This window comes from Telmatherina bonti (assembly GCF_933228915.1).
Source record: "Telmatherina bonti genome assembly, chromosome: 8".
Lineage (NCBI taxonomy): Eukaryota > Metazoa > Chordata > Actinopteri > Atheriniformes > Telmatherinidae > Telmatherina > Telmatherina bonti.
In genome coordinates this window covers 7849417-7906742 of record NC_136626.1, presented here as the reverse complement: position 1 = coordinate 7906742, position 57326 = coordinate 7849417, and the positions used below count along the sequence as shown (strand labels likewise).

Here is a 57326-nt window from a genome sequence, read left to right as displayed (position 1 = left end):
CTGTTAGTAAAATCTTTGTTTTCCCTTAGAAATAATAATTTTTTCACATCTACCATGTGTTAGCATGACTGAGAGTCCCCCTTTAAGCCTTACTCCTGCTCAGATTGATCAACATGCTGATACTATAACAGCTTCAATGCGTACAACCTTGGATAATGTTGCTCCCCTAAAGAAGAAGAAATTAGGTAAGATTATGAAGGCTCCCTGGTTTAATTCCCAGCTTCGAGCTCTAAAACAGGCATCAAGGCGTTTGGAAAACAGATGGCGTTCATCAGGACTAGAGGAGTCTCGCTTAACCTGGAAAGAAAGTTTAATTGTATACAAAAAAGCCTTACGTACGGCAAGAACAGCTTATTATTCATCATTGATAGAGGAAAACAAAAACAACCCTCGGTTTCTTTTCAGCACTGTAGCTAGGCTTACTAGGAGCCGGAGCGCTGAGGAGCCATGTATTCCTTTCTCACTTAGCTGTGATGATTTCATGTATTTTTTCAGGAATAAAATTTACACTATTAGAGATCAAATTGACAATACTCTTCCTTCTACCTATAATGTTGAGCCTGTTGTGGTCTCCGAAGCATCCTTAGAACCAGGATCTGACTTGTGTCTAAATAGTTTCTGTCCTGTCCAACCCTCTGAATTAACTAAAATAATAGCTTCATCTAAACCATCCACCTGTATCTTAGACCCTCTCCCAACGAGCCTCTTTAAGGACATTTTCCCTTTAATTAATACATCACTATCAAACCTTAGTGACAGGATATGTACCACAATCATTGTCTTGAGATGGCATTGCCGTGATTTGACGCTATATAAATAAAGTTGAATTGAAAGTTGAATTGAATTATGCAAATGACAATTCTGTGGAACAGGAGAATTACAATAATTCACTGTAAAATGATGCATCTGCATTTTCATCAAGCAGCTGGTCGAGTTGGATCCTGCAGCCATTTGTTCTTCACTCATCATAGCTGACTGCATGTTCAAAAAGTCCAAAATAAATAACATAAACTGTGTGTGTCCATTCAGCTGCATCTAAATAAATGCATCTCCTGATTTCCCACCAGACATCTCCCTTCCCGCCTGCACTCCAGGTGTGTGAAGGGACTGAATCAGTAAAGATGGAGACGCTCTGCAGGCAGGAGGAGGCAGAAAAGCCTCCCACGTCACATTAATTGACACCTAAAGCCTTAATGCGGCCCGAGGCTCCGTGGGGTAGAAAACTGGGTTTCACTATGAATAACTGCCAACAGCAGTCTCAGATGATGCAATCCCACAAAGCAGTTGCACGTCGAGGACGACACCACGCGGCCCGTTGCGTCATGGAGATGGACATTAAAGAGATAATTAAATGAAATGTGACAACAGAACTGGGGGGGGGGGGCACAATGCAGGGAGATTAGAGAGGTGGCTTTAAAGGTTTTGCAAATAATGAGGGAACATTGTTACATTCAGGGCAGTGGTGTCAGGATACACAATGTCGTCCAGCAAACCGTGAAAACGTGCGTGTTGTCCAACATGGGACCTTCAACACCCCCCCCCCCCCCCCCCCCCCCCCCCCCCCCCCCCAATGCAAGGGACGTGTCTGTGGTCATGTCAGGCTGTGTTGAGCTTCAGACTATTAATATCCCAGGAAAGGAGTAATTAGGGGACATCTCCTGGAAGGAGCCCAGTTCACGCGCATTCCGCACACTCCCTGGTGTATTCTGCGACCCTCATTCTCGCAGCTATTTCTGAAACTTTGCTTTATTGTCCTTCTTAGTGCCTGGATGCTTTCTCATGTCAAGCCATCAGCGCGCCCACGCTCTCTGCGCGCGGCGTGGGCGCGCGTAATTTGCGCTCATTATTAGTTCCCCCCCCCCCTCCCCAAAGTTGTGTAAGAAGTCTTTTTTTAGGGGGACAATTAATTTCATGAATAGACAGCTTTGTTGTTAATAGAGGCTCATTTGTGTCAGGGCTGAAAAGAAGGAACAGTTTCACCTCTAAAATCTTTCCAACCGGCTCACGCGCGACATCCACGCAACTTCTTCTCATTTCAGGATTTCTAAATGAACCAGAGGAATTTAACGTAATCCCTGCGCGTGTTTGTGTTTTTCTTTTCTGAAATGTGGCAGTTTGGGGGTAAAGAAGTTTGAGTTTAGCACCCGCGTGAGAACTTGGGGGGGGGGGGGGGGGGGGGGGGGGGGGGGGAGTCCTTGATTGCAACATCAAACACTGGTGTCGTCACTCGTCCGCGGTACGTGCCAAGCACCGCCTGCTCCAAAATAAATATTGACGCGATTGTTGTATTCAAATGAGCAGCATGACCGGACATGCACGGGCCAATCAGAGCTCCTGGTATCATTACACCTTCTTTTCACAAATCATTCATAACGCCGATGCGTCAAACACTCACAGAGCAGCCGGCTATAAATACGGCTGCGCGCAGCGCGCAGTTAGACATCTTCCCAAAATCACACGAAAGGCACAGCAGAGCAAGAAATCGTGGGAATCCGGCGTTTTCATCTGACAATTCTCTCTGCCTTGCTCTGCATCTCATATCTCATATTTAGTATCCAGATCATGTTGGCCATGGGTGGATTATATCTGAAGCACGTCGTGGTGGCAGCGGTGTGCTCCGTGCTCGTCCCAGTGGCGCTGGGGTCCCCGGTGGTGGGGCCAGAGCCGATCCGATGCGCCCCGTGTCCTCCGGAGAGGCTGAGCCAGTGTCCAGCGGTGGCGCCCGGATGCGCTGAGGTGCTGCGCGAGCCCGGCTGTGGATGCTGCCTCGCCTGCGCCCTGAAGTCTGGGGATCTGTGCGGGATCTACACGGCGCCGTGCGGTTCCGGACTGAGGTGCACGCCGAAACCCAACGACCCCCGGCCGCTGCACGCCCTCACCCGCGGACAGGCCGTGTGCACGGAGTCCGGGCCAGAGAACACCCCCGAGCCCGAGACACAAGGTAGGCCTGTCCCCTCCACGTTCCACATCTGTGCTTCCAGTAAATCCTCTCCACTGACATCAGCAGAGCTCCCGGCTTCGTGTTAACTCGTTTCCCTCCTGCAGATCAGGAAGAGCCAGATGCGGAGATGGAGAACGCAGCCATCATCTCGGACCCCGGCTCCAGCCACTACCTCCCCGGTCTCAGCAAGCCCTACGACCCTGCCCTGGTTGCTGCCGACACTCAGGAGAGCATGAAAGCCAAAATCATCGCCATCCGCAAGAAACTGGTCGACCATCAGGTAGGACGCGCACACCCCTACGCACGGGGTTTGGGGGGTTTTGTGAGACCCTCAGCAGCTTGTGTTGCTAAAAGTTTTGGTGAGGTTTGAGATGGGACTGGTGGGCCACAAGGGGGAGCTCGTGCGCTGTTTGAAAAGATGAGGCAGGGAGAATGGAGATGCTTGTTACTACTACTAAGTTTTATGCAGCTGGTTTTTGGCCCACGTGCTTGCTGATGATTAAACAGTGAAGATTGTCACTTGCCAGCTTGGTTCACCTTTTTTATTCTCCTGTTTCCTCAGCAGGCTCCTTGTCACTTTGAACTCCAGACAGCTTTGGACAAGATTGCCAAATCCCAACAAAAATTAGGAGACAAGTTGACCAGATTCTACCTCCCCAACTGTGACAAGCACGGATACTACAAACCCAAGCAGGTTGGTGTCTTTTGTAAAACCGGCTCCGAGTGTGAGTTGGATGGGTTCATTATTCTTCTCAGCATGAAAGAATCTCAGCAAGTCGTCCAAGATTATGTCAAGCAAAGCTCTGCAGTGATTGTGTGTTGCAGGCAGGGATTAGCTTCACACTAAGTTTTGTTTGAGAGTGATGTCACCCAGTTTTTAGTGCTGCAGGACCGTACATGTGTGCCTCACAAATGCCAGGATGAAAGCAGTCAAATAAAGACTTTCTGTTTCTGTCTTTCTGCAGTGTGAGTCCTCTCTGGATGGACAGGGGGGTCGATGCTGGTGTGTGAACTCATGGAACGGAAAGATTTCAGATCCCACCGACCTGCCTGCAGATGCTGAGTGCCCTTAAAGAGATGGACCGCTGGACCAGATCTCACGAAAACAGAAGAAAAAAGAAAGAAAAAAAAGAAAAGAAGAAGAAGCAAGCCACTGATTATTCCTTTTGATTGCTGTTTATTTATTGATCTTGTCCATGGAGGTGTTGAATTCAGGTACACTGTCATTGCAGGGGGTGGGACCCAACCACCCGGGACCCCCCCCCCCCCCCCCCCCACCCCCCCCCACCCCCTTCAAACACCCGTCCCAAAGAGAAAAAAAAATCTATTTTTGTTTTCTGAAAAGGAGATTTTAATATTGATGCATTTACTTCTACTCTTCAGCCTTATTTATTTCAAATGTATTGCTTTTTATTTGTTATTTGTAATTGTTCATGAGTATTTATATCTTTTTTTGCCTTATTTTTATTATATTATTATTTTTATGTGTGTATAAAGTGTATATATGTACGCTGGCCCTGAGTAACTCCACTGCTGAGTTGAGCTCGCTCTGCCCTTAAGGAGTTGTCTGGTTTGGTTTGTGGCAAACCAAACAAGAACAAAAGCACTGAGTGACCAAATGTCATTTAGAAGTATTTCTAAATGAGCTTATGAATCATTTTCACGTTGTTGCCATCGTTTTTTTGTCTTTTTTTTTTTCCATTGTTGTTTGACTTTCTGTTGTGATACATCAGCTCTTGTCAGTGAATGCAAAGCTCTCAGTGGAGATTCCTCTACACTCTCAGAAAACATCTCCCATGATCCCATGGGCTGGCAGATAGTATGACAGGCAGCGACGACTCGGCGCCGCCTCTCAGACGGGTATTGCTACATTAACCTACCTCCAATATTTACATGTCAGCTCTCAGTTGTGTTGATGTATCTGTCAAAAAAAAAGAAAAGAAAGAAAAAAAAGATAAAATGCTACTTTATACGTCGCTGTTCTCTTTTACCAAGCACACATGACCACAAAGAGCGCGTCCCGCAGTGGACTGCGGCGGCTCTGTCTACATGCTGCTGTTGGAGAGAGAACTACTGTTTATGTGAGTCAATTCCAAAGTGACTAACTGCTCACTTGTGTGTATGTACACTTTTGTAACTGAGATCTAATGTAAGAAAAAAGGTGATATATAACCTCAGCTATGTGCTTCTGGTGCTTCCTTCACCTCAGCCTGGTTCATTTTGTGCATCTTTAGGCGGCAAAACAAGCCCATCACAACATCTGCATCAGGATTGTGAAAGCATGTGTGCAGACACATTCCTGAACCACATTTTCTATATGGAGAGTGTTTGTAAGTTTTGTTATCACACTTATCTAAGGTGGAGGTCCATTTCTAACTTTAGCCAATTCACCAGCAACATGCAGCTCAGCACTGCCTTTTGACCCGCTTTCTGTTTGCCTTGGTCGGGCACAGGAATTTGCCTCAACCTCTCGTGCCCACTGCCAGCCTGCCTGGCACCACCAGATTTATTTTTGTTCTTTACAAATTGAACCCTTGCTTTATCCTTATTGACACATTCCAAGACTGGGGGGAGCCTGATTGCTTTTGAGGACTTCAACAGGAGCTAATTTGTGCTCCAGTTGCCTGCAGAAATTAAAGGGAGACGATCAACTTATCTGTGGGAGGATGTAAAAACTGTGATAAACTGTGAAAATGCTGGGAAAGGTTTTTTATTTTTAAATAACAGTCTTTTTAACCCTAACCCTTTAAAAAAAAAACCAAAAAAAAAAAAAAACCAACATGTAAATGCAAACAGCGTATGATATTGTTATCATACCTGAACTTCACTGCAAAAGAGCAAAACTTGCTTAAAACTTGTATATCTGGTAACTTCATGACATTTACATCCTCTTTTTAAAAACATAAAAAAATTGGATCAATATCATCCGTGTTGATCAGTTGTCGTCAGCTCCGGTTCTGCAGACATCAGATGTTTCCCTGCTGCAACACACCTGATTCAAATTAATGGCTCAATCGCAGACGTCTTGTCAGAGATTTCCATTTAATTAGTATCAGGTGAGTTGGAGCAGGGAAACAGCTATTCCTACAGGATAGAGGGCCTTGAGGACCAATGTATAAATGTATTATGATAAAACAACACACTAATGTCTTCTTGGGTATCTTGAGTTTACCCAGGTAAAGTTTGCGTATTATCGGAGTGGCACCTTCCTCGGGGGGGGGGGGGGGGGGGGGGGGGGGGGGGGGGGGGGCGATGATGCTATTCATGGCAGGAACCAAAAGAAACTTCAGAGACAGTTTCTGTGAAATGTGTTCAGTTTTTATTTTAAAAAAGACATTAAATACAAATTATATGATTGAAAATGGTTCCTTTCTTGAAGGAAATAATATCTGTTTGATTTGTAGTTTGTCCCATAAAAAGCTTGAATCAAAAACTTGATAAACTTGAAATGAATAAAACAAAAGAAACCTTTTTTTTTTTTTTTTACCCGTGAACAAAGAGAGAGCTTCAACTTGACCAGTCAGAAAAAATAAGAAGTAAAAGTTAACGTTACAGAAGTGTGACCATGCATCTGCGCTAACAGACTGAGCCCGGATGGCTGGGAGTGCACGGAGAGAAGTGACATACCGAGAGGCGAGAGATTCACCGGCCTGAAGCGGCAGTGAACTGGGATGACCTGAGTCCCAGTCTGACACAGATTTGCCTGGAGCTGAAATCTGCCTGCTGGGCACGGAGGCTACCAATGAATCCGCTGAGCAATGGAAAGAAATGCTTCTTTAAATATAAAACATTCATTAGTGATTATATTCCCCAAAACACACTGAATCTTTAAAGACTTTACTGTGCAATCGGTGAGTCACTGAATTGTTCATAAGAAAACCTAGTTTGGATCAGCTTATAATTCTTTAATAGATAAATAATTTTCATTTTTAAGTACTGTACATGATGTCTAGTCAGACACATAGCTGGCCAGGAAATTCTACTATTACTAATAAAAATAATTAATCATAATAATTATGTATAAAAAGACACACATACAAATATTAGGGAGGGAATAGCTTAAACATTTTTATGTATGTTCCTCCCCCTTACATCAAGTCTTTGAACAGATGGGATATAGCACCAACAGGCTGGGTGTAAGTTGCTGCTGTTTGTTAGAGGAAGCGTACAGCCGATTCCGTGCTACCAAGCTACTGGGCAGGCATTCTCCTGTCGGCACTCTCTCCATGTTTCAAGTCTTTACACAGGATGTGGGAGAGCATCGGGCAGGAAGTTCCACGGGGAGGACCACGCCTCCTCCCTAAGACCCCCTACCACTTGTGTGAATGCATATATGGTGCTGTGTCCACCTTGTGGAGATTTGTTGGCAAATGATCATAGAAGCAATCCTTTTTTTTCAAAGAAACAAAAACATCAACAATCACAACAAAAGAAAAAATAGTTACTTTGAGTGAAAAATTTCTGAAGGGGGGGGTGTTTGCTAAGCTTGGTGTCAGAAGTCCTGCTGTAGTTTCTCTTTCTTTTGTTTCCTCTCTGGGTTAGTTTTGTTTTTCTTACAATATCACACTGTTTCATCCGGCACTACCTCCGAAGAAAGGTATGCAGATGCAGATAGGTCCAATTATCTTTAACTGCATGCATTGACGGGTAGCAGCGCAGCTAAAGTGCTTTAAGTGCTTGTGCTTGGAGCATAGGGGCAGCTGGCACCTGCGGCAGGCTGAGACGGTCACATCGGGCCCTTGTCCCGTTCAAACAAGCCTACACCTACACAGGATTAGGCACAGACGTAAGGACGCGACGAGTTGTGAACATGGGGGGGAAATTGTCAGGGAGGACCTGCATGACAGCATGAAGACAAGGAGGAAGGCAAATGATGACAAGTCAGAAAAAAGAGGAAAAGAAAAAGCGGAGAGGTGGAAAAGAGACAGAGAATGGACAAATCCAACCAGGAAGCATGGGAACACTTAAGAGGACAGCTCAGCACAAAATGTCTCTCTGGTATCAGAAGTACTGTCCCTTAAACTAACACGCTTGTATCTTGCACCAGACCTGAATCTGACAAAGTCTCCGAACATCTGTGGAAACTGCTGCTGCAGCACAACCCACCTGCCAACTGTCCTTTTGTAACATTCAAACAGCTGCAAAACTACTGCTCTGCTGCGTGTTGCACACACATCTCATCAGCCGAGCATCTGACTTTCCGCTCGGGATGTGCGAGCGGGAAAACGTTTGGATGGTTGCTGTGGCGACAGTCTCCTTCGCTGTTCATGATGAGCTCGGGTGTCTTTGCAACTAACCTGCAGAACAAATCCGCACATTTCTGGAGCAATGTTTCGATGCAGCTCCGAGTTGGTTTCCAGGTTCAAGTGAGATTTTTATGTTGTTTTTGCCTTTACAAACCAATCAAAGTCACATCAATCGAAGCTACGAAGCAATGCTTCAAAAGTCGCCTATCTGCCTGGGAGTGTTTACAGTTTGCATGTAATAAAAGAAAGGAGACAGCTATGTTTGTTGCATAGCTGAGTTTCATAAATCTTCACTGCCGTTTCAGCTGTTCTGCAGCATCAAATCTCCAACAATCTCATGTATTAAAGCTCCGAGTCAACAGGAAAAGGTGCAGGAAACAAACTTATCAAGTCTGATACGAGAAAGGTGAATTTTCTGCAAAGCGCTTCATGAATTGAAGAGTGAAGAAGCAGAAGGGGGGAGGCATCAAAAGGCTGGTTGTTAAGGCACTGTAACTGCACCGTTTGCCTTCATCCCATCTGCCCAGCGGAGCAGCGACGAGGAACGAGAGGCAGCGGGGAAGGCTGATGGTGCCATCGCGCTTAACGACAAGCGGCACCATCCCATAGTCTTTTATTTTAAAATGGACCCTGAGCCAGAGTGTGTTTTCTGTCTCTGCATTGTTTAGTGGACTGGTGATGGGCAGTCTGACATCTCTAAACTGAGCTTAGTGACATGTAACATTAACACAAAATGTGTTGAGAGAGCACACACACCCACACACCATCTTGCACAAACAGGCAGCTGTGAAAACGTAAGTTATGCAGGCGTTCATGGATTAGAAGACACACAGATTTGCGGTTACACACACACTCACAGACACACATAATAGAAACTATGTTGGTGCTTTTTTTTTTTTAGTTTAGTTTTGTTTTTAGTGGGTGGGGGGTTGCTGGGGGTGGAGCGAGGTCACAATCAGGAAAAAGTCCTCTTTAAAGTGAGTGGAAAAGTCCCTCCTTCCTCTCCCTCTATTAGAATAGTGCAGATGATAGGTCTCTCTTTCCTCCCACGCTGTCTCGGCTTTCAGCTTAATCTTTTTGTTTTATAAAAAAGGATAGAGGGTCCCTTAGCATGGGACAGATAGCTGTGATGGGCAGGAGGCTGTGCTCTGCCGCTTTCCCCCCCTTCCCTCCCCCTATTCTCCCCCAACCCCTCTGACAGAAACAGGACCTGAAATCAAAGGCCCAGAGGTCCTTCAAATGTTTACATAAAACTACATGCAAGAGCAAAGTGGGCTCTCTTTCTTTTTTTTTCTTCCTTTCTTATTCTCTGTCTTCCTCCCTTCTCCTCCCGAAGCTGTTTTCCTCTCTCCGGCCACACGTCGTCTGTCCGTACTCTCATTTGTTCTCCAGGTTGTAGCACTGCGTCTCGCCCCGCTCTCTGCCATCGTAGCCGGGCAGAGCTTGCCCGTATTTGTCCACGCACCAGCAGTAGCCCCGTCTCCTGCCTTTGGATGGACGGCACTGCAGAAAAGATAAGAGACAAGCAAATGAAATGCTTTTACAAAATGCTGTATGTTCAGATATAAGCTCATCTCACGAACATTTTTAGCCAGTGGTGACTTTTTACTTCTGTCCACCAGAGTTCTGTTTGGTAACTCAACAAGTTTCATTAAAATGGGACCTTGACACATAACTTGTTGCTTTTTTTTCATTGCCCGTTATTCTCATTGTTATAAATGTTAAATTATTACTGTTCTTAATGGTTTTATTTCAGTTATAGCTATCACTTGTGGTTTTTTTCCCCCCGTAAAGCACTTCGGGTTCCTCCGCATTTGATAAAAGCTCCACAGGTGACTTTATTGTAACTGTTACAATCACAGCTTTATGTTATATTTGGATCATGTATGCTACGTTATGTTGTCATGTTAATTAGCTCTTAGCTAACTCTGCTGCTGTCATGTGATGACACACTGTCCCTGACAAATAAAGAATTAATTCAAGTTGAATGTTGTTGCTTTTTTTAAAAATTAATGTTGGCTAACTGTAACATGTGTTACAGATGTCTTCAGTCCAGCCATCAGTATGTATGTTGCACACAAAACGTTAGCGATATTCAACATGGAATCAGGTGGAATTAAAGGAAAAAAATAAAAAAGTTTATATTTAAACTTATTTTAAATCTTAATGTTGGACACGTAAGTAGAACTAAGTGGTGGTAATTCCTTCATCTCAAACAATTTATGGAAACAGAAGCTAGCACCAGTGATGGACATACCACTACGTAAGATGTCAGCATCTCAGTAACTTGCTGTTACTGTGTTAGGTGTCAAATGTGAGGAGTATCATGAAGATATCTGTTTAGATACACTTCAACTAAAAGCTGCGTGTGAATTCAGACGTTTAGATAAAGTCTAATTAAGCTAAGCTGTTAACTTGTGTATTTAGGTTCATTCTGACATCATAGAAAAAGCAGAGTACGTCTTGCTTTTTGTGAACTAATAACCAGTGTGTGAAATACAGGATTCATACACCGTTTAATATTCTTTAAAATATGTAAACAAAGTATTGTTTTTGACATTAGAAATGTTGTGTTTTCAGAGACCCAAAGCTAACAGCTATCATGCTATATATCTACTGACAGTCAACTGGTGACTTATTATTATGGTTATTTATTGTTATTATTTCCTGGATATGCTCAGAGGCGCAGGTTGAAGACTGGACTCCTCACTCTCAGAAATGTGCTTTTAGATTTTGGATGCTTATCAGCCATGCCTTCAATAAGACAAACATGTAATTGATGGTGGAGAGGAATGCCCTACTGCCTGGCACTGTCTCTTACAGTTTATGTGCAGAAATGATCAGATATAAACAAGACAGGCCAAGCAGCTGTTAGCTTGGTAAGAGACTGGATTTAATATGTCAAGATCGGAGCTTTGTGTGTGTTTTTGTCCGATTTAGTCAGAGTGGAAGTGTGTACTTGGCTGCTGGGGCTAAACGTTGAAGAAGCAGATTATTTCTGATAGGGATGGCCACGGAATGAGAAACACTCTGATTGACTGAGAATTGAGGAGTGTGAAGGTAAACATGGAGTTGCTAAAATATTTGCCAAGGCCAGTTGGAGGGCTGCAGGGAAACCAGTGCTGCTATTCTGGGAAGCTGGCAGACACTCAAAATCATCTGGAGCTGATTATGGCCTCCGCGTGCAAAATGTGCCTGTAAACACACATTAACAAACATGTAGGCGCACACAAACCAGAGTTGTATGTACAGTATGTGTACATACCTCCCACCTGCTTATATACATGTATGCACTAATATCAGATGTCCCAACGGGGGTCAGGCTTTGTAGAGTGGTAACTTTATGAGCTCCATTTGGGGTGCACATGAAATGACCCAATCAGTCAAGTGATGCCCAGAATAATCCTCTTACCATCTGTAACGGTGGGAGGGGTGACAGAGGTGAGGCCAGCCAGGACTGAGACATGCCTGTCTGTCTCACTGGCAGTTTAGTCAGTTAGTAGCAATAGCATGTACACAATCAGCAAATATACAGGAGAAAAGTCTGAACACACAGGGTGAATAGGTGTGTCCAAACTTCTGGTTGTATATACAGTTAAGTCAAAACCATTTTAGAAAAACAGAATTAAACAACCATTTGCAGTAAGTATGTTTGGTTGAATGGTTTGGATCTGGGACCTCCAACAGTAAAAGCCTTGTTTCCACCAATAGGTTCAAGTAGGGCTGGGAGATATGACCAGAATCTCATATCCCAATATCACTCATTTTATATCCCCATAACGATATACATAATGAAATAAAAAAAAATTGTGTAATGTGTCAGTCATCAGTTATGTGTCAGATGTTCTTGGCAACAGCAGCAGTGATCTCCTTCCATCTGGGGGAACTATGGCCGTATGACGTTCCACAGGTAAATACCTGTTGCAGCGTTTGGTCTGGAGTTTATTATGCGCTTTCGCCTCCACTTGATGCTGCTTTTACTCGTTGACTCTATTCTTTATTCTGTATTCTTTATCCTGATTCCTGCGCAGGTGATAAAATGAGTTAGTTGTGTCGGAGTCCGTTGTTGGGACTGTGAGCTAGTCTGTTGTCGGTTCCACGTTGGTCTTTTATATCCAAACTGCATCCAAGCAACAGAAGTTTTCCCTCTTTTATTAACAAGCTCATCGGTTTGGGTTTGCTGGTCATCTTTTAGTGAATTACCTGCTCTGAAACACGTCTGCTGCCGTTTCCTCCATGTTTGTTTATATATTGCAGTGTGCCGTAAAGCACATCTTGATGTAAAATACTGCCATGAAGCTCCTTATTGTGGCGTAAACAATAGAGCCTCATATGAAACAATAGACATTTTCTATCGTCCAAACAATATATACCGTCATATCGCCCAGCCCTAGGTTCAAGTCAGCATGGGTTGACATGGGTCAACAGGTTGGTACGTATTTCTTTTGCATTTTCAGAGGCAGGAATTAGGATGGTTTGCCAAAATATCCAATATCACCTGACCTACTTGTTTGGGACCCTTCTGTTGGGATCCCAATCTTACCAATCTTACCAAAAGAAAGAAGGACTTTGACATTTCAGTTTGCCGCTAGGTCAAAAGAAAGAAAATTCACTTCCTGTGTGGGTTGGCCCAAAGAACAGCAGCATATTTAAATAAATGTGGATTTTTTTGGTTTGTTTTTAGAGCCACATGCCTAAGATGAAAGAACATGACCTGTTGGATGTCGACGATCCTCCATAAGGAGCTGAGTATGTCACAGTTAGCACATTAAGAGTTTGTAAAGCACTTTACTTCAGTTTGTTAGGCTCCTTCCTTGTTAGCTTCTGCTATTTGGGGCTAAATTTAAAGCTGATGGTAATATTAAAGCCGTAGATGTAATCACAGTCCTGTTCAGGATTCCCAAAGACGACATTTTAGCTAAACCAACACCCATTGGTTTAGCTAACTTTAATGTGAGCTAATGTTTAATTAATTATTTCAATGAAGACAACATAGACCGGACTAAAATTTAAGCCATGAAAGATCACATTGGCACAGTGTCAAAACTTATATGTGTACTTCAGGAGCAGAAACAATGCAAGATAATGCATTACAATACAATGCAGTACTTTTAGATTGGCTAAATCTGAGCAATCTAAATGACTCCTGGAACAATGTCCGATGCACAGACCAGACTGTAGTGAAGATGTTTGGTCAGAGTGCACTGCAGCACATTTGGAGAAAACCGCATACCAGCAGAAACACAGCTCATATCAACAGACATGCACGGTGGTGGAAGGCTGGTGATCTGGCCTTGTTCTGCTGCTACATGGCTTTGCAAACCTTGCAGTCATAGAGTGGACTGTAAACTCATCTGGACACCAAAGTCTTCAAGAGTCAAAGCCTGGCTGAAACTGTCTCATGCAACAGGACAAACACAGCAGAAGGTCTACATCAGGATGACAGCAGAAGAAAAGAATCAAGGTCCAGTCCAAGTCCAGATTAAGTCCAACTTAAGACACTTTATTTAATTAGCAACATAAAGTCAAAATGATGTAAGTCGAGAACTGTGTAAGCCGAGGACAGCCTGTAATATCAGTGAAATCATGTTTACTTTTGGGAAAGCTTGAGTTTTACTACATCATTTTCAACTTAACAAAAATCGTAAAACAGGAAGCCTTGAAAAAGGATGAAATTTTCTGCAGCAGATGAATAAAGTATTTTAAGCCACTCTGTCATATGATGAAAACTAAAAAGCAGATGTAGGAACAAATCTGAAGCAGCAGTTTTTTCTGCTACTGCGTTAACAGTGAAAGATGTTTAATTGGGAGCTTTTTACCTCCAGGAGACTGCAGTAGGCTGATAATTGTGCGTTTGTCAGACTTGCATGTAAATAGACTAAAATTAAGCCTGAAAATCGGTCCTTTAATTGAAGTCAATAAAGTTCCAGCACCCAGGAGCGCCGAGCCGAAACAAAGTCTCCAAATACTTCGAGGCAGGCCGACAGACAGGCATTAGAGTGTGACCAGGTGTCTGTTTCCGGTGTAGTCGACGTTCGCGTGCAGCCTGAGTGCACGATCAAAGGCAGCTTTATGGAGACACAGGCCTATTAAAATACCTCACCAACAAGCGCTGCAGCAGTCTGGTGGCAAGTACGCAGCGCCGTTCTCACACACTAGCATCCTCAACAGATTCTTCGCAGTGCAGTAAGTTTTCCTCCTCATCTGTCTCACTCTTGTTTTCTGTCTCTCTCTCTCTCTCCACTCCTCCCTCCTCCCCCTCTTCCTCCCCTCCTCACTGTGCCGTTGTCTGACTGTGTGGACAGCTTCTATTTTAGCCCTGACCCAGCGGACGAGACTGCGGGGACGAGCTTAACATTGTGTTCCTCTGCTCTGGTTAATGATGATAGAGTCCCCCATGCGCCTGGTGCGTGCATGTGTGCGCGTGCATGTGTGTGTGTGTGTATGCGTATTGGAGGACTGAAGAGCCAAAGGAAAGGCGGAAGGGAGAGGAAGAGCATGTGCATGTGTGCATTCCCCTGTTGCTTGGCTACCTCTGAATTTCCGCTCAGTCTCTCTTTCATCTGTGAACTATTAGCAGTCATCTCGAGCAATCCTTCCTTTACTGCTTCAACATGCAAATTAACTTTGACATTACACGCAACTATCACTTTTATCAGCTTGATTCTGCACCTTTTATTGCAGGTCAAATGTGTTTTTTTCCATACACATTTTAAACAATTACACACCCTTTCTCTTAAAAGGTATAATCAAGTCTATTCCATCAGTTTTAATCCCAACGCTGAGAAGCGGATTCAGGAACTCAGACTTTGAAAACACATGCTAATCCTTCTATCTCAAAGAAAAACTGTCTAAAGAGTGTGTTTGAAGTAGCAAAGCTTCATTCGCTGTAAACCTGAGAGGTAGCTTGGGTTTAACAATGGCCTGTTTCAGCGTAAGAAAGCAGTCGCATACCATGCTGTGTTTACACTGAAGGTGGCTGTTTCCTCTCTGCACGTCTGTTAACATCACAAAATTAGGAGACAAAATCCGCACTTCAAGAATTCAAATGGAGAGCTAAGTACTGCTGAGAGTCTGACACTATAAAGGCTGCAATTATGGTTTTAAGATTCCTTTTTAAGGAAGAGGCGTTTTCAGAGGAATTTGAAAAAAAAAATACAAATTTCTTAATCGAAACGGTTTATTCCATTTTCCCATTTGTGGATTCACAGTGTAATTTTGGTCATGTAGACCGACACGTTTAAACAAATATAGCTGCAACAGCCAAAGATTTAAACTTACATGGCAGCAATCATGATGCTTACAACCACGGGCTCATCGATACTGCATTTCTGAGGCAAAGTTTTCGACTAGCCATCGACCCAACTGGATATGTTCGTCAGCTTCTCTGAGGCTGGTCCGCCGTGGTTGAGTTGGCCATTCCAGGCATCCTCCTCTACGGATGCTTTCCAACTCCTTCTAGGACACCATGAGAGAAAATATCAAGTCTACCCAGAAAATTCTGGGCCTCCACTGGGGCCTTCTTCACAAAAAGATGCTCAGATGCTCAAAACCACCTAATATGACTTGTTTTGACACAAAGAAGCATCAGCTGTTCTCATGCTCCCCGGATGTCAAAGCTCCTTACACCAAGAGAGAGGACTCATTTTAGCTGAATGGATCTAAAACCTTGTTATTTTAGGGACATTAAAAGAAGCTTTCACCTCAGTAAAAATTCAGCTCTTGTCCTCCTCTCCTCATAAGAAATGAGATGTTTGGAGTTGCAGTACTGCTGTTATTCTTATTATTCCCATTCTCCCTCCATTATTAATGCGTAAATAAAGGAGCTTGTTGGTCCAGATGGTGTAACAGCACTCTAAAAATCTCCAATGATGTTCAAACTGGACCAGATGAGCGAATAGAAGCAGGAAGAACTTTACACACTGACTGATTAAATGAATAAGAACATGTTTGTGATTCCAGTCAGGGTGACTTTGTTTCTGCAGAGTAGCTCCTTCTCTGTCTTTCAGGCCTTCCTGGTTTACATGCTATGATTATGGGGTCCGGCAGGTCCTCTTGTGGTCGGTCATGGTATTAACCTGTTTCTGTTTTCTCTACTGCGGATTCGTCAGTGTGACGAGGAGCACCTGTAGCCCCAGGTGTGTTCATACGGTTCAGTCTGCTGCCTCTCTGCTCTGCTCACAGGTACAAACCTTTTCTTTCTTTCAACTTTTATCTGTTCTGTTCAACATTTATATTCTTTCCTCATGATTACATAAAAACACTGACTTTGCATGTTTAAATTCATGTGTTGATGAGAGTCAATATGCCCAGCAGAGCAGCGAATTGTTTGGTTTTCTAGCAAATGCTAAGTTGCTTCACATGCAATAGTTTTTTTTTCCCCTTTATGTTCTTATTTAAAACAAAAACTAATGTATAGGTTTGTATTGCAATGTTTTTAAAGATTAGATAAGCAGCATCAACTGTTCTTGTTTTGCTTTACAGCCTCATAATTCTCAGCCCCGTAGTAGGCAACAAACTGCTGATCTGAATAACAGCTAATCAACTTCTTAATACTTTGACCAATAACTCAGTCGCGGATATCAACTTTTTTCAAAACATTAGTGACAGTCAAGTAAAGCGTCATGAAGCGTTGAAGCTTGCTAGCAAATTGGTTCAGAAAATGCTTCATGTCTCAATGCTTTATGAAGACAAAGCGACGTGCTGGCTAATGTGCACAACACAGGTGGCTTCACCATGTAATCTGTGATAAGATGTGTTTTTATCTTTTTATCTGACAAAAATATTGTTCCCAAAGATTTTGCCTTTCTTGAAACAGTGACTAAACCTGTGACTTCATCCTGATTAGCACCATATCCTGAAATACTGATCTATACAAAATATACATGTATACGTGTGTGTGTGTGTGTGTGTGTGTGTGTGTGTTTTTATGGATTAATTCTATGTGCACATTCTGATAATTTTTCCAAAATTGCATTGTGTGTGGAGTCAAACATAATTAATGGCAAAAGTAGTAGGCTAATGTTCATGATATGTATCGCTGGACCTATCAGCACATTAGGCAATGGGGAGGGGGGACTATGTGAAGACATTACTCTTAAGTTTTTTGCCACAAGGATTATATCTAAAAATACATTTTGTTTTAGAGAGGAAATAAAACATTTATATGTAAAAAAAAAAAAAAAAAAAAAAAAAAAAACCAAGACAGGATAACTTCATTCCTTACAAACTGTCCTTCTGTGCTGGACCGATCATCCTTTCAGCAACTATCTGAGCCTTGTTAAGCAGCAACTTTAACACAAGCTTTTCTCTGTGGTTAATGATGCAATCAGAAGTGAACTTAAACTAAAAGCTTAGTCTATCAGTCTGCATGATTCATTAAAAAATAGGGTGGGAATGAGGGAAGCTTCTATGAATGAGCGACGGAGCGAAAAGCAAAGGTCACTGCGTCCACACCTCTCTGGTGCTAAATTAGCACTGCACCTGGAGAGCAAATACCAACTGAAACACACTGCGTGACCACAGAGCAGCAGTAAATCTGGGCCTATTACAGCTCATTTTATATTATATTTCATGTGACCTGAAACTGTAATTTAGAACATGAAGGATCAATCATGAGCCTTTGTGTTCAAACTGTGAACAAGCCAAGTCATGGTGACACTGTTTCTCACTAAGGTAAATGTTTCCACCGTTTCCTTATTTATCAGGTGGGATCTGCTTGCATCTCACCAGTGTTTGGTCCTGGATGTCTGCAAGCAACTTACAAACTTCCTTAAGGTAAGTGACAGATCCTCAAAAGACACATTTCTGAAATAAAAGCCCTTAAATGAGCTCTCTGATCTCAGCACGCTGGACCAGAGTCTAAACTGTGAACCTGCCCAGATGTCTTGGCCTATACTCTGCACCTCACAGCCCTGGCGCTGGCACTGACTGGTCCGGATGGCCTTCACCAGAGAAAAAGCACATCTCATACATGCTGCACGTTCATAATACTGCCTTTATGAGGCATGTTTTGCATATGAATGCATGCTCTTGTGATGCCAGTCTTTATAGCTAATAGCAGCGCCGCTGGGCTTCACGGACATTAAAAAGAGCCTGGTCCAGACCACAGGATAAACACAGGCTCATAAAATGCAACATGTGTGTGTAAGGGCACATTTAGGTAAAGGTGCTTGCATGTGTGTGTGTTTGCAGTTTCACCAGCAGTATCGGCAAGACGCGGTTTTCTTCTGAAATACTTCTTTAAAAGGGTGAATTTTAAAAGAATGGATCAAAACTTTAATATAAGAGCTTAAATATCTCTATTATAAAATTTTCAAACTTCAAAGCTGCTAAAATAAGTCCGATGCTTATTGAAACTGGACACGGTAAAAACAATCTGGAGACTTTATGGCATGACATGGAAGGGAGAAGACTATTCCAAAATGGGACTTGGTGCAATATTTCAGATACTTATTGGTGAGTCAGTAAGCAGGATTCCCAGAGGGTGCTGCACCGGTCAGCCAGTAAGCCAGAGTAACGGCATGACTTTAACCATGATTGTTGATGTTTGGTCAGGTTTTTGCATCAACGTGAAGCAAAAGCTACCTGAAGTTAAAAAGCCCAAAGTCTGATAGAAGACAAACTCGGATCTTCTGCTCTGATATTTGTCCATATCGCCGCCATGAAACCCTTCGCCTGAAGAACTTTGAGACTCTGAAGCAGCAAAACTCATGAATGGACCCTTTTCAAGTCCACAGTGTTGTTTTTGCATGTTGTGACTCAGATGGAGGCTCTGCACCGAGAGAAATAACCTGACGTGATTTATCTTCTCAGACTGCCTGCAATTATCTTATTTATCAAAATCCATCCAAGTTGTGTAAAACGGATATTCTCAAAGTTCATCACAAAGTTTTAAATATTTTCTGCTTGTTTAAAAGTAAAATCTGGAGCTGAAATATGTACATTAAAATCAGCGTTTATGTGCCTGATTCAGTGTTTTAAAAAAAATTTACAGTGAATCTGATTATTTACAACCTTGTCACAAGAAAAACATCCCATAATTTATGTTGAAGCAGATAATTGTGTTTTAATTAATTAAGAATAAAAGTTTAAGATTTAATAGTTTACAAATTTTACACAGTTTTTACTTCATCCTGCTCTTTTGTTGGACTTTTTACTATTCTATTGATTAATTTGTGTTGTTTTGTTCCAAACAAATAAAGACATGAATAACAAAAGATGGAGAAATAGTGTTTAAAGTTTAGGTTTGCCATAAAATCCACAGATTTCATAGAGACCTTATGGTCACATCGTCCAGTATTCTTACATGTTTACACATATGGTGGCTTGCTAAAATATTCACCCCTCCATGCAGATAACAGTCTAGACATTGACTGCACACAGTGGGACCTTTATTTAATCAATGTGTTGCACCAGGATTTATTTAGGAGGAAAATGCACATTATTGCACCATTTTTTCTTTTTTTTTTTTTAATTTTTAGAATTAGCTTAAATAAGGTTATTTTGAGTTTTTATTTCTATCAAGCAAGGAGCAGCTCAAACAAAAACGGTAGAATGAAGCGCTCCAACACAAACCATGTCTTTGGTTCTTTTTTCTTAATCACAATTTGAACAAAGTTTTTGTAGATTTTATGACCTGAATACATGTCAGGACACGTGAATCCTTTTGCAAGCTGTGTGTAGATGGACTAATATTAACCTAAAACTATCACTCTCCATACTTTGCTTTTCACAGCCAGCACATCCAGAATAAATTTAACCTTGCAAATGATCAAGATCAAATTTACTTTATGAGCTATTAACATTTCAGGGAGGTTCTGAAATATAATCTGGACTCTGCATAATTAAATGTGAAACCACTTGCATGTGCACCATTTTTTTTCCACATTCTCTAACAACCTGTGGCTTCAGAGTAAGTTGTGTGTCTCATTTGTAAGCTGTAACAATTTCAGCTCTTTTGCATAAGATTTTGTGATTAATCTTGTATGTATTTTGAAGCAGATCAAAACTTGGCAGATTTTCCCACTTTTCCCACTTTAAAGGCTGAATCAGAACAACCAGTGTGTTGATATCCAGTTGCTGGTGAGATGCAGCGCCGTAAAACAAAGCAAAACGCAGAAGTTGGAGCAAATGATGTTATCATTGTTATGATGTGCATTACTTTGTTTAGCTTAAGGATGCTTCAGAGTTACGTCTGCAGGAAAGGACATAACGGATGTCAGTGTGCCATCAAAACAAGTCCAAAGCATGGAGTTTTAAGGTGTGAAATATGTGTTCTGTTGCTTTTAAACATCTTACAGAGGCTTAGAGAGCATGTTGCAGGCTAGAACCCACCTAAAATCAATATGTAGAAAAATATTGTTTGAACCAATGTTGAATATTAACACGCTTATAAATACATTAATTTGGGCTTTTGAAGTAGTTTCTGTAAAACTGCAAGACAGGAAGGGACGTCGGAAAAGAAGAGCACCCAATCGCAAGAAGCGCGGTAACATCATCTCGCCTGTAGATGGCGTGTATTTATTCTTTTTAAGGGTAATGATGAATACACGCCATCTACAGGCGAGGTGATGTTACTGCATTTCTCACAATTGGGCGCTCGTCACAGCGGGGGTGCTTGTTCTGACCACACCACCGTCTACCTTTCCCAGTTTTAGATGCAGTAGAATTCTTACAGAAACTACTCCAAAAGCCCAAAATAGTGTATTTATAACTGTGTTTATATTCAACATTGGTTCCTACATATTGATTTTATGGGGGTTCTAGCCTGCAACATGCTTTTAAGTGTTTCTGAGGAATTTCAGACAACTTAACAGGTATGTTGAGTGTTGCTGTGTTGAGGTGACTATTGAATTTCAGTCCTTTTAGGAATGATGTGATTAAAAAGAAATTGGTACTTTTGGCACTGACATCTATGGAGACATTAAAAAAAGCACAAATATACTCTGCTCTTATTATTACATAAGTCAATGTAATTAAGCCCAAAGTGAGGAAAAAGGAACATTGGAGCAGAAATGCAGGGAGGGAAAAGGAGCAGGCAAAGAGACAGAGTGAAAATAGCTGTCTGGGTCCCCGAAGGTCGGTCAGTTATTATAAAGCCATTGTGGTTGGTGTGTACGTTTCCACAGAACCTTCTGAGTCATGCTCAATAAGTCAACCCTTATGGGCCTGGCACTGCCAGCACCCAGCGAGGGAGGAGGCAGGAGGGTACGCAGGCACCTGGCTCACATCCTTAACCAACGGCCTCCTCCTACTCTTCTTCCTCTCAACACTCACGCACACACTAAACTCTGAAAGAGTACACACAGAGACGCAGACACTGTCGTCCCATTCACAACCCTCTGTGGGGTGATTCCTGGCCAAACAAGGAAGGAGAAGCCAGGTGGGCGGAAGGGCAGGATGAACAGAATGATGGAGCGGGCAGGCAGAACAAAAGACGGGTGCATGACTGTAGGCAGGGCACAATGGGGGTAATGATGGGTGGACGAAATGATGAATAAGAGAGAGAGAGAGAGAGTGAGACTTAGAGGGGTGTAATGAGTGGGTCAGTGTAGGGAATGCATGGCCTGAACTGGGATACTGAGCCAGTTCATATAACTGCTGCTAAAAATAGGTTTCTCTGTACTGTAGCTGAGGTAGGGCTGCACCGCTCGACTTGTCTTACAGGCTGCTCGGATTACTAGCATGCAGACAAACACATGCTTGCAGCTTTGCCTTGATGTTTTCATTTTTTACTCTAATCTTCATCAACTTGTGTGGCTTGTATTAAGAAAAAATTCTGTGGCTCATGCTTCTACATTGTGTAACTTTGAATGTCTCCGCTATTGTCCACTTTTATTCATACAAACATTAAGAATGTATTTGTGTTTACTGAAAGGTTATTCTATCGTTGATTTCTATCGTTACTTACTACACATTGGTGCTGCTTTAAAAGGCTTAAACCTTTTCTCCTTCAGCACAAATCACACAGTACGTGTTGAATCGCTCCCTCCCAGTCCAGCTCACCAGTTCTGCTAACATAGTTCCCACTGAAAGCATCTCAACTATCATTTTCAACAGAGTCTCAAAATTCTTCTTTAGTAGTTAAAAGGGAAATATGAAAAAATGATGTTCTGAGCCTGACGGCACATTTTTTGGGTGTCAGAAGTAACTGAAAAACATAATTGAAAAGAAAAAAAGTTTTTTTATCTGAACATGTGACGCTCAGATTTGCAGTAAAGCCGTGACACTTCAGCTTTCCAGCATCCTGCCTCAGTATTTCCACCTGACTTTAACTTCAGATGGCGCTGAATTCACTGGTGAATTAAAACTGCTTTTTATTTCAGATGTCGTCGTTTGTGATACAGAATAACTCGTTCAGCTCCAGATATGATTCTCTGCCAGGACTTTTTGCTGGTTTACATTCTAACAAAGTCTGACAGAGTTGGCATTCTTTAATTTATTACTCACTGAATGTGATCAAATTCAGGTTTCCCTTTTGTCACGGAATGCACCACAAGAGCAGCTGTAGACAAACAAACTTCAGTAAATTATCAGCCATGCAAGTTGTGGATTACACAGATGTTACTGTGCCATAAAGCTGGTAAAGAATGGAGTTTCAAGTCAAAGATCCTTTAAATCTTTTTACTTTGATGAGATTCACCTCTAAAACTCAGGTAACAACCATTTCCACATGACTGTATGTCTTCTGTCAGTTTAAAATGTTATGTAGCTGATCAGGAACAATCAAACTCCAGCTAATATCCATGAGAGGGAGGGTAATGTTTGACTCAAGCTGGAAAAGAAACAAGTTGCTACTTGTACTAGATTTTTATGGTGCTATGAACTCATCTTTCCAACTTGGTTACAAGACTTTCTTTTGATGAGTCGAAGAGCTGTGAAGGAGTGCAGCTTTAGTAAACTTGCAGAGAACAGCTAAATTTATGTTTGAAATAAAGTTCATCTTTATCCGCCATCAGTGGCTCCGTTTCCATCAAGTGTCGAGCGAATCTGAAGTGAACTTTTGACACGTGGGAGGAAAGAAAACAGGCTGCACAGTGCGGTCAGGAAGTGGCGGTATAGGCTACATTTCCCCAGGCTGTAATTGACAAAATAGTGGTTGCAATAAAACCAGTCACCTAGGCTGCATACAAGGGAAGAATGAAGATGGGTTTTCTGATTTGTACCTTTTTTGTTCAGGATGAACAGGACTTTGTTTGTGTTGGCATCAAATATTCCATTTTTTTTAACCTCATTAGGACCAGTTGCTGATACCAGTAAAAGGTCCGACCTAAAACTCTACAGTTTACTGAAAGTGATGTCGCTTACTAAAAGTAAGCTTTGTCTCTAGTTTGTGACATTTTTCTCTCCGTTCTGATTCGTCAAAACGTGCAAAACATCTTTTTTTGGTTCCTTCCATCTGATTTTCTCACCCAAAACTTCAACATAAATGTAGGATACTTATGTCATCTCATCTAGAAAACCGTTTTAAACCTGAGCAAGGATGTCGTGAGCAGATTGTGCCAGCTGGCCCAAGCGGCCGATTTGGAGATCTCACCACAACCTCTCATTTAGTTCGGCTTCACTTGATTGGAATAGTCTCCTTGTAGAGACAATCTCCATATCTTGTATTAGGATTTCATGGGTTGCAGCTACAGCTGCATAAATCCAAAAGCAGATCCATATTGACACTGAAATTGTCATATTTGTCTTGTGTCCCACCATCTTTTATTCTTAACCGGTAACATATCGGTTTATATACATACTGATATTTACACATTTGAACAAATCTTCCTTTACTATAACTCCCAAAGTATTCTGATAGACCTTGTTGATGCAGATCAATCTTTTCATAAAGCGTACAATGTTTAAAAACTTGGCACAGAGGTTAAAGTTTTGCTTCATTTTTCTACTTCTTTATGTCTTTTGTTTGAAAACTCCATGCAATCCCCTAATCAGGCGGAAGACTGCAGGTACTCAGTGGCAAGCCAAAGGATTTCAGGTTAATTCTCATAGTTCCTGGTATTCAATCATTCAAGGAAAAGCCGTTATTTCCTCGTTCCTTTCCTGCCACAGTCTGAAAGATGACACCAGTTTCTTTTCAGCAGTTTGCTACAAACTGGATTTTAAAAAGGTTTAAAGATGCAAAAACAGATAATATATCATGTTTACAGTTGTCCTTCTTTGTCTTCAGCTGCCTCCCCTCCCCTCAGCCATCCCTCCCCAGCTGCCCCGCTCCCTTCTTTTCACAGCATTGTCACTCTAGACGGTTCACACGCTCTCCTCTGCGCCGCGTTTCCAGTCATAAATCTCTGCAACACACCGTGAAGGCACATCCCCTCAGATGGATTTAACACACGGCCCCGTGCCCCACCGGGCCTCGGAGAGAAGGCGACAAACCCTGGCACGCTGCTGCATCCACACTCAGATAAAAACTGAAATCCAGGAACGGAACGAGGAACCGTTGGTCATGAATAAAGAACAATGACGCCACATTTTAGGGAGTGTTAGGGGGAGAAAGGGAGATGAGTATCGAGAGGATGCTTTTGTATTGTGCGTGTGGATGTCTGTGTTAGGGCTTGAGTTGACTAGCAGTGCTTGTGGGGGTTTTTGGTGACTCACATTTCTCAGAATGGACTCTAGTTCCATGAAATCCCTCCAAGACTCTCAGTCTACTTTAAAAAAGGACGGTGATATTTACTTGACATGGTTTGTGCCTCAGCATTGCCCCATCCGTCTGCCACCTTGCTCTGTCTAGCCCCTCCCTTCCTCCAGGTTGGTGTGTGTCACCCACCGCGCTACTCCAACCGATTCGAGCTTCCTTGCTCTTTTCTTTCTTTCAAATGAGCAGGCAATGGGTGGCCCTGGTCCGCTGCACCGCGGACAAGAAAACCTAAACCAGTGACGGCCTGTTTGTTTTTTTTCTTGTTTTTTTACCTCACCGACAGCACCCCACACCTACTCACCCCCATCAAAACTACCGCCATCAAACAAGCGGCATACATACTCTCCCCTGCTGCCAAATATACCCTGCCACACACACACCCAGACCACATTCTTACATCCCTACCCCCCACACTCTCCCACACCACACACCCACAAACACACCTGACCGACCTCATTTCCTTTGAGGCATGAGTCAGACGGCTGCAGAGCGTTTACCAGAGTAATACATGGTTATTAGCCATTCTGATAATATAGTGTTGATGTGGCTGTCAAGGCAACCTGAGCTGCAAAAAAAGGGGGATTGTACATCTGTGGGTGGTTGGGACGAGTCTTTGAGGATTCTTTGGAAGTGTTCAGACATGCGGTGGGTCTATCTGCGTGTCTGCAGGTGTGTGTGGCGCTGTGCGTGTGTGTGTTAGGAAAGAGATGAAACAGCAGGGAGAGCCATTCACCTGTTTTCTCTTGTAGAAACCTTTTCTGTCACAGTTGGGTATGCGGAAGCCTCTCGGGTTGAGCACGTTGCTGATTTTAAGACTGTTCAGGATGCTCTCCATCTCGCGCCGACACGGCCCCTAGCAACACGACAAAATACACACTTAGTAAGAAAAATAGTAAGCTTTAATCTATACACTATCACAAACATGAAGAACATAGGCAGAGTTTACACAACTTCCTTTCACAGTTAACCCTCTTAAACCCTGAAATGACTCAATCAGCTCATGAAATGTTTCTAATCTTATCTGTTAAGTTTCAGATGAAGCGCTTTCTTTTTTGTCTGCATCAGTAAGTCTCAAACACTCTCAGGGAATCTGAGCAGTGATTGTCTGAGCACTGAGCTGGAGAAACAAACCCGCCGGTAGGTCCAGGTTGAAGAGGTTAGGTTGCCAAAATGAGATATCAGCTTTGGAAAAAAGTGATACTCTGTCACAAAATATTTGTAATCAAGACTGATTCTTTCTAAACGGAGGTAAAGAACATAAAGCTATGCTGTGGGGTTCTCCACCACAAATTGCAGAGTACAGCAATGTTTTGTTCTGTTTGTACCTTGTGTTTTTGCTGCACATGCATGAAGCTCTGCATGCATACCACCTACCCACCAACTGACAATGATACACATTTTTTGCCAGCTGCATATGGCCGAGTTGGAATGGACAGCCGCTGCAGCTTTAGTCAGGCATCAAAACTTTAGAAAAATGCATTTGCAAATTATTCTGTTGGATTTATGTGCCCATCCTTATCATGGACCTTTCTGCTTGGGTTACCTTGGCAACATCAAACACAGAAGTAAATACATGGCTATGCTGGTCATGGGGGTTTGCAACACAAAAGTTTTGCTGAGACATAATCTTCCCCCCACGGTTTCTTGGAGACAAGTCATTTCTGTTGATCTCCAGCAGGAAGTTTTATGTCTTTGTGGCATGGTTAGTGATGCAAAAGTCAAATAGCATATAAAAATCCAAACACTGCATTAGACCAGAAAGACTTGACAAACCCTCCTCCGAATGATGTGGTTTGGATCCGATTAGCAAAAAGTCTCATTCACATTGTTTTTTTTGTTCCAGACTTTGTGTCTGGAAGAGAATAGAAGCTAAAAACTGACTGGGGTAGGTAGTCAACAAGACTAGCTGTTCAATGTACAGTTCATTTATACAATAAGTCTTATCTTTGGTCTGACTGATACAGAAATAAATGATAACTTTGGTAGCAAAGTGAATGAAGATGAAAGCGTTGGTGGTAGAAGATGTTCATATCCTTCATCATGGTGAGTTTCTTCTCTTAGCTGCCTGTACAACTCATTTGAAAGGGAATTTGTTCAGGATAATCTCTGCACAATATGCATGTAAACTTTTTAGCCTCATTCATTTTCAGCTTTTTCACTTTTTTCTGTTTTCAGATGAATAACGTTCTTTTAAAGATGCCAAAAATATTTAGTAAAAAAAAACAAAAAAAAAAAAAACTGCATGTTTTTAAAAAGAGCTGTCCAATTACGCTTTGTCTATTAAAGCACAAAATAGCAAAACAACTTGGTGTTCTTTCCATCCTTTTAATGGACATATGATGTCTGAGGATGAAGAGGTTTTTAAAAACCTGCAAGCAGGAATTTCGTTTATTTATAGGCTTAGTACAGCTATCCACCTGAACTCTGTTTGCCAGGTAGGCTTAAATTCGCAGTGCATACTTGGCTATTTACCACATTTCATTTCCTGTTAAGTCGTTTGCATGTCCTATAAAGAAATCATTAAGCTAGTTCTTTCTTTGCACAGAACACATTTCTTAAACTAATATATTTTTTGAAGATATCTGAACATGTTCAAAAGTAGTTGCTAACTTGCTAAGTGTGAATGTATGTACACGTTGCATAGAGTTAATGGTAACTAGTTAGCAAAAAAAAAACAGCCAACATCTCTGAGACAGATTCTCTGATATTATTGCATTGAAAGACTGAGTTCAATTTGAATAATAAATAAACGTGCACAAAATACACAGTAGCTGAGTCTACTAATTAGTTGCATAGCTAGCTGGCAATAAGACAGCCAACTATTTCAGCCTCTTCATGAGAAATCTGCTTTGCATGGCTGCTGAAGTAACACATAACTTTTATTTTATTGACCATTTGCTGTTCTGTGATGCTACTATTTCAGTTCAAGCTGAATAATTTCCACCTCTTGTTGAAGACTAAGTCATCTGCTGGTTAATGATGGGACATAAAAGAATGTATGTAGTAAATATCATCTATAATCTACATCAATATATGATCTGGATGAGATAGAGGCAGAGTATATAGAGTAGAATAGTAAAACCATCTGAATCAAATCCAAGGTGTTTTGCAGCTGTTTACCAGCATGGACTTGCAGCTGCAAACTGAGTTTTCAAAGTTAATGTACTCTCCATTTTTATTTGGACTTATTTGCTCACAAAGTTGCTTTAGGAGGTGATATATGAAGTTAATGTGAACAGATGCTGATCAACATACATACACACACACACACACACACACACACACACATATATATAAATATGAAAATAAACAAAGTGAAGTGAGATGAGATAAATGGATGTTGATTCATGATAAAAAATGATGACAATGTCAACTCTACGATGGAAGATGCCATGGAGGTATGAATGCATAAAAAATTGGCATCTTAAGTAATCACAGCTGTACAGTCATGCTATAGTTGTAGCAAACCTAAACTATACCACACAAATGACAAAGCCCATTTCACTCCTGGGTGACTTTGCATCCAGGTACTGATCCTGCCATAACTCAGTCTGGAACTGTTCCAGCAACCTCTACAAAGACTTGAATGGCATGATTAAATGATCTGGAAACGGGTTTCCATCCAAGTTGGCACGTTTTATGTTTTTAAATGGCTTGCGACTTGTTGCAGGTGTGCAATATATCCCTTGTTACTCCACCAGAGCCATCTGAAAGCACAGATGAAATCTGTGTTTCTGCCATTAAATAGGTTGTTACTGAACAACAAAAGCATCTTTTGTTCTAGGTGTGACTTACATACTCAGTCTCCCTCTTGTTCTCCAGGGAGAAGTTGTGCATGTCCATATTGGCTCCTCCTGACACTGATTCCACCTTGTAGCTCTGCGTCTTCTTGTTCTGAGCCTTCTGGATCAGTTTGTTGTGCAGCGGAGGTCTGGAGTCCATTGGAGGCTGACCGTGCCCACCCTTCACAGTCGCCACGCTTGGTGTCGCAGTCATCGTTTGGGTCGAGTTGGTGCAGTCTTCGACTTGATTTCTAGCATTTTCTGTGTGGACAAAGGTAAGTCATCAATCTAAAAATGTTTTAATGTGTGCCGAGTGACTGGTTAGAGAACTCTAAGCTAGATATTTTGTCGTATCTCAGCATCCACTTCTCCCAAACTTTGCTCCTTTTGGGAATCCAACACCATCTCCAGCTCTGTTCCAGTTTGTAGAGATTACCGAAGCACAAAACCATGAACGCCTGCTGACGATCTTTCATTAAATCATGCAGCTAATTCTTGGCTGTAAGAGAGGCTTGTTTAAAACAGAGTAAATGAAATTAAGTCATTGCCTCGAGGACTTTTTTGGAGACAGAACTGAAGCCAAGCAATAAACAGAAACATGACGATTACATATCCACAAATTCCCACAGTATGCAGACCAAGAGATTGAAGAACTTTTAAGGCGGCAGAGAAGATGTGGTGTGTGTGCGTGTGTGTGTGTGTATGGCAGGGCGGAGAGGTTGGGGCAGGTAGAGTGGAAGATGAACAAGCAGATATATTAATAGCCTCTAGCACTGGCAAAGTTTCCTGTCAAATTGTTAAAGACGGAGCTGAACAAGTGACAAGAAGAGAAGAGTTCAAGTGCTCCTGTAGCAGAACACAAAACTAACCACAATCTGCCACCCAGCTGATCTCACCGCCCCATGGCAACTATGGAAGGACATAACCCTGCAGAGACAACGTCCTGGAATGATGCAGGACGATGGGAGGACACATGCAGCGACTTACACACCCGAACACAGCTTTAAACTGTTAACTCAAAGCAGATTGTGTGGTGAGGGCGGTGGACGGGCGTGTAGCTCGTGTGGGCAGGCAGGCAGGCTGGCAGCCTACCCGCTCTCTGTGGCCACCTGATAGGTGCTTCACATCAATTCCTTCATCATCCCACTCAACTCCAGCTGTGGAGATGCCGTTGATAAGCATACAGTGATATCTGCCTCTTTGTTGCTGGTCTAAAAAGCGTGTGTGGCAATGCGAGGGTTGAGAAACTGCACACACTACACTACTGTCGCCAATCCAAACACCCAGGAAGAAGAAAACACACAGAGGCACCTGGAGGCCTCCTATCAGCAGCGCCTAAACACACAACTGTGTGTATTCACACAGAGATGACGTGTGTGCCGTTTGAGCAGTGTGAGCAGCATGTGTCCATTCACACCAAACACCATGGACAGGATGTCAGTCAGTGTTGTGCAAGCGCGCATGCAGTGGTCATCACTGCGGCTGCAGTTGTGCGTGTTGTTTATCCTTTTTGCCAGACATCTGGGATATCTTGGCTTACATGTTGATCTGGGGAAGCTGCTGCACCTATTTTAATGTCACATGCAAATAAATAAACAAATAAATAAATAGATAAAATCTCATGAACTTTAGAGGGAAATGGACATTGCAGTAGACTGGAACAAGCTCTGCGCACAGCCTCAGCTAAATACTGTGTACTTACAGTATGTATGTGGCATCCCTTAACTACTGGTTTGCAGAGCCAGGCTGTGTATGTGTGTGTGTGCGCGCGCGCGCGCGCGGAAGAAGCAGTGTTGTCATGATCCAAACCAATCTGCAAATCCAAATGTAAAGTGTCTGTTTTTCTTCCTCTTGTATTTTACGCACGATGGCGCAAAGCTGTGCACGAAAGGAAGCCGCCTAGAGAGCCACATCCATGCCTGTGCGAAGCTTTTCCCCTTAATTGGTCTTATCTACTCACATTTGCAGGAGTTGGTGGGATTTGTTTTACACAATCGAGCACCAGAATTCATGTGTGAAGAGTTTTTTTCCTCTCTAACCACAAACATATCGATCTCCCAGACACCGCGCACTTTATCTGCTTGCATGAAAAGGGAACCCTCCCGCCCCTCTTTCACCTCTCCACCCCAGACATGGTCAGCAAAGAGCAAAACCTCGTGCACAGGGCGCCTGTCAAAGCACCCAAACACACAAACACAAGAGCAACAAGTCATTCCCAAAGTATGTTGGAGCGCAGATGGAAAGCAGCGCTTACTACCTTGTTTTGGTGCTGGTATGAGAATGCTGTTGAGTTTTTTGGACGCGGCGCTGGCGCACACTCCTCTTCCCTCCAGCAGAGCCTGCAGAGGTCGGCTCTCTCCGCGCTGATGCTGGCAGGTCAAGCCGGAGCCGCAGCGCGCCGTGTACACTCCACACGCCTGTCCCTCGCCGAGGGCGCACGTCATGCAGCAACCGCAGCCGGGCTCCCTCACCTTTTCCGCACAGTCCTTCGGCAGTGGCTTGCACTGGAGCAGCGCGCCGGCGTCGCACGGCTCGCATCGAACCACCGGTCCCACCGTGCCGGCGAGCCGGGCCAGTGCGGTCAGCGCGGCGGCCAGACAAAGCACACAGAGACCTGGCATTATGTGGATGAAGCTGCTGACAAAGGGACAGTATGGGAGTTGTCACATAGGCTGAAGTGGACTCTCTGTGACACAGCGAACCGGCTAGCCTTCTCCATCTGTGTTTTCTTTTGCGCGAACTTCTCGCTTTATACAGGCGGCAAAAGAGCCAACAAGTCACACCCTCCTCCGTATGAATAATGTAAGTGGAGAGCCCCAACATGCGGGACCGCTGCGTCCTGCCTCAGCACTGCTGCCTTTCACTCACTACTGCTCATCCACGCGCTTTGGCTGGAAAAAAAAGGAATATAGAAAACCTGCAGCTTTCCATCTTTTTTTTTTTTTTTTTTTACAACAAAAGCAAGTTAGAAGGGCTGCAGATGTAGCTGGAAATATTTCTTTTAATTTATAAGATGCTGATTAAGCCAAAGTTCATTTAGAGACAAAAGGTAGTTTTCATGAGGCCACATCCCCTGCTGGTGTCGGTGGTATGGATGGGAATGCCATTGGTGGTTCCCTCCACAGGTAGTAATAACACATTCCTCTGGCCAGGTCTGCGACGCCTGAACAGCATATTGAGTCACTAAAACAAGAGTTCCTTGGCAACTGCCCTTTGTGTGTGCATGGTCACATGTAGGTATTGTTTTACTGTTCTGGTCTGTTAAAACTGCAGAGTTCAGACCCAGCAGTCAGCCAACGAGCACGTGCCAGCCAGACGGCATACCTGACCCGTCTGCAGCTCTGCTCACCTTTCACATCCCCTCAGCAGACTGGTGATCTGGCTCTCCAAACATCCAGACCCCTTGCACCTCTCCCTTGTGAATGCCCACCTCGTCATCGACCCCACACGATTTCAAATTATTGGAGAGAAAATGTTCAGGTTGTGCAGACTCAGCATCGGCCCCCTGTCCAGTATACCCCCCCGTTCTGCAATAACAAACGTGAGAGGGGGGTACACTCTGAGAAAATAAAGCAATCAGTATCGGCCATTGTGTGATTTTTCCCTCACAGAAGCAGAAAAAGTGTTGAGACTGCTTTATGAAAAACAAGCAGAGGGTAAGGAAACACCTCGACAACAGCAAAAAAACCTCTCCAGCCAAGATTAGTTTTCTTAGTACTTGACACTTTCTCTGTTTTGGCATTTTTCACGTGTGAAGGAGTCAGCGTCTGACCTTTGGCTTGTTTCTTGTCTGCCTGTCTGTCCAAGATGTGATTTACCTGAACCAGCCATGAGCTTTAAAATAATTCAGCAAAAACACGCTCTTTGCACGCTGAATGAATCCCCCACAGTTCTGCTTGGTGTTGTCATACCGACAGGATCTAGTCATCCGCTTCTGCTACAGAACTGGACTTATCAATGTGGCCTGAAAGAATTCCTTGCTTTTCATTGTGGCTGCGTTGAGCACCCGGTAAAGGTGAGGAGATCAGATCTCATTTCAGGATTGAACGTCAGAAAACTGTCATTTGCCTCCTGACGGTTTGGAGGAAATGAAAACACGTTGAGCTGGAGATGCTCCGTCATTCTGGATGCTCTTGTCTCCATCTTGCACTTTCAACCTCTTATTCATTCTCCACCTTGAGAAATCTGAAATTCCTTCTTGTAATTCTTTCTGTCCCCATCAACATTCCTCAGTTATTATTCCCACAATGCAGCACATTTCCAGCCATAAATCATTAACTGAAGGCATAAAGTTAAGTGGTGGTCCTAAATACTAACTGGTGCAAAGCATAAAGGTGTGAACTAAAAGTTCAGATGCAAGAATTTCCCTCCTCTGTGATTTATTTACATTCTAATCTGCAAATTTCCTTCATAAAAACATGTTTTCCTTTATGTTTGAATTGCAGCATCATCACAGGCTAGACTTGCAGACCACATTGTAACCTGGACATCGCTTCAGAAAAAGCAGCCATCAGTCATGCTAACAGTGCCATCATGTAGTGCCATGTTGCTTTACCAACTCATTAGCATGTTACACTTGATCTAAGGTTGCTCAAAGAAGACTTTTTAGGAAACTGTCTCATTAATTTAAAAAAAACAACAACTTTTTTTTTTATAAAACACAAGACTTTTGGCAGTTCCAGTCTCTCAAATAAAAAAGTGTCCCTTGTTTTTAAGTCATTAACAATCGTGAGGTTTGGATATGGCTTTGGATGTCATCATTTGAGCTGTGCTTGCATTTCCAGAGGATATAAATCATCTGTCATCATGCAGCCTGAGAGGAGACTGAAAAGACTGCCTCCACAGAAAGCATGTTGGGAAATGGTTGAAAGCTTCTAGTTGGGTTAATATTTCTGTTAGAATATCAACACTATTTTTTTCTTAATAGAAATGCTAAAACAGCAGTAAACCTGCATGCACACTGGAGAGGTTCAGAGAGGCAAATAGTTTTCTATAACTGATGCACATGCAAGTATTTTACAGTGAGACTTCCTGCCTGTATAGGGTTAGGGTTAATACATCATTTATGTTTGTGCATCGTCTTATTTAATCATCTTCTGGACATTTTATGAGCTAAAGGTGCAGTTGTCTACTGTATCTGGGTTCTCACGTGCAGCCTTTCCAGAGCATCTCTGGAGTGTTTCAGGCTTGAGTCAAACTTTAAGGTTCTTGATGAATCAAAATCACTGCAGCCTGTTTAGTACAGATAGTTTAAAACAGACAAGACACTGCCACTGAATGCAAAGAAAAGTTGACGGTGTATTATAGAGAATTTGAACATCTAGTTTCACAACATGAGCTATTAGTTGAGTCTGTGATGTAGAAAAAAAGAAACCCATGCCATCCAACACAGACAGAGCTGCAGAGTTAGATGCATGATATCAAAAATGGTCAAAATAAATGTCCAGCATAAGTCCAGACATGGAGTTTTCTGGATACTTTATAAATCCAGCAGAATGAGCAGAAAATGATGTATACATTGTATATTCAACGAGTTGCACATGAACAAGTGTAAAATTGCTAAAACATATAGAATCATAGTTCTGTAGGGTACATTTCCTTTATAAAAGATGTTTTTATACTTTATTTGTACTTGTCTCTATGTGTTTGTGGGATTGAACCTCCATAAAACTAAGATTTTATTTTATTTGCCAATATTTGAACCCACATGATGCAATTTTAATGAAGTTTTAATGTTCAATTCCAACTTCTACATCGACTCAGGCAGCAGTTTTCTCCCATGATGCATCAGTGTTCCCTTCACATTGCTTCAGTGAGAACTTCTCGTTCCATTCTGCTGAAATAACTAGTATTTTTTCAGCAGTTGTCATGGTGACTCCAGGTATCGGAGCTCTATTCATGATGGCTTTTTACTGTAAAGATACTTGGATGATTGAACAAACCAATAGCAGCTGATCTGGAACTGAAACTCAGTTGCTTAGATCATAATGAGTTAATCCAGGTTTCTTTTTAGACTTGATTAGATAAACCTCCTTTCTGGAACAGGCCTGCAGGTTTCAAGCAGCTTGAATTAAATGCAACAAAAACAAACAAAAAAAAAGACTAGCAAAAACAAGAGCTTAATAGTATTATTCATCACAACACTCCTCCAACCTCTTTCAGAAAACCAGACCAGCTCCACTGCATTTCTTTAACATTTACAGAATAGTTTGATCCTGAAATTTAAATAAAACAAACAAGTTCAGACTTGTGATAAACTAAAACGTTCCAGTTTATAAGTGTTCAAACAACTAATTCAATGTGAAAAACAAGAAGCCACTAAAAACCATCCAACTCTCCTTTCCCAACAGACTCTTCATCCGTCAAATCGCTTCAAAGCTTTTACATACTTTCTTCAGGCATTCAGCGGATTCCAGTGGGCTAACTGGATTGAGATTAAGCATTCCTCCCAGCAGCCAAAAGAAGCTCGTTCTTATCAAATGGGACATCTGCTCCAGCTTCATAAACATCCCAACGCTGCAGCCCAAAAATGTGAAGATGGTCTGTTTCATGTTGCTTGTGCAGCGCAGCCACTTTCAGTCTTCACTGTTCACGCAGTTGGTTTGCTTTCCCATGATGAAAATGATTAGCATGTAATTTTGTTGAGCGATGTTGACTGTGGCTTGCAGGCGAAACGCATGAATAATGGCAGCTTTGCGTCGAGGAAAATCATTTGGAGCTCCTTAACTCAGCCGAGGTGCTGACAGGAAAGACAGGCCTCCTCCGTCATGAGGGAACAAGAAAGGGCTCATGAAGCCGGGATTGTTTCTTTGGGCTGATAGATGTGTGTTCGTTGTTTTTCATGACTAGAGTGTGCAACATGACCAAAATCTGCTGAACTTACAGGAATTTAAGGATGAGGTGGTTAATGTTGGGAATCTGTTACTTCCATTATAATCAGAACCGACATCTAACATCACCATAACTGTCTTTAAACTCCAGCAGAGCAAAGATGAAGGGCTGTTAGCGTATGTCAGATGCCAACTTGGGTGGCAGACATCTGCCTTTGTTAACCACCATCTTCAGACCCTATTAATTTGGCCTGAGGTTAGGACCAATGCTCGATTCGTTTTCCAGAAAGTTCAAGGCCTGCAGTTGTTGGTGTGACTGTATCTGAATCAGTTTCTCTTAAGCCTCTCGGATGAGTGAAAGCAGTTAAATGATCATCTGTACAGTCCTGTTTGGTTTTTATGTGCTTTCCAAACTCCGTGATCATGACATTTTCCACCTAACAGCCATGTTTGTGCCTCACATTTCCTATAAGGTCGGTATAGGGCTGCTATTCTTGGAAAGCATAGCTTAAGCCTGCCAGAGATTATAAGGGTTCATGATTTGACTTTTACAGCGTAGGTTTTAGCTGCTGTAATACAATGCCACCCTTTTTCTAGAGACAATGGTGGAGCTTTTATTGAAATCTATTAAATGCTACGCATGCTTTTAAAAGCAGGCATTCTTTATTGATTGTTGTAATGGGGGCTGCTCTACAGGAATGAACTCTTCCTGTTGTATCTGCTTTCAATAAATTGATGGAATGAACGCGGTCCGACTGCTTTCTGTCACTGCCTGCGTGACATGGTTTTGAGAAACATCTGGAGACAAGAAGAGAAAGATGGGAGAAGGAATGTACAGAGCTTGAGAGGTGAAGACAGAACACAAGAAGTCAACTAGCTGCAAGTTTGGTTTTAAATCGAGGCAGCTGCACGAGGGAGCAGAGAAACAGCATGGAGGTTAGGGTTCGACCATGCGTTATGTATTTGTGGTGAAGTCTGCCAGTTGTTGGGCTCCAGATAGACATGCAGCTCTTGGCAGGAGTTCTGAGTCCTGCCCACCAGAAGTTGTCTAATTGGTCCAACAGGCAGTTTGGTACCTTGGACTGATCTCATGCCTGGAGGCCAGGTATGGCACACTAAGCAGCACATTGAAGAAAGGTGAGAGTCATGTGCTCACACTGACCGGCTGCCTTTAGGTCAGCAGCCGTCCCACAGTAAGCCAGGAGGAGGAGGTGACTGCTGGGGGAGGAGGAGGAGGAGGAAGAGAATATCTCGCCTGGTGCTCTCAGGTTGAACAACTCAAGTGACACATTCCTGAGACGGGGCCAATTTCAGGTTGCTAAGAGGATCAGTTTCCCCTTCCTGTCCTGACACACATCCAGCCAGTGCCACTCAGTAGTCTGCAGGCTTGCTGCTTACCAGGCATGCGAAACACACTTCTGCACTTTCTACAACCCCGGATGAGGAAAAGCTGGAGACAATGTGGATCAAACGATGACTAAAGAAAAGGAAGTGATTCATACATTTACTTGAACTCTTTTCATTGCAGAGTTTGAGCGAATTTTTTCATCATTTGTCTCGAAAAACTAACCTTTTCAGAATCATGTTCCCATATTTGAGACCTGCCAAAATTTATCAGGGCAGTTTTAAGCTGTTAATAAGAAAAGATCTGCCAATTTAATCAGATGATTAAATGGTGTGAAAGATGTATGAATGGATGAGTGTTTGGACAGATGAGCTCATTGTTTAAGCAGATACACTGGAAAATCATACAAATGTTTTAAATATATAAGATTGGATAGATCTTGCATATTATGCAGAAATGGCATGTAAAGTCATTAAATGGTTTAAGGAAGGAATTTTAGTAAAGTTCAAGGCAGCAAACCTACACTGGACACCTGTGATGTCCGACCCCTCAGACAGCGCTGCATCAAGAAGCAGCAGATAGAACAAGGTGCTCATGGGATTACTCTGGAAAAACTTTGCCAAGCTGTGAAATACAGAATTACATTCAGAAAAAGCTGCTTCACTCTTTTCTGTGCTAAAAAGATGTTAACCTTGTCCAGAAGCAGCGTCAACTTCTCTGGGCTCTGAAGCATCTGAGACGGCAGAAACGTGGATCGTGGTCGGACCAGTCAGTATTCCAGGTCTTTGATGGAAGAAATGGAGCAAAGAGCAACAAGGAGCATCCAGATTGTTGTCAGGAACAAGTCCAAAAGCTCAGTTCTGTCATGGAGTGGAGATGGATCAGTGTTGGCAAAGCAATGGCAGCATCAATGCAGCAAAGTTTTACAGCAACATGTCCGTTCAAGCTTCAACAAAACAACGCAAAACTGCACGCAGAGGGGCTGGGCGCGTCCTGCAGACATGATCCATGATGTTGGAAAGGTTTTTCAAGACATGACAAATCCAGGAAACTATTCTGGGTTCACACCGTCTGAAATCAAAATGAGACGATTTAAGAATCATGTTTGCTTTATTTATCTATCTATTTTCTTTCTTTCTTTTTTTTTTTTTTGCATTTTCCACATCATTCCAATTTTTTTTTCTAATTCAGGGTTGTAGAATTAATGTGGCTCTGCTGTAAGGATGGGATCAGAGAGTGTTTTACAGGAAAGACAAAGTCCTTACTAAGAGGATTGAGATCTTAACTGTCACAAAGTCTGTCTATGACCACTGGTAGGCAGGCGAAAACCTGCAGGATGGCACGTATACAACCCACCAACGCTGCTCAAGCAGGTTACGGTAGAGCAGATAAGATTTATCCAGGAGGGCATCCGTATTAAAACTATAAAAATACTGAAGGTGGTGGAAAGGTGGAGGAGACGAAGACATGTCTAATCTCTGTATTTGGACTGGAGAGGGTTACAGTGAGCTTGTCACGTGTCACGGTGCCTCCAGAGAGGCGGGAGGGGTGTTAGCCAACACACAATGTAATCATCAGCAAAACTAGTTGTTTATTTTAGTAGCAAGAAGCTAAAAATCTTTTAACCTTCACTGTCAATTCTAAGGATGTTTTTAAGATTTCTTTGCTTTTTAGGTTACCTGGATGGGTTCATCTGTGTCATTCAAAGCCTAAAGGCTTGAGGAAACCAAGCGCTCCAGTCTGCACATAGAAAACATTTAGAACCAGCTGGTTGACACAGTGGAGCATTTAGCTCCAAAAGACCCAAGAATTTCCCTCAGGAGTTGGAAACATAGGCCAAATAGCAGAGCTGGAAGAGAGTGAATGCTGGACTTAACGCTGGCCAGGTGGCGTTAAACTTGACATCAAATGAATGATAATGTTCCCTTCTAATTGCAAACAAGCTTGCTTCTCAGACACAAAAATAAAGCATTCAGACTTGACTTGAGCCTTAACATCCTAAAGAACTTAGAAATAATCCAAAACAACTTTGAGCAATAAAAACCACCAAGCAGGTTTTGTGTAGCTTAGCTCTGAATTATTTCACACAAGCGCTCAACAATTCTGTCAAAACTTTGTTTGCATTTTACACTAAAACATTTAAGTATTAATGATCCTGAAAGGATTAAACAAATTCCTCAATGAGCTTCCTAACTTCGCGTTTTCCAGTGAGTACGGAGAGCAGCATATTAAACTGATGCTGTTTTCTCCGATAAAGGCACCGTTGGTGGCGCTGCAGAAGGTGCAGGAGTTTGGCCTATTATGCATGAGTGTAGCACTCCAAACCCCTGTGTATTTTGACAGATGCTGGAGCGGAACCCAGCACTGAGCAGGTGTGTGCCAGAATGGGTTAAAAGGCGGCATGTCCTGCACACCAGCTGCAGAGTGGCTCTGGCTGAACCCTGCTGCCAGCTAAACCTGTGCGCCTGACGAGCTGTTTGGATTGTGGGTGACTGATGAGGTTGTGCTGTGCAGCCCTTCCACCACAGCAGCTCTTAGCCGCTAGATGCTGGTGCCTAACAGCTGCTCTGAGTTGAACATGGCCGTGTTCTAATGGATGGCTTCCATGTTGAATGTGCTGAGGCAGTAAAGGAAAATGAAGGAGGCGTTATGGTGTTGCACATGCAGTATGATGTGCAGCACCTCTTCTCATGCCCTAAAAAACTGCAGAGAATTCTTCCTTAGTGGTAAATGTACTTTAAGTTGTTTTTTTAATATTTAGTTTTACTTTTTTGCTTAAATTCCTCTCTAATTTATACTAACTTCTTTCAGGTGTGAAGTATTTATTCAGGTTACTTTTTGTACCCAAAAGAGCTCTTTCCCAAAAGGAAAATGATGCAGTATTACATTGTATTTGATCATATAGAACTGGTTGTTGGAATAAGTTTTTCAAGTCATAACTGAGTGGATATTTTATGTAAAGTCGTGTCTCTTGTTACATCTGGAGCGGAAGCCGTTTACATTAATCTACAAATGACTGAAAACTCATCCACAAAAAGCTGAGCTCCATAAATCAGCAGAAAGATTTGAAACCAAGTGTTTTATTCAAGCAACGGTCACTTAGACCAAACATCCAACAGCTTTTCCAAAAGAAAACAGCATGCTTGTTCACGTATCAAGTCTCTCAGGACAACTAAAGCTCCTGAGAACGAAATGCAAAACATGTAAAGGCTTTGCGTTTCATTGGGAACATCTATGCAGCAACTGGCAGGTTTAAAAAAAGCAGTATACCCTTTATCAAAGTTTTACAACATTAAAATAATAGGTCATTACCAAGTCCTGACATTGGTTTCAGATGATTTAAAACAAAAAAATTACACCGTCAAGATGTGAAAGCAGTGTATGAAAAACTGAGTCTACCCTTCCTGTTTGTATAGGAATGATGAGGGTAAGCAGCTGCTGTTGCTGGTTAAATGCACTAAAATCAGAGTGAACACCTCCATAAAAGCTGATGCTGGGTGTGTCTCAGCACATTGTCAAGGAGGAAAGACATCAGCAAAGATCTCAGAGAAGCGACATTTGGTGCCCACCGATTTGGGAAATTTACAAGGTTATTTCCAAACTGTCTGTATTCCATCATTCTACAGAAGAAAAGATTATTCACAAGTTAACAAACATTCCTGACAGCTGACCATCTTCCTGCAAGTTTATCTCAGCAATGCACAGCAATGCTCAGAGGAACTGCAAAAATCCCAAGAGCTAGATCTCAGACTCTCCAAGCCTCAGCTGGAATTAGGTCTTACAATTCATGATGGTCCAGTTAGAAAAAACAGATTGGGCAAGTATGTATAAGTATGTATAGAATAAGGTATGTTGGGAAAGTTTGCAGGACAAACATGGCAGTGGCTTTTATGGACAAGCTACCAAATTTCTGGTACAATGTCTTTATGACAAGCCAAATCAAAGTGGAGGAGAAAAGGCACAGCAGCTTGATCGGAGAAAGTGAAATGCAATATCTCATATCCTTCCATGACACTTTTCCGCAAAATATAAGCAATATTTCTAAGTTTCAACAAACAACAGTTGCATTTCTTGTAAATCTCGTCCGGCCGACAAATTTTTACAAAAATTGCTGCTAATCAAGCTTTTTGGGGGGGCTTTCTACCTGCTGTGGAGAATTTGGTCTGGCTTTTCAACCCTCATTTTCTTTTCTAAAACTCTGAAATTTGTTTTGTTCCATATTGCGCCATCTTTACTGGAAATGCACTGGTCACGACCTCCTACATCCTGTCTGGGGACACGTGAATGCAAAAAAAAAAAGTGTTTCCATTAAAATTTTGCAATATGTTTTGATAAAATGTCTGGAAACCCCCCCCCCCCCCCCCCCCGCCCCCCCATGTGAGCGTAAAAGCTTTTTAGCAACATTTCAGTCTTTTTGTGAAATCTAGGTGTTTCCATTAGTTTTTTTTTAAATACGATATTCATTCATTTTTTGCAATTTTAGGTGTACTTTCTACTTTGTCAAGCACAGGAGCGACACCTTGCTGTCCGTCAGTGGACCCTGATCTCCGTTGTATCGTAAACCAGGGTCAAATGTGAAGCCTTGTGTCCAACTTGTCTGAAAGTGCCTCACACAGAAGGATAATGATCCACAGCAGCACATCCACAACAAAATGACTGAAAAAGAAGGAAGGTGTCGACATGATCCAGTCAGTCCAGACCTCAACCCGACTGAAAAGCTTTCAGAGAGCTGTGGAGAAACAAATGCTGCAAACCTCATCGAACTAAAACATTTGAAAGAATAATGGACCAAAATTCCTCCACAACCATGTGAGAGACTGATAACATCACACAGAAACATTGCTTCAATTTATTGCTGCTGAAGTTAAAGTATATTGAAGGATGGAGGAAATGACCAGGCATTATTCTTATGTTCGATCGGGATGTCCTAATGGACTGTTAGGACTTTGGTGAAATTCTGAAAATGCTTTTAGGTTATATTAACGCAGATATCCGTAAAATTCTGGTGTTTACAAAGTTTTCAGAATGTGTATGTGATTACCATAGAAACCAACTCACATATGCAACTGTTCTCCTCACATCAGTGACTCTGTAAAGGGCATGTTGAGCTCTGCAGACTATTTAGGTGAACCAAGTATGTAGGGGTGGGGGGGGAAATTAATGGTTCCCCCAGCTTATCACTTAGCAGAGAAGCTCAGTGAGGTGGGAGGAGGGGAGGGTGGCAGTAAAAGGCTGGTAAAGTAAATAAACTCCGCTCCTCTGTCAGCAGTGGAAAAAGACAGAAGAATGAAAATGTAATCTCGCGCTAGCTTTTAAATCTATGTTCCTTGCAAGACCTTGAGAACAACACGTTTCCCATCAAACGGCAGATTAATCTTGTGCAGCTCATGTACGGTCACACGCAGATCCTCTCGCAGGGCTGGGAAGGTTGTGTGGGAGTCAGGAGGTGCATGCATCATATCATCTGATTTCTGGGAGTGTGGGGGAGAGCAATAATAAAGATGCCACAAGTGAAACTAATATCATTGTCTGCAGCCTTTTTTAGGCTGTTTCCCCACACCACCTGCTCGGCATTATGAAGACAGAGCGGCTGACAGGCCACTCTGGAAGCAAGAGTTTATTGGGTAGTTTAATATTTATCTTCATTTACATTGAGCAATAAATATAAGGGGGGAATTACAAATCCAGCAGCTTATCTAATTCATGAGGTGGCACTGAATTCCTTCTAGACACAAACAAGCCAGTTTCATCTCACAGACATGCATGAAATATGCACAACATCCTCCTGAGGTTTCTGCAGCATATTTGTGTGTTTTGCAGACTGGGTGGAGTTTGTCACCTGATAGTCATCCACTTTTCATAGTTTAACATGCAGCAGTAAAGACAAGATGTTTTCCTAACCTTTAAGTGGTTTTAAACCTAACCAAGCTACCTAACCCTAAACAAAATAGCTTAGTAGACAACATGGTATAAAATGCCATGTTTCATAAAAAAAACAAAAAAACATCTAATTTAATTTTTTACTTATACTAAAAATGATCTAATTTCACCACCACAGCTTCCCATCTTAAAAATATATTTTCCTATCGTTAGATAAACAACAATCACTCCACATAAAATAAATACTGTGATATTTTATCCCAACATCATTTGTGTCCATAATCAAAAGAAATTGTGCAAAGTTGGATCAATATATTGGCTTCTTTCGACATTCTTGTAAATGGAAGCAGCTTGTTTTTTATGTTCAGCCACAGACTGAATCAAAATGAATGAATTAGTGAAGCCATTCATGAATTTATGCATTGCAGGTATTTTGTGCCGCACCAGGGACACAAAATATATGCAACTTTTACTGCCAACCTAAAGCCAAGATCAAAAAGTGACTGTGCAAGAGATAAAAGTCAACTTCATGTTGACTTTTTCTGGCTGGAGAGGTCTAGGAGAAGAGACAGGATGCAAGGTAGATTATCCTTTTATTAAGCTTGTTCCATCCTCCACGAGAAGAAAGAACTGAGTTCTCGCTCTCGAGGCTGCAAGAACAAGAAAAAAATTATTTTTCATCAGGTCCTTACATCCTCCAAGAGAAGCACGTCTGCAGCGGGGGGGGGGGGGGGGGTATCACTGCGGGGGGGCGATGTCTGCTTTATGTGCCATGAACCCGGTTGTTACCTCCACCAAAGGTTGTGTTTTTCCTGGCATCTTTATGCTCAAGATAACTTAAAAGGTTACCGCCAGATTTTTATAAAAATTTCAAGAGTTGTTGGAAATGTGAAAATGAAGAACTGATTAAATTCTGGTGGTGATCCGGATCACCGTTTGGATCCAGGAATGTTTTAAAAGGGGGGTTTCCACTCTCCGAGTGCTTTTTTTCATATTTATCTTTTTTTTCATATCTTTTTCATATTTAACGAGCAACTTCGTCCGTGGCCCAGCCGCGTGCACGACCCGAGTGTTTTAAAGCCAAATTTTCATACAAAAAGCAAAAACACGGAAGCAGCAACTCCGCTTCATGCTTTCTCCGTGTTAACCACGCCCACCTCAAATGTCCGACCAATCACACGATACTTCTCGGAGCCCCGCAAGTTCTGCCAACCCGGTGTGTCGAGAACTGTCTTCAAACACGTCCGCGTGAACAAAATGATGTCATTTTCTTCTCGGAGCCACGAGAACAAGAAAAAGGTTCTCGCTTCTTGTGGAGGATGGAACAAGCTTCAGGGGATCATTCTAAATGCGGTGGTGCTGTATGCAGCATTTGCATGTTCTTCACAAACCATAAAGCCTGGTCTTACATGTTCAGTTCATCTTGCTGTTGCCGGTAATGGGAGTAACACCCCCCCGCCGCATCACACAGATGCTGCTCATCCAGTTCCACAACATCCCAAAGCTGCTCTGGTGTAGTGATTCCCTACCCCCTTCATGCAAGTACCAAAAAGCTGTGGACCCCCCGGCCCACTTTGTGCTGTAACCAAACCTGGTTTTATGCTTTCATTAGTGAGATTATCCTCATCAAAAATGATTCTGGCTGAGTTAAAAGGGTCGAATCATTCATCACAATGGCCCTGAGTGGTCAAGGTCTCAGGGCCATTGTGCTCTTTCAGGGACCCCCTTAGGGGGTCCTGCACCCCAGGTTGGAAACCACTGCTCTACATGTTTAGGAAAGCAGTTGGAGATGATGTGAGCTTTGTGACATGGTGCATCATCCTGCATCATCATCTGTTTCCATCAGATGCTACACTGTGCTCATAAAGGGATGGACATAGTCAGCAGTAAATCAGTATTGTTTATTATCAGGGTGTTTTATTTGTGTTTGTGAGGCAGGTAGGTGGGAAAATATTAATATGCAATTGTAAAATTAGAGGGTTTGTTTTAATGCAAGCCATGTTTTCCTCCATGTGTTTTTGATATGTAGCTTAGCTTGTCTTTAAAAAGTAAAGTGGTGACTAAAAGCCTAACAAATAGTGACGGAATCCAGAAATAGCATTTCAGCTTCATGGTTTTACACTTGGAAGTTGCACCATCCTGCAACCCCTGAACTCCTAACCTCTTGAATGTGCGTCTGACACAACAGTCAAAATGTGGCTTTTCAATAAAATGCTGTCAATCTGTGTAGCCTACGTTTAGTAGTACAAAAATCTGAAATAACCATGTTTATTCACATAAATGCACAAGTCAAATTTGCACGACTAAAACATTTTGCAGCGTGACTGGGATGAACCATGGCTGTCTCATGTAATGGCTGAGATGTTGGACTCCTTTGGCACACATTGAGTACATAACATTGCTTCCAGAATTGAAACTGGATTTGGTTTTATTTATGTGTTGTTAATGCAGAGCAGGTGGCATCTCCGCAAAAATTAAAGCAAAGATGATTGATTTAGCTCAAATTATACAAAATCTAATCAAATTCAGATGAATCCTGTTCAGTCAAAGGCAGCTGGAGCTGACGGCTGCACTAAATAAAGTAGTCAGACACAACTCCAGATCCAGCAGCCAGATGAGTTACTCTTCTGTGCAAGTAGCTTAGTAATAGAAGAGATTAAGAAATGTTCTTGAGGCTAAATATAATTAGCCACAAGAACTTTGACGGCACATATCCACACCACGGTTACTGCCGTTTGTGTCCTCTAAAGATGGCGGCATCCTTTGCTGGATGAAATGGTGATTACCTATTTTAAAACCTAAATCCATTGAAAGGTTTTATGTAGCTGCCATCTCAACCTGTGAATTTATCTTTTGTGTTCTAATATTGGGTTCGTATTTAATTTGATGTCATGCTGACTAAAAAAAAAAAAAAAAAGACTTTAAAAATGGGGGTGATGTTTCTTCTCGTGCAGTTTGTCAAAGACTCGCTCAGTTGAGCTGCAAATGAGAATATCTTGCAGAGTGATAATTGATGATTATTTGATTCCAGGTTGGGATTATTAGTAAAGAGCGTTCAGTCCAAAACTCAGTTTGTTTCTGTTCACGCTGAACAACCTGCTCACGTCAGATTCATATTTTCTGACCATATAGTATAATGTATTTTTGCCACGGCCACCTGTGAAATTCCTCATGTGAACTTTATTTCTGACACAAAATATTTGGGAGCTACTTGACATAATGAAGTAGAGAAAGTGAGTGAGAGAAACACACACACACACACACACATCCATACATATCCTTTCTTGCAAAGCCACAAGTTTCTAATTATATCCTGGGTTTCAAATAAAAAGAGTTTACAGCCAATTCGTTTGCGTAAATGCCATTCCTGTCTGTGTGGAGAGATGTAACCATTTCTAACCCCGAAACAATAAATAGTTTATTGCTTTTATTTGTCATAGCTTTATGTTGTACTGCCAACCCCTTAAAAGGATAGAAAAAAGGCAGATTTTCCCACTAATGACTGTGTGTGATTTACAGAGTCTGTCTTTGACATGGGGGTGTCTGTACTTTGAAACCAAGAATAATTAGACCTCTGGGGCAGCGTGCATTGCAAAACACATTGCACCAGAGACGCTGTGCTTCCCAGCAAGGCTCTGTTGTGCGGTTTGGGCATGATGCTGAACGGACAGCGCTTGAGAAAAATGCTTGGAGGGTTCCCTTCCAAACTCACGCACTCATATGAACGAGCACACAGGTCAATGATATCTGAAACAAACATAATGACTGGCATTGACACACTTTCAGAATTGGATACAAGGGGAGAAGAAAGAGCATATAGATTGGCTCAGTGGGGATCCAAAGAGTAAGTCAAGCATGAGCTGTTCCCTGCCAAACAGAGAAAAAGCGGATTCCCCTCCCTCCTTCGTCCTCAGTGACCCTGAATGCTCACACAGTGATTTTAACAGGTCACAAAGGAGTTCACACTTTTTTTGACGTCACTTCTCACCCCTCTTCCTCCTGTCTTTTTGCCTTTGTCTACCTCCCCCTTCCCAGCCTGTGCAGATGAGAAGTCAAAGGGAAAGAAGAATAAAATGGGCATGTTTCTGTTTTGGGTTCTCGACAAGTGATTTCTAATGACACACTGCTCTCGTCGCCACAACATGTATTTAGTAAATGAATCAGGCACTACATGGCCTCATTAAGTTGAAAGTGCCGCTCTCTGCCGCAAAAGTACATGGTGCTTCGGAGCCGTAGCATTCACACCAAGAGGCAGGCAGGGCTTCAGCGCCAACATCACACTCATGCAAATGGGAACCGTCTGAGTGTGTTTAGTAAAGGACTCAAACGAAAGCACAAATATTTTAAAGAAATGGTGCTTTGGCATTGAAAAAGGGTAAAATAGCTGAAGCATCATTTTAGGTTTACACTTTGTTTCTACTTTTCTTTATAGCGCTCATTGCCATTGGCCATCACTTTATGCTGTGTTGGAAACACCCGTCTTCAAGCACAAGGGTCCTTAATCCTCGAGGGCTGGCGTCCTGCAGCTTTTAGAAGTTTCCCTGACACCTGACTTGTGAAGAACTTCACTGCTGATTCTATATTGCCACAACAGGCAGCTCCCAACGCTCTGGATGCTGCAGCGTGAACTGCAGTTTCCCCTGGATCGCCTTCGCCCACCGAGAGGGGACGACCTAGCAGGGCAGTCTTCAGTGAGCGACGAAGTGACTACTCAGCAATGCTGCGTGAAGCAGACTTTTGATTAATAAGCATAGAGTGAAACGTTCTTCCCTCACTGTGTCAGATTAGGTTTCGGTCCATCCGCACAATCGGTCACTCAAGCCACTCTCTTTCTGGTCCACACCACTGCAGATCACTACACAGTTAGGGTCAGCCACATTCGTCAATGGTTTGCGCTGGCATTCCAGCCATCTCAGATGAGAGACAGGGTCATTGTCCTCCTCTGGACGGCCACCTACACTTGACCCATGCTCCATGGGTGGGGACTGGTACTTTATGGTCGATCCACTCGAAGTTCCAGATGGGCATCCACCAGAACCACACCTGGGTCGCAGCTGGGTCACTCTGCACAGATCTGCCAGAGGCCCCCTTATCTCAGTGACTATATTACAGACTTTGAGTGTCTCATCTCCTGTCATGTTGCAGGATACTTCAAAAGGCTATGGGGGTAACCAATTTGGTTCCATCCAGGCCCTGAAATGTTTTGTTTCATCAAAAGGAGGGAGTGGATGTAATGTACAGCTGTACACAGCTTGATAGCAGGGTCGACATACTATGAAGTCACTTCTGTGAGACAAGCGAGGGTGATTGAAGAATACCTTGGTTTGGGCAATAAGCCTAGCAATGCCGACATGGTCCATGTCATTTCTGGACACCACACCATTTCAGCACATTGCAACTTTATGCACTGGCTTTGAATACCTGTGTATCTGTTCACAACATCATTAGAAAATCTATGCAGGAGTCTAGCATCGAACCAAACCCACACAACCTCAATGGCACCCCTTCCCAGAACATTTGCTTTTCCCCTTAAGTTTGGGCTTGCCTACCTTTGGCTAATGTGGTTCCTGTGACAGCCTGTTAAGATCTTTGTTATTATTGTTAGAGTGGTACAGAGAGCTCTCTGACAGCTAAGTATAGCCGAATATCTTCTGAAACAGCATGTTTGGACAGACTGGCTGTAAGAACATGTCCTTTGATAATCCAAAACTTGTAAATGTTTTCATGGAAACATCTTTTAGACAAAGAATCAAATGGAAGGCATGATCTCATTCATAACTTATTTACTTTTTAAAAAAATAAATAATCCCTTAATGCACAGAAAAGGAGTGAATGTACACCTCCCTCCTCATTTAAAACATTTTGGGATGTGAATAGATGCACGCCAATAAACTGCCACCGCCTCCAAATTCATCATCTTATTCTATTTTAGTTGCAACTGTCCTCCCTTTACTCTGCCCACGCATGACTTTTTTGCTTAACTACAATAACAGATAGCTAATAATGTCAAATAAGCCTTGTTTTCAGTTGGTGAGCTCTGAGAGGTCCCACCCCACAGGCTGATATGTTTGGCTTGTGCGTGATATGTCCTGTATCCACAAGCACTGGCATTCTGATAACCAGTTAGCCAATTATTGCATATATTTGTACCTATTGTCCACATGCAAATGCATTTTGTTCACTGAAATCAAATCTTTTTGCAAAATTGCTTCCAGGGTGACTGTCCTCCAAGAAACAATTTTAGTGTCCGTCATTTCTAGAATGAACCCATAAACTAAGCAAATGTATTTATCTATTTATGGAGCATTTTGGATATGCACATTTTGTGGTTTGAGCCGGCTTTTTGCCTTTGGTATTATAGCTTCTGTGTAAAACGCTGTTTTTGTTTTCTTAGTTCTTTAATATTTCATAGATTTTCACATAATGTTATGTGGTCTTAAATTGTTATAAATGTTATATGTTGTAAACTGAAAGGAAAACCTCATCAAATTGTTTAGTAATGACTCAGTAATTTGTGTCATTGTGTGCATGTATGCATGCTTGTATGGAAAAGGGGATAAACACAGACAGCTCAGTGTGATTAAACCATGTTTGCATTGTGCAAGAAATCACATTCTGAGTTGCTGAGATGTGGTAAAGGATGTTTGTCATTACTCAGAATAAATTCCTGTTTGATGTGCACTCTCACCAGCGCAGGTGTCATGTGCTTGCATTGTTCACATAATATCAAGCCAGGTCAAAACAACCTTTATGAGGCATTTTAAAGAACAAGAGATCTGTGACTGTCGGATCATACCTGCAGTTTGTGCCTCTGCAGTGCTTTATAATGTCATATTTGTCCTCTGAACATCACAATCTGTTTGTGATGAGAGGCAGCAGTTCAGCTCATTTTCCATTTGATCTCCAAACAGCATCATTATAAACCTAATTTGCAATAAACCACAAACAAACCCAAGGAAATGAGGTGAGCTGTTCCTCTGAAAGGAGAAAGAGAGGAGTGGTTTACTGCAATGACAAATTTCAGTTTCCCATTAGCATAGCCCCTGCTGATTATTGGGACAGATTGATAAGATTGATTGTGCAAGTGTGTCACCTGACTGGCAAGGACTGGTGGAGACGGATCAGGAGGTTTCAGCAGCCAATCGCAGCGCAGCTGTGCTGCCTGTCAGTCACCTCAACCAATGACTTGCCCTGCAACAGGACTGGCGACCTCCCCCCACACGCAGCAGCAGTGCAGTCAAAGGGTTAAAAAGAAATTCATTTTGATTGAAAACCACAGAGAGCCGGCTGTGTTGTCCTTCAGTTTCCACAACGAAGATGGACTCTGCTCTGCTTCCACTCTTATTTTCATTTATTCATTTAAAAAGGGAATTATTGCACATTTATTGTTTAAAACATGTAAGTGTACAAATAGTTATTATGATCTGTTGTCTATTGGCAGCTCACACAAAAGGTCCAGATAAGTGCATGATTTAAAGAGTAAAAGTTAAAGTGAATAATTCAAGTAGAGGAGGCTGGGGTGTAAGAATGCAAGATAAAACACAGACATAATTCAATTAAAACATCAATTAGCATTTAATCACACAGCATGGGTATACGATTAGGGTAGTCCGTGTATACGTGCATAAATATGCCCCACATGTTACTATAATAGGAATAAAGCACTTGAACACAAACACAAGGCAGATGTGTACAGTTGCATGTGTGTGTATGTGCTGCAGAACATCTATCTGGTTGTGAAAACAGGTTTGGTTTGTTAAGACCATTTCTGAAATGGGACCAGAGGTGTATGTGTGTCTAACTCCAGGTGGTATCATGTTCCAGATGTTTCCACCCCTCACTGGCAGCACAGATTGTTCAAAGGTGGTGTGTTTGCGTGGTTCTTTACTGGTAGCAGTGCAAATCATTTATTTATATATCTGTAACAGACACTTTTAGAAGTTTTATCATTTCCAAAGTTAAAAGCATCTTGATTGATTACATTACAGCTGTGATATGATTTCTTGTCAAATGGTTATAGAGCTTTTTTATGAAGTGATTTGCAGTTACATCTGTGAAAGACCAGATTGCAACATAAGGATGAATATGAGAAAAAATCATGGCATGTTGGAACATTCTGGCTGCACCAACAGTGATGGTCTGGTCTCTTCAGAAACATTCTGGCTGAATCAGATCTTTTTACGCTTAAAGTATTTTCTTTAGGTAAGTGAGGAGTCTAAAAAGGCACCAAAATATTTAAATTCTGTGGCCAATTCCAGCTTTACACCTTTTAAAACAAACTCATTCATGTCATGTTACAAGTTCAGAGACCCGAAGACCCGAAGGGTTGTTTGCAGAATTTTATTTTTTTTTGTGTTTGATAACAGACAAAGCCGGTAGATTTCAGACATCACTGATGTGAGAATACTAGTAGCTCTTTGAGCGTATTTTGCAGGTGGGAAAACTGCATCATCATCAGCATACATTTGGAGTTTAATGTTATTGCATGTTGTTGGTATATGGAGCATATAACTGGTCTGACTATAGAACCATGATGTGATGATTACACTTGCAATGGTCCAATATGGCTGCTTTTGCTTTTGTGTCCTGAGGAAGACTGCGGATGTGAGTCGAAACATGTCGAGGAAATCTTCCAAATCAACTTTGAAAAAAGAAACTGTGAATGAAGAGCAGTCAAAGTCCAACGTGGTTCATAATGTTGCGTAGCTGCAGGTAATGGACATAGTACACAGAGACAACCGGCTTGGTTGTGGCAGTTTACCCTCATGCAGGATGTGTTTGACAAAGTATTCTTTTATTTAAGAATTGCAGTAGCTTCCAGGAGGAAAGTGTGGTCATGAGTCACTATAATCATTGAATGAGTCTCCTTGGTGAGCGTTACGATGTTAATTTTCACAGCAATGTTCTCCTGACTATGACTCGAGAAAATCTGGGCCCAAAACATGAGACTTTTCTTAAGTTTGTTTCATTTTGGAGATTGATAAAGTATTATTTGTTTCAGTCTAAAGCATTAAGTGTTCTTACAGTAATTCATAGACAATATCTAACAACAGATTAAATCAGACATGGGGGGTAGAGCAAGGGCAGAACATGCAGGAGGCATGAGATGATCCTGAAACTATAAAGTGGTCACGTTCTTGGTTTAATTTGGTCTCTAGCCCTATCCCATTTCAGCCTTCCCCCTTAACACTTGGGTTTTAAGAGTATGCATACAAACAAATCTGCATATTGCAGCACTTTGGTGCCACTTGGGTACAGTTTTGTAACGTGAAACAATCAGAACTGTGGGCCAGCTGCGTGGGTGTTAATTAGTATGTAGCTAAATGCAACACAATGTATGCGCAGTTTACAATATCTACAACGATTTTCTTTTATATTTTTAGAATTTGATCCAGACAACAGAAATAAATCTAACCTCAACTGTGATACAGACTGTAAGCAGGCCAAATATTCATTTACAAGGTTAAAACAGCAGAATAAGAGAAACACACAAGCGCAATTCAAATTTCAAAAGTACTGTGACCAGTTTTATCCAAAGCACAACTGTGGAAAGAGTTATCTTCAGTATAATATGAAATGTAAAATAAAACGTGCAAATAAAAGGTGCCTTTGAACTAAAAGGATAAGAAATGAAAAACAGTAAAAACCAGCTAAAATGTTTGCCAGAATCCAGTGGATCTTTGTTTTTAGTAGATTGTTTATTGAGCAGCATGATGGAGGATTGGAGGAAGGAGAGTTTGATGGACTCAGGTCGTCCTCCAGTCCAAGTGAAGACCGTAGGATTGGTTCTTTAGGATTCTTTGAGCCTGATTCGGCATAGCTTGCTCAAAGATGGAGTTCAATGGTTTTAACTGCTTGTTTCCAGTCACTTTGGAAGTAGTAAAACAAGGAGCATCAGCTTCTTGGACCTGGTGAGGTCTCCCAGACATGTCTCACCAGGAAGAACAAACTTCAGGGGCAACAACTCGTCTCTTGACTGGTGTGGGAACGCCTTGGAATGATGAGCTGGACAAAGCGGCCCAGTAGAGGGAGGTATGGGCTTCCCTGCTTAAGCTGCTGCCTCGAAAACCTGACCTTGCAAAATTAGTAGATGGATGGACGAGTGGATAAATGGATGGATGGATGGATCAATTAGTGGATGTTGCCATGTTGTGTTTTGTTTTTCCTAAACCTCCATTAATTTGCTCATTTTGGTTTGATTAGATATCTTAGCATCTCAACACCTTTATAACCAAAGAATCAGTGACAACTGATCCACTTCCTGAAAGTGGAAGCTTTTCAAACATGATGCCATGTAAATCTGCTTCAACGGGGGGCAAGTCAACGCCTGACGACTAAGAAATAAAACTGGCATTTGACCTGTTTTTAAAGTTTTCTGGTTTGGGTGTTGGGCCTTATCAATACCGCCTACCTTTATCAATGGAATTTCTTTGTTCTTTTCATTCTTTCATTCATTCTTTTTGTATCTTTTCTTTTATGAATCTGAACCATTTTTCTGGTTTTTGATCCGGTCATAACAAATTCTCTGGCTAAACTAAAAGGGTGGAGCTGGCAGCCAGTCTGACATCTGTCTTCTCACACAGTCTGGGGGAAGTTTGGACAACATAAAGGTAACAATGTAGAACATATAGAGTGATCTTAATTCACACATGCACAATAATTTATTGTTCTTGAGAATTTTGCCTTTAGTTGTGATGAGATGATGCAACTTCTCATTGTTTTGCATCAAACCCAGCACCTACAGAAGCTGTCATCACAAGAAACCTATCTTAACTTGAGTGCAGTTTTGGACGGGTCATTAAACACATTAGCTGTGCATTTACTCTTTATGTGCCTTCATAAATCTGCAGTCTCCATATTCTTTACATGTCTATATTTCAATACCCTTCTCCTCTTAACTTTTTGCTCCGCCAGCCCTCCTTTGACTGAAATGGCAGGTGGGACATAAAATGTTGGGAGGTCTCAAAGCCAGGACATCAAAAGGATGCATCATGGCTGAGTCACTCAACAGGCTCCAGATCTCTGCCCTGCATCATGAAAACAGAGCGGCTGTCGGTAAAACACTTGTTGGCGGTGGGGAGATTGGAAAGTAGGATACGACGAGTCACAGAGGAATGTAATCAAAGTGCATTTTATTATGTTTCACTGCAGGACCACAGGACACTGCAGCCGTTGACTCACACATCATTCCACGCCACCCTGAGTAACCCAGGCCTGCTTTGATTTTCTAGGTCTTTAAATGCATGTGTGTCCATTCCTTTATGTGTGTGTGATACATGCCTGCATGCCTTTGAATGTTTTTTGGTGAGAAAATGCCTGGACTGCCATTCTTAAAGGAACATACCTGAGTGTTCACATGTTTTAACTCTTTAAATACTCAACAAACCTAAAATAAGAGGAAATACAATCCTGCGTTTTATTCCTCATTCAAAACATGTGATATGTAATTCAGTCTGAACAGAAAAAACATGAAATATACCTGAAATGAAAGTAATTCTTCTTTTTGTGGCAAATGACTTAAATTGACCCTTTTCACCTTTATGTGTCCCTGTAGTGCATTGTGGTTTGAGGTCTGGTGCACAAAGTCCTGGGAATTATCCAGATGCCATTTAAAAGTGAGATTTTAAAATTATTCCAGGAGTTTATCCTTCATAAAAATCTGTTACTTTGCACCAGTTAATACATTTTCTGATCTCTGGTTAGCAGTTAACACCAATCAAGATCTTTTGTGAATTAAGTTATTTTCTCAATACCTAATTTAGATCAGTTGTCCAGTTTTATCCATTTTAGTTGTCAGTTTATCAAGTCCATACTAAACATATTGTGACCGTGATGAACATGATGCAGATGGATTAGAAAGAATCCCACGCTGTGATCATTACCAGCCAATCACTTAAGTTGTGCACACTCTGGCATGCTTACAAGATCACAAAAAAAGTTAAATCTGTGTACAGAAACTTACAACTGGATAGCAGAATATGAGAAGATAATATCTCCATCTGCATGTGACAACCTATTGCATGAAGTATTACTCCCACAGCAAACATGATGCTTTTCACTCTGACCAACCATCTCGGTCTGATCCGTCTGAGGATACACTTCCTGAAGGCTTGTTTTTAAACCTGAGCCATGCTTCCATGTTCCTTTTTAGATAAACAAAGCTTGTTCATGAAACCCTTCCAAAAAACATACTTGTTCAGTCGTTTTCTTTCTGGACTGTTAGAAACTTCAACATTTAACAAGTGAACTGAGGCCTGGACTATCTGAGATGTTTTGGGTGGACTTCTTTTCCACTTTCTTTGAGCATTTGTCTGGCTATGTTGAGTTTGCAGGGGCTTTCACCCCTGGATTGACATATTAAATATATAAATATATATAATATATAACACAACGTAACTCCAAGTCAACCACACTTCTGTGAAATGGAACTGTCCACTAAGGAAGAAACACTGACTGACAATAAATTTCACATGCTGTTGTGCAAATGGAATAGACAACAGGTGGAAATTATAGGCAATTGGCAAGACACACCATATGCTGGTGTGGTTGGCTCTGGGTTCCTCCTAATGCAAGACAATGCTAGACCTCATGTGGCTGGAGTGTGTCAGCAGTTCCTGCAACACGAAGGCATTGATGTTATGGACTGGCCCGCCCGTTCCCCAGACCTGAATCCAATTGAGCACATCTGGGACATCATGTCTCGCTCCATCCACCAACGCCAAGTTGAACCACAGACTGTCCAGGAGTTGGCGGATGCTTTAGTCCAGGTCTGGGAAGAGATCCCTTAGGAGAACATCTGCCGCCTCATCAGTAGCATGCCCAGGTGTTGTAGGGAGGTCATACAGGCACACGGAGGCCACACACACCACTGAGCCTCATTTTGACTTGTTTAAAGGACATTACATCAAAGTTGATCAGCCTGTAATGTGTTTTTCCTCTTTCATTTTATTTTTTTGAGCAGTATGTATGTATATATAATGTATATAATATTGTCACAAGGTTCTATGCTGTTACAAAATTGATGGCGACATCGGTACTCTGTTGAGGTGGTTTTTATTCCCAGGTACAACAATATATCCAGTGCTCCTGTCAAAATATGTACAATATTTACAATATTTACACGATTTACATGGGTTTTCCACACAGATTTCTCAATTGCCAGCTTGCCAAGGATCATGCAACCTACTCTCCACACCTTTCTGCTCTGAATAAGTCCCTTATAAACTCGAAGCTCCTCCCCTAACAGCAAGCTTCTCAATTAATCTAAAGGACATGGTTTTTCCTTCCATTCCATTTGTTCTGTACACAAATGTTTAAACAGAGACATTCCACACAGGATATACATTTTAACATCGTCGACATCACAATGATTAACCCTGTATAACAGGAATAAACCCCAAAATATGCCGTGATGCAGCGTTTTAGGGCGTCACGTAAAGGTAGTGGCATCCATCCAAGCGGATGGATGCCCAGCGAACATGACAACATGCGACAAGTTAACAACCCCTATTTATCCCTGTAGGGAGCCCAGATAAGTGCGCACCCCTAATAATCCGCTACCCCTAAGGACGAACTCGGTAATGCTGCGCTACGCGGTATCGCAGGGTTCCTGGTGACTCAGTGACAACCGTTGGGAATGTCCCTTAATGTGTGTGTGTGTGTGTGTGTGTGTGTGTGTGTGTGTGTGTGTGTGTGTGTGTGTGTGTGTGTGTGTGTGTAGTAGGGCTGCACAATCATGACCAAAATAATCACAATTATTTTGAGCAATATTGTAATCATGATTATTAATCACAATCGTTCATTGTGTCCAGAAAAACATCCATTTTTATTGCACCCCTTGTAAACAACCTACCTGGCAACTGTACATTTTATATTTATATTCTCTCTCTCTCTACACACACACACACACACACACACACACACACACACATATATTTTTATACATAGCTTCCTCTTTATTCCCACAACATTTTTCATACATCGCAGGCAACGCCCCTTTTGAGAAATAATTACACAAAGGTATCTCATATTTCTTATCCAGTGTTTTGATGCAGCTGTGTTTTCCATTCTCGACATGACTCGCTCTCATCAGTCTAAAGCTTGTTAAACCCTCCACGAGAAGCTTTGTCTGAAGCCGGGAGGGATCAATGCGGACGGCAATGTCTGCTTTTTGTGCAATGAAGCTGCTTATTTTATATTTAACGAGCAACTTTGTCTGCGGCAGGGTTTGTGTATTTTAATGTTACATGTTGTAAAAATGTTCATATTTTTTTACCACCTCGATCAGCTGTTTAATCAAAACAATCCATGTTACCGGCAACCGGAAAAATGCGGACCTCAAATGTCCAACCAATCCAACAACACTTCACTGGCTGCTGGTAAAAGATGTGCGCGCTTGGTATTTAGGCAGCTTAATGAAGCCTTAACCACGTGTTTGCCCCCCTGGTGCTTGGCAGACTACTGTTTGAGAATTGTGTGATCAAAGACGCATGTAGCAGAGCTAGCATTTTGAATGTAAATATCATTGACTTTCAGGTTTATTTCATTGTGGCCACCAAAATCCTGATCAATCCAACTAGTTGAAATCCAACTTGTTGTGCAACCCTAGTGTGTAGTGACGTCGGTCAGCAGCCAATGTGACAAGGCCACTTTGTCAC

At 42.1% G+C, this 57326-nt stretch overlaps 1 protein-coding gene and 1 pseudogene across 3 annotated transcripts; one reads left to right on the top strand and one right to left on the bottom strand.

The window, feature by feature from the left end:
* The first annotated feature begins 2378 nt into the window (after positions 1–2378).
* Positions 2379–4901, top strand: LOC306759053 (insulin-like growth factor-binding protein 1; annotated as a pseudogene). Its single transcript, XR_013771853.1, has 4 exons — positions 2379–2941; positions 3046–3221; positions 3507–3635; positions 3907–4901. The product of XR_013771853.1 is annotated as an insulin-like growth factor-binding protein 1 (transcript).
* Positions 4902–9433: 4532 nt separating this feature from the next.
* igfbp3 (insulin-like growth factor binding protein 3) lies at positions 9434–31329 on the bottom strand. 2 transcript variants are annotated; one of them, XM_079245276.1, is made up of 4 exons: positions 30872–31329; positions 28628–28875; positions 25566–25685; positions 9434–9690 (listed from the first exon to the last, which is right to left on the bottom strand). In XM_079245276.1, the coding sequence occupies exons 1-4, from the start codon at positions 31233–31235 to the stop codon at positions 9565–9567; spliced, it is 858 nt and encodes a 285-aa protein (XP_079101402.1). In that variant the 5' UTR covers positions 31236–31329; the 3' UTR covers positions 9434–9564. The 2 variants fall into 2 exon arrangements, with proteins under 2 accessions (XP_079101402.1, XP_079101401.1); XM_079245275.1 differs by lacking the exon at positions 9434–9690 and adding an exon at positions 15475–15645.
* Positions 31330–57326: the final 25997 nt, after the last annotated feature.

Bases quoted from the DNA above. Each gene is read 5' to 3' on its own strand.
- igfbp3 (XM_079245275.1), bottom strand. From the start codon at position 31,235: ATGCCAGGTCTCTGTGTGCTTTGTCTGGCCGCCGCGCTGACCGCACTG. The intron at 25,686-28,627 runs GTAAGTCACACC...TCGTGTTGCTAG, and splicing joins ACAAGAGGGAGACTGAGTAT to GGGCCGTGTCGGCGCGAGAT. The intron at 15,646-25,565 runs GTGAATGGCTCT...ATGGTGTCCTAG, and splicing joins GTTTCTACAAGAGAAAACAG to AAGGAGTTGGAAAGCATCCG.